The sequence below is a fragment of the Triticum dicoccoides genome, chromosome 6A, assembly GCF_002162155.2.
Source record: "Triticum dicoccoides isolate Atlit2015 ecotype Zavitan chromosome 6A, WEW_v2.0, whole genome shotgun sequence".
Lineage (NCBI taxonomy): Eukaryota > Viridiplantae > Streptophyta > Magnoliopsida > Poales > Poaceae > Triticum > Triticum dicoccoides.
Genome location: NC_041390.1, coordinates 381,878,327 through 381,950,415, shown reverse-complemented (window position 1 = coordinate 381,950,415; position 72,089 = coordinate 381,878,327). Strand labels below are relative to the sequence as shown.

General features: G+C 45.3%; 1 protein-coding gene and 1 pseudogene across 1 annotated transcript; one reads left to right on the top strand and one right to left on the bottom strand.

Annotated features, from left to right (window-relative positions):
- The first annotated feature begins 46,693 nt into the window (after window positions 1-46,693).
- Window positions 46,694-49,629, top strand: LOC119316960 (pentatricopeptide repeat-containing protein At4g14850-like). The gene has a single exon (XM_037591350.1). It carries the CDS (start codon window positions 46,755-46,757, stop codon window positions 49,386-49,388), a length of 2,634 nt encoding a protein of 877 aa, XP_037447247.1. The 5' UTR covers window positions 46,694-46,754; the 3' UTR covers window positions 49,389-49,629.
- A 1,378-nt stretch (window positions 49,630-51,007) lies between these two features.
- Window positions 51,008-53,587, bottom strand: LOC119316958 (annotated as a pseudogene).
- Window positions 53,588-72,089: the final 18,502 nt, after the last annotated feature.

Here is a 72,089-nt window from a genome sequence, read left to right as displayed (position 1 = left end):
GGTTTAGCATCTTTCTTTTCCATAAGATATTTAATAGCAGCATGATCAGTGTGAATATTTACTTTCGAATCAACAATATAAGGTCTAAACTTATCACAAGCAAATACAGCTGCTAAGAATTCTTTTTCGGTAGTAGCATAATTTCTTTGAGCATTATCTAGAGTTTTACTAGCATATTGAATAACATTTAGTTTCTTATCAACTCTTTGTCCTAGAACATCACCTACAGCATAATCACTAGCATCACACATTATTTCAAAGGGTAAATTCCAATCAGGTGGCTGAACAATAGGTGCAGAGATCAATGCTTTCTTAAGTATTTCAAATGCTTCTACACAATCATCATCAAAGACAAATGGTATATATTTTTGTAATAAATTAGTCAGAGGCCGAGAAATTTTCGAGAAGTCCTTAATGAACCTCCTATAAAAACCAGCATAACCAAGGAAACTTCTTATACCTTTGATGTCCTTGAGACATGGCATCTTTTCAATAGCATCAACCTTGGCTTTATCAACTTCGATACCTCTTTCCGAAACTTTATGACCCAAGACAATACCTTCATTCACCATAAAGTGGCACTTTTCCCAATTCAAGACAATATTAGTTTCTTCACATCTCTGCAAAACTCGATCAAGGTTGCTCAAGCAATCATCAAAAGAAGATCCATAGACGGAAAAGTCATCCATGAAAACCTCACAAATCTTTTCACAAAAGTCAGAGAATATAGCCATCATGCATCTTTGAAAGGTAGCAGGTGCATTACATAAACCAAAAGGCATATGTCTATAAGCAAAAGTACCAAAAGGGCATGTAAATGTAGTCTTTGATTGATCTTTGGCTGACACGAGTATTTGAGAGAAACCAGAATAACCATCTAGAAAGCAAAAATGTGTATGTTTGGACAATCTTTCTAGCATTTGATCAATAACAGGTAACGGGCATTTGATCAAAAATGTGTACGTTTGGACAATCTTTCTAGCCTTATTTAATTTGCGGAAATCAATTACCATCCTATAACCTATAATATTTCTTTGAGGAATCAATTCATCTTTATCATTAGGAACAACAGTAATACCTCCCTTCTTAGGGACACAATGGACAGGGCTTACCCATTGACTATCAGCAATGGGATAAATTATACCTGCCTCAAGGAGCTTGGGTATCTCCTTTCTTACCACTTCTTTCATTTTAGGATTCAGCCGGCGTTGATGATCACGAACTGGTTTAGCATCTTCTTCCAAATTAATTTTATGTTGACATAGAGTGGGACTAATGCCCTTAAGATCATGAAGAGTATACCCAATAGCAGCGCGGTGCTTCTTCAGAGTTTTCAATAATCTCTCTTCCTCATGCTTTGAAAGGTTAGCACTAATAATAACAGGATATATCTTTTTCTCATCAAGATAAGCATATTTAAGAGTATCAGGTAACGGTTTAAGCTCAAACATGGGATCACCCTTGGGTGGAGGAGGATCCCCTAGGATTTCAACAGGTAAATTGTTTTTCAGAATAGGTTCTTGTTTAAAGAATACTTCATCTAATTCCCTTCTTTCATTCATAAACATATCGTTTTCATGGTCTAGCAAGTATTGTTCTAAAGGATCACTAGGAGGTAAGGCAATAGAAGCAATACCAATAATTTCATCCTTACTAGGTAATTCTTCTTCTCGGTGTTGTCTACTGAATTTAGAAAAAAATAAATTCATGAGTCATATCATCTAAACCGACAGTAACAACATCTCTTTTGCAATCTATGGTAGCATTAATAGTGTTCAAGAAGGGTCTACCAAATATAATGGGACAAAAGCTATCTTGTGGGGAACCAAGAACAAGAAAATCAGCAGGATATTTAGTTTTCCCACACAAGACTTCAACATCTCTAACAATTCCCATCGGTGAAATAGTATCTCTATTGGCAAGTTTAATTGTAACATCAATTTCTTCTGACTCAACATGTGCAATATCATGCATAAATTCTCTATAAAGGCTAATAGGTATTGCACTAGCACTAGCACCCATATCACATAAGCCATGATAACAATGATCTCCTCTTTTAACAGAAATAACAGGCATGCCTACCACAGGTCTAGGTTTATCTTTATCACAAGGTTTAGCAATTCTAGCAGTTTCATCACAGAAATAAATAACATGCCCATCTATATTATCAGACAAGAGATCTTTAACAATAGCAATATTAGGTTCAACTTTAACTTTCTCAGGAGGTGTATATGTTTTAATATTGCTTTTACGAACTACAGTTGAATCTTTAGCATGATCCTTTATCCTAACAGGGAAAGGTGGTTTCTCAACATAAGAAGTAGGAACAATAGGATCATTATAAGTGATAGTCTTTTCTTCAACTTTAATAGGTGCAGCTACTTTTACTTCTATGGGAGGATGATATTTAAACCACATCTCCTTGGGGAGATCAACATAGGCAGCAAAAGATTCACAGAAAGAAGATACTATCTCAGAGTCAAGTCCATATTTAGTGCTAAATTTACGGAAAATATCGGTATCCATAAAAGATTTAACATAATCAAAACTAGGTGTCATACCTGACTCCTTACCATTGTCGAGGTCCCAATCTTCAGAGTTGTGTTTAATTATTTCCAATAAATCCCATTTGAATTCAATAGTCTTCATCATAAAAGAGCCAGCGCAAGAAGAATCAAGCATGGTGCGATTGTTACCAGAAAGCCGAGCATAAAAATTTTGAATAATCATTTCTCTTGAGAGCTCTTGATTGGGGCATGAATATAACATTGATTTAAGCCTCCCCCAAGCTTGAGCGATGCTTTCTCCTTCGCGAGGCCAAAAATTATATATATAATTGCGATCATGATGAACAAGATGCATAGGATAAAACTTCTGATGAAATTCCAATTTCAATCATTTGTAATTCCAAGACCTCATATCATCACATAGCCTATACCATGTCAATGCATCTCCCCTCAAAGATAAAGGGAATACCTTCTTCTTAACAATATCTCCGGGTACACCTGCAAGCTTAAATAATCCACAAACTTCATCCACATATATCAGATGTTCATCAGGATGTTTTGTTCCATCTCCTAAAAAGGGATTAGCTAGCAGTTTTTCTATCATACCCGAAGGAACTTCAAAGCAAGCATTTTCATTTTCATTTTCATTTTCAGTAGGTTCAGTAGGTTGAGGAGCAACTCTTTGCTCTACTGGTCGGGGTGAAGATACCCCGAACAAGCCCCTCAGAGGATTACTTTCCATGGTAACAAGTGACAGTAAATTTCAGCACACTAGATAAATTTTTCCTTACCAAATTTCACCTACCAAAGGCGCTTCACTCCCCGACAACGGCGCTAGAAAAGAGTCTTGATAACCCACAAGTATAGGGGGTCTATCGTATTCCTTTCGATAAGTAAGAGTGTTGAATCCAACGAGGAGCAGAAGGAAATGATAAGCGGTTTCCAGCAAGGTATTCTCTGCAAGTACTGAAATAAGTGGTAACAGATAGTTTTGTGATAAGATAATTTGTAACGAGCAACAAGTAACAAAAGTAAATAAGGTGCAGCAAGGTGTCCCAATCCTTTTTGTAGCAAAGGACAAGCCTGGACAAACTCTTATAAGATGTAAAGCGCCCCCGAGGACACATGGGAATATCGTCAAGCTAGTTTTCATCACGTTCATATGATTCGCGTTCGGTACTTTGATAATTTGGTATGTGGGTGGACCGGTGCTTGGGTACTGCCCTTACTTGGACAAGCATCCCACTTATGATTAACCTCTATTGCAAGCATCCGCAACTACAACAAAAGTATTAAGGTAAACCTAACCATAGCATGAAACATATGGATCCAAATCAGCCCCTTACGAAGCAACGCATAAACTAGGGTTTAACCTTCTGTCACTCTAGCAACCCATCATCTACTTATTACTTCCCAATGCCTTCCTCTAGGCCCAAATAATGGTGAAGTGTCATGTAGTCGACGTTCACATAACACCACTAGAGGAGAGACAACATACATCTCGTCAAAATATCGAGCGAATACCAAATTCACATGAGTACTAATAGCAAGACTTCTCCCATGTCCTCAGGAACAAAAGTAACTAGTCACAAAGCATAAACATGTTCATAATCAGAGGGGTATTAATATGCATATAGGATCTGAACATATGATCTTCCACCAATTAAACCAACTAGCATCAACTACAAGGAGTAATTAACACTACTAGCAACCTACTAGCACCAATCCCAGACTTGGAGACAAGAATTGGATACAAGAGATGAACTAGGGTCTTGAGATGAGATGGTGCTAATGAAGATGTTGATGGAGATTGCCCTCTCCCTATGAGAGGAGCATTGGTGATGACGATGGCGATGATTTCCCCCTCCGGGAGGGAAGTTTCCCCGGCAGAACAGCTCCGCCAGAGCCCTAGATTGGTTCCACCAAGGTTCCGCCTCGTGGCGGCGGAGTTTCGTCCGAGAAGATGGCTTATGATTTTTTTCCCATCGAAAGACTCCATATAGCAGAAGATGGCCACCGGAGGGCCACCAGGGGGCCCACGAGGTAGGGAGGCGCGCCCAGGGGGGTAGGGCGCGCCCCACCCTCGTGGGCAGGGTGTGGCCCCCCTGGCGAAGTTCTTGCTCTCAGTATTTTTTATATATTTGGAAAACATCTTCCGTGAAGTTTCAGGACTATTGGAGTTGTGCATAATAGGTCTCTAATATTTTCTCCTTTTCCAGCCCAGAATCCCAACTGTCGGCATTCTCCCTCTTTATGTAAACCTTGTAAAATAAGAGAGAATAGGCATAAGTATTGTGACATAATGTGTAATAACAGCCCACAATGCAATAAATATCGATATAAAAGCATGATGCAAAATGGACGTATCACCGATCGCTCATCTCGGTGAGACCGAAATGTTACGAAGGGAAACCGAGAGATTACAACCCCATCTCGGTGAGACCGAGATCCCTATTGGTGAGACCGATTTGCCTAGGGTTTGTGGCACTGGCTATGACACTTGAAACTAGGTGGCGCCGGATAGGAAGAATCGGTGAGGCCGAGTTTGACTTTTGGTTTAGGTCATATGTGGATGTGAGAAAGTAGTTGAGGGTTTTGGAGCATATCACTAAGCATTTTGAGCAAGAACCTCATTAAGCAACACCTCATCCCTCCTTGATAGTATTGGCTTTTCCTATAGACTCAATGTGATCTTGGATCACTAAAATGGAAAATGTAGAGTCTTGAGCTTTGAGCTTGAGCCAATCCTTTGTCCTTAGCATTTTGAGGGGTCCACTTTTCTCATCCATGCCATGCTAATCATTGAGCTTTCATGAGATATTAATCTTGAAATAGCATTAGCTCAATGAGCTATATGTTGTTAGGAATTACCAAAACCACCTAAGGATAGTTGCACTTTCAATCTCCCCCTTTTTGGTAATTGATGACAACATATAGATGAAAGCTTCGACAAATGATAATAAGGGTGAAAAACATTGTCACTTTGAGAAGTATGTGAAAAGCAAGAGCTCCCCCTAAATTTTTGCATAGTTTAAGATTTGCTTTGGACTGCAAATGCACAAAGAGTTAGGATCGTGGGTTACTCTTCCATGTCACATACATCTTGGTGGAGCGCTCAAAATGATAATGATTAAAATACAAGCACTCATCACCAAGCAAAGTGCATGATCATATAAAAGGATAATGTCATCCAACAAGCATTAAGGTAGCATATGATCAAACACATGATCATCCAAGCAAGCACAAAGTATGAAGTATCTCAACCAAGCAAATAATAAAGTTCAACCACCAAGGAGAAACACAAGAGAGAACAAAAGCAACACTCTCTCTCGAAGCCTATGATCTATACATTTTCTCCCCCTTTGGCAACAAGTTACCAAAAAGTTCATAAAAAATGCATAGTGTTAAATCATCACTCAGGCTTGGTCTTTAGGTGGTGGTGTAGACAGAACTCCAAGGATGAAGGCGTCAGCTGATGTAGATGGAGCTGGTGGCACTGTAGCTGTAGCTGGTGCAGATGAAGTTGCTCTGGTGTCTGTGACAGGCATAGCAGCAGACCTCTGACCTCTGGGCACTCTAGCAAAAGAATCAGTGGTTGTCTTGCCCTTCTTCTCATGCACTTCCTCCTGAAGTTGCTCAACAACAGACTGTATCTCGGTAACCTTCACATCTAAGTCATAGAACTTCTGCTCCACGATCCTCTCCAAGCTCTCCTGGTTTTGAGTCAGGGTAGCCAATCCCTTCTCAATCCTCAGAGTGGAGGCAATCAAGTAGCCAAGCTGATCTTGCTTGCTCTTCAGAAGATACTGAGATGCATCTTCTGTGGTTGGCATCTTTGCAGCCTTTTCAACCCTTGCCTTCTCCTTCTTGGCTTGTGCGTGCACAGAAGATGGTTCATTTTCATCCATCACCACAGTGTTGTCCTCAAAGTCTGGGTAGATGGGCAGGTGCTCCTTGTCCAGCAGATATGTGTCAGTGCCCATCTTGGAGTTGATCAGCTCCTGGATCTGTGGGGCATACCCACAACTCCTCTTCTGATCTGCAACTGTCCTCTTTATGGTTTCCACAATTAGGCTCATGACCTTGAACTTCTGTGGAACATCAAAAATGTGCAGCAAGTTGATGGAGTGACCTCTGATCATCTTGTGATCACCTGACTTCAGCAAGAGTGTGCCTGAGGATCCAGTTGATTGTTGGCAAGCCTGACAGAAGGTAATGTACTTATCCAAACTTGTGTGTCACAAGAGCAGCATCTGGGATCTCTTTGTACATGTGTGCCATGGTGTTGTGATCCTTCTTCTTCTTGGCATAGACATCCAAGTCATCTTCACTCTCCTTAGGAGCAATGATCAATTTCGCCCATTCAGCAACCATTGACTGGTACCTAGTACCTTCAGACATCCAGACAATCCTTACATCTGGATAGAAATGAGTTGTGGAGTAGAACTGCATGATGAGCTCATCATTCCACTTTGTGAGCTTCTGAGCCACAAACTCATCGACTCCACACGCCTTGAAGCTGTCATATACACCAGGGAAGTGATCCTCATTTTACTCAATGAATTTCCAATCGACCCATCTCATGTCACACACTATGGGCTTCTTGTCAAGAAGATAGTCTCATAGAAGTCCTGTTGTTCCTTTGTATGGAACCTGTAGTCCACAGCAGTCCTTCTTCTGGTGGCATATGGATCTGACTCTCTCCATAGCCTTAGACCAAAATCCTTCCTGGTTTTCATGTTCTCAGCTACTGGAAGAGCATTATTGTGATCTGGAATTTTTGGCTTCAACTTCCTCAAGACATTTGACTCATCATCTTCTTCTTCCATTGCAGCTTCAGGCACTGGGGCCTTGTTCTTCTCTTCTGCTGGGATGTTCCTGGTGCTCCTCTTGGTTTTTGGCTTTGGAGCTGGAGCAGCAGTCTTAGGAGCAGTCTTAGGCTTAGATGGAACAGCCCATGCCCTTATAGCATCTCCCATAAGCTTTTGAGCTTTGGGTGCTGGTGCTGCATCCTCTTCCTCTTCCTCTTCTTCAGAGTCTTTCATTATTGAAGATCTCCCAAGCACTCTGGCAGTGGTCTTCTTGACCCTCTCTTTCCTTTTATTTTCTGCCACAACCTGCTCTTTGGGTGCAGATCCCAAAGTCTCTTGAGTGGATGTTCTGGCTTTTGACATGGGAGCTCTCTTGGCAGGAACCTTTTGCTTCATCCCTGGCTTAGTGGCAGCAGTTGTGCCATATTCCTTTTTCAGGACTTTCCTCTTTGAGGTGGCCTCTTCCTCAGCAGCCACATAGTCCTCATCCTCAGAATCTGAGGTTTTCTTCTTTCTAGTCCTGGTGGCTGCCTTAGGCAAGTTGCTGGGGGTACTTCTGCTTCCTTCATCAAAGCTGCTAGAGGGACTAGTGCCCTCACTCAAGTTCACTTGCTCCTCAGACTTGTTCTGACTGTCACTCTGATCTGACATGATGCAAACACTGATAGCAAACCCTGTGAATATATTATAGATGAGGTAGAGTGGATGAGCATCACAAAGTGCAGAGGTTTTTGCAAAAGAATGAATCAAAAACTTAGTTTTAGTTTTCCATAGAAAGCATTTCGGATCTACCGATTTGAAATCTCGGTGATACCGAAGCAGCTGTTGGAACCTAAACTAGTGAACTCAGTCAGACCGAGTCACAGTTCGGTGGCACCGAGACTGCTAGGGTTTCACAAAGACTCAAACTCGGTCACACCGATTTGCAATTCTCGATCAGACCGAGAATCACATGTGCAATGGCCTGAGCCAAATCGGTGGAACCGATTTCAACAACTCGGTCGGTCCGAGATGGTTTCGGCGGAAACCTAACCCTAAATTTTCAATCCACAACTAAACTACGGAGTGTTTTCATTGGATAGAGTGATCTCAATCGTGGAAAGATACATGGCAAAACAGTGTGCTGGGGAATCGGAGTGAGAACAGCACAAAGATCAAGTCCATACCCTAGTTCGGCGATGGACTTGCTACGACAGCAACGGCGGAGACGATCCCGTTGACGGCGGCGGAGACCAACGACTGGAGGCGGCTGGCGACGAGGAGGACGATCCGGAGACCCAGGGAGGCAGAGCAGGCTGAGCGCGGGCGAAGAGGTTCGGAAAGTTTTCCAAATTTTGGCCCGTGGGTATATATAGCCTGACCCTGTCGGTGTGACCGAGTGGAACAACTCAGTGGCACCGAGATGCATAACTGCAAGCAGTTACTGCAACTCGGTGTGACCGAAAAGTTCAAATTGGTTGCACCGAGATTAAAAACCTAGATCGACTTAGTGATCTCGGTATGACAGAAATGGATGAATCGGTCAGACCGAAACGCACAAAGAAGTTTTCGAAGTTTAAGTCTATGACGAATCGGGGACTCCGAGTGCTCCTCACACAGAGTGGTTCGAATCTGACTTGATCAAACTTTGTGATGTAGCATGAATAGAGTTTGAGACGAGAAGAGCATAGATATCTAGAGAAGGTTCTTAGGCATTCTTGTCCATCCACTTGGCAAGAAAAAGAAACCAACCAATCAAAACAACAAGTGGATGTCCTCGAATGAGTAAATTATGCAACCAACATGCTCACACAATAAAATGACAGATGAAATATGTGGCAAAGCATGCACAAACAATTCTAGCATCTATCAAGCAATTGGCGATGAGTAGGTCATCTATATATGAGTATATTGACTTAGGAGTCAAATGAGAACATTTGATCATAGGTCATACTCATCGTTTAAGCACAAGTGGGGTTACCACTTTTACATAAAGCGTTGTTGTGTTCACACCATTAGAGTTGCTTTAGCTCAATTCTTAGAGTAAAGCTCCCCCTAGATGTGAGATCCCCCCTAAGAGGGATGAACTAACCTTGGGTTTTGTCGATGATGACTTCATGTAGCTGTTGAAGATGTGGATGCTCTAAGTTGATGTAGATCATTCAGAGCTATCCTTTGGAGTGAGTTGCACTTTCAATACCGACATGGGTTAGTCCCACAAGGAACAAACAAGGATATCCATAGACATAGAGTGATGCACACACAAGATGATGTCTATGAGAGCATTAGGTTACCTTGTCCCTTGTCTTACCAACAAGATGGTTCGTGACTCCTTGAACTAGTGCAAGATGTGGAAGTTGATTGCACTTGTTCTTGCCAAAATTATAAGAGTGAAGTATGTTGGCGGAGTCACCCTCAAGAACTCTCTAGTTCTTCTTCTTCGGGATCCACACCATCTTGATGGGAATCCTCGGAGTTGTAGTTGTACTTGATGAAGTGGAACTTGATGTAGTCTTTGGAACCCACTTGACCAAGGCCTTAGGAGCTTCTTCAAATGCATCAATTTCCTCTTGAAGCTTGTCCTTGCCTTTTTCCTTGTGATCTTGTGGTGGAAGATCATCTTGAGCTTGTGACCCTTTGAAAGAAGTAGGATCATACTTCTCTTGTTGAGGAACAAACTTCGTCTTGGGGTATTGATCTTCTTCCCACTCAACTCCATTGGCATTGAACTTTCGTTCAAAACCAATACCTTGGTTCTTCCGGTGCCTTCCTTGCTTGCGTACAATTTCCTCGAATTGCTTACTCCCGGCAAGGCTCTTGTAAACACCTTTCTCTATGATTCCCTTCAATAAGATATTTTCTTACTCAAGTGTAACTTGGCTAAGAGAATCATTAGTGGAATCAAGAGAACTACTAGAAGCAACAATATTGGATTTAGCATAATTATTGTTACTACTAGAGGAAGAATCCTTCTTGTTCTTGTTACTAGACTTGGCTTGAGGCATGTAAGTGGATAAGAGTAAACGCTTGGCAATGCAAGAAGAACTTTTCTTACGAAGATCATCATTGATTGCCTTTAAGAACTCATGCTCTTGCTCAAGATTGAGCTTCTCAAAATGTAATTTCTCATGAGTCCTTAAAAGTTCTCGATGATCTCCTAAGATAGTTTCATGAGCTAACTTAAGAGTGTTTAGTTCTTTAATTAGAGACTCAATCTTCTCCTTATCATTGTCATTCGCTTCATCTTCATTAGCATGATTAATAAGTAAATCATCATCACCTAACAAGTCATCTTCATCACTATTGAAATCAACATACTCGGGGTGTGATACCTTTGGACCTTTGGCCATGAAGCATGTTCCAATTCCTTCATTTGGTGAATCAAATATGTCGTAGGAGTTGGTTGACACAAGTGCTAGACTGGCAACACCTTCATCTTGAGTATATTCGGAGTCGGAGTGATAGCTTCTCTCGGAGTGATTGTCGGAGTCGGAGCCGGATACCCATTCACCAACATGAGCTTGATGCCTTCGTTTTGTGTAGCTCCTTGATGACTTGTCCTTCCTTTCTGAATCCTTGCTTCTTCGGGATGTTCTTCGTTCATAACGATCATCTCTACTCCTTCTCTCTCTTGATGGTGATTCTTCTCTTCTACTTATTCTTTTTGTAGAATCTTCTCTTCTCTTGTAGGGTGTCGTACACTCATTGGAATAGTGTCTGGGTCTTCCACAATTGTAGTAGTTTCGCTCTCGACTAGAAGATCTTTTGTCATTATAGGACCTTGACTTGGAACTTCTCTCTTTGCTTCTACTCTTGTAGAACTTGTTGAAGTTCTTCACCATTAGGCTCAATTCTTCATTGAAGGTTTGTTTCTCACTTGATGATGTGGGAGCTTCACATGAGGCTTTGTAAGCACCACTTGACTTGTTATGGAGCTCCTCCTTATCCTTGAGTGACATCTCATGAGCAACAATTCTTCCAATGACTTCCGTTGGCTTGAGATCTTTGTAATTTGGCATCATTTGGATCAATGTGCATACGGTATCATATTTTCCATCCAAGGCTCTTAGGATCTTCTTGATGATGAATTTGTCGGTCATCTCTTCACTTCCTAAGCCGGCAATCTCATTTGTGATAAGAGCAATCCTAGAGTACATTTCAGCGACACCTTCACCGTCCTTCATTTTGAACTTGTCAAGTTGACTTTGAAGCACATCGAACTTGGATTCCTTAATGGAGTCGGTACCTTCGTGCATATCAATCAAAGTATCCCAAATTTCCTTTGCATTCTCAAGACGGCTGATTTTGTTGAATTCTTCGGGGCACAATCCGTTGAAGAGGATATCACAAGCTTGCGCATTGTATTGTAGCATCTTCAACTCTTCCGCGGTAGCTTCATGGTTCGGTTCTCCCCCGTCAAAGAATTCACCTTGCAAGCCAATACACACAATAGCCCAAACGGCGGGGTTATGTCCAAGAATATGCATTTTCATCTTATGCTTCCAACTAGCAAAATTAGTGCCATCAAAGTAAGGACCTCTACGGTGGTAATTTCCCTCGCTAGACGCCATACTATCCTAGGTTGTGAAACCAAGGCTATGACCACCAAAAGCTATGTCAATCAAAGCAAATGGAGACTAAAGCTCTGATACCACTTGTAGGATCGAAAGTATGTCTAGAGGGGGTGATTAGACTACTTGACCAAATAAAAATCTAGCCTTTTCCCAATTTTAGTTCTTGGCAGATTTTAGCAACTTTGGACAAGTCAAGCAATCTTAACACAATTCAAGCAAGCATGCAAAGAGTATATGAGCAGCGGAAAGCAAAGCATGAAAGTTGCCAGTAAGTAAAGGGAAGGGTTTGGAGGAATCAAACACAATTGGAGACACAGATGTTTTTGTCGTGGTTCCGATAGGTGGTGCTATCGTACATCCACGTTGATGGAGACTTCAACCCACGAAGGGTAACGGTTGCGCGAGTCCACGGAGGGCTCCACCCACGAAGGGTCCACGAAGAAGCAACCTTGTCTATCCCACCATGGCCGTCGCCCACGAAGGACTTGCCTCACTAGCGGTAGATCTTCATGAAGTAGGCGATCTCCTTGCCCTTACAAACTCCTTGGTTCAACTCCACAATCTTGTCGGAGGCTGCCAAGTGACACCTAGCCAATCTAGGAGACACCACTCTCCAAGAAGTAACAAATGGTGTGTTGATGATGAACTCCTTGCTCTTGTGCTTCAAATGATAGTCTCCCCAACACTCAACTCTCTCTCACAGGATTTGGATTTGGTGGAAGGAATATTTGAGTGGAAAGAAACTTGGGGAAGGCTAGAGATCAAGATTCATATGGTAGGAATGGAATATCTTGGTCTCAACACAAGTGTAGGTGGTTCTCTCTCAAAAAAAGTAAGTTGGAAGTGTAGGTTCGTTCTGATGGCTCTCTCTACGAATGAAGAGGAGGTGGAGGGGTATTTATAGCCTCCACACAAAATCTAACCGTTACACATAACTTCCCTTGGTGGGACCAAATGGTTAAACTTGGTCGGACCGATTCAGCAAAGCTAGTGACCGTTAGGGTTTTCGGTGGGACCGACATGCAACTCGGTAGGACCGATATGATTAGGGTTAGGGCATAACGTAATCTCGTTGAGACCGATTACACAAACTCGGTGGGACCGATTTTGGTAATAAGCTAACCAGAGAGTTGGTCAGGTAAACTCGATGGGACCGATCGCTCATTTTGGTGAGACCGAAACGTTACGAAGGGAAAACAGATAGTTTACATTGCAATCTCGGTGGGACCGATCGCTCATCTCGGTGAGACCGAAATGTTACGAAGGGAAATAGAGAGATTACAACCCCATCTCGGTGAGACCGAGATCCCTATCGGTGAGACCGATTTGCCTAGGGTTTGTGGCACTGGCTATGACATTTGAAACTCGGTGGCGCCAGATAGGAAGAATCTGTGGGGCCGAGTTTGACTTTTGATTTACGTCATATGTGGATGTGAGAAAGTAGTTGAGGGTTTTGGAGCACACCACTAAGCATTTTGAGCAAGAACCTCATTAAGCAACACCTCATCCCTCCTTGATAGTATTGGCTTTTCCTATAGACTCAATGTGATCTTGGATCACTAAAATGGAAAATGTAGAGTCTTGAGCTTTGAGCTTGAGCCAATCCTTTGTCCTTAGCATTTTGAGGGGTCCACTTTTCTCATCCATGCCATGCCAATCATTGAGCTTTTCTGAGATATTAATCTTGAAATAGCATTAGCTCAATAGCTATATGTTGTTAGGAATTACCAAAACCACCTACGGATAGTTGCACTTTCAGCAGCCCGCTTGGCTCGAACCGCCGTCGCTCCTAAGCGCTCTGCTCGTTCTGGATCGGGAGAGCCTCCCGAGCTCCTCCCGCTCGATCTGGGGCATCCCCACGTGGGCCAAACCTCCTCCTCCTTACGTCGTCGCTGGTGAGCGTCATCGTCGGACCAAGCCAGCCAGGCCAGTACCCCGTCGCCCCTTTCCCTTCTTGCCGCACCTCCTCTCTCTCTCCCCCTCCTGACCTTGTTTTCCCTCTCATGGTTCAATAGCAGCAGGAGTCCTGCCATGGCCATCCGAACCCCGCTGCTGCATCGCACTGCCATCGAGGCCTCGTCTCCACCACCAGATCCGGCTGACCTCCGCCGCCCTTGCCCGTTCCGGGCGGATCCCGTCGGCTGGGCCCTGTCCCCGGCCACCAGTTCCCTCGCCGGAGAACCCCTGCTTCAGCCCGTTGTTGCCTGCTTCATCCACAGGCGCACGCAGCCACATCAACCCAGCGCCGTTGACCGTGCCCTGGGCCACTTCTTGCGCCAAGGCCCAACGCAGCCGCCACCCTCAGCCGGCCTATTGGCCTCCAGTGCCCCTGCTCCTGTTGGGCCAGACAGATTCGGCCCGTTGATGTTTTTTTCCTTTGTCTGCGAATTTAGCTTTACCCATAGAATTTCAGAATTGCAGAAAACCCCCTAAGTTTCATGCATTTAATAACTCAGAAACTGTCCATCGAATTAAAAAGATCTATATATGTAAAATGCTTAGTTTTTCATCTAGTTTCATAATATGTCATTTTCATCCATGATAAAATGTTTAAAATGCTGTTTGTGTTTAATTTTCTTAAATTCCATGCTAAAATGCTTTATTTCATAACTAAATAACCGTAGCTCCAAATTTAATAAACTTTATATGTAAATGGGGTAGAAAAATGCATAGATTAACATGGTGGCAGTACTTTGCATGTTTAACAACTTTAAAATTGTGTTTAGGCAAGAACAGTACCAACTTTAAGATATGCACATGAGGATTTTTCTGGACTTGTTGCTTTTTGTTCCGGCCTCATTTAAGCTTGCCTAGATAGGTAGTTTTATTATGCTTCACCTCTTGCCATGTTTAACAACATTTAATATTGTAGGGTACATAAACGAGAGAGAACTAAATAATTGATGTGGTGTTTCGTCAATATGCAACTCGTTGCATGTTGAGCTCCACTTAACTTGTAGTTTTGTTTGTGCACTTTGCCATGCCATGCATATTTAAACCGGACATGCATCATACTTGGTTGTGCATCATGCCATGATTATGTGATGGTTGTTTACTATGTTGTTTGCTTCTTTCCGGGTTGATTCTCTCGTTAGCTTCCATTTCATTCTGAAGTTGTGAGGATCCGTTCGACTACATCCGTTTGTCTTCTTCATGGACTCGCTCTTCTTCCTTGCGGGATCTCAGGCAAGATGACCATACCCTCGATATCACTTCTATCTTTGCTTGCTAGTTGTACGCTGTATCGCTATGTCGCGCTAACTACCACTTGTTATATCATGCGTCCCATATTGCCATGACAAGCCTCTAACCCACCTTCCTAGCAAACCGTTGTTTGGCTATGTTACCGCTTTTGCTCAGCCCCTCTTATAGCGTTGCTAGTTGCAGGTGAAGTTGGAGTTTGTTCCATGTTGGAACATGGATATGTTGGGATATCACAATATTTCTTATTTTGATTAATGCATCTATATACTTGGTAAAGGGTGGAAGGCTCGGCCTTATGCCTGGTGTTTTGTTCCACTCTTGTCGCCCAAGTTTCCGTCATACCCGTGTTATGTTCCTTGATTTTGCGTTCCTTACGCGGTTGGGTGTTATGGGAACCCCTTGACAGTTCGCTTTGAATAAAACTCCTCCAGCAAGGCCCAACCTTAGTTTTACATTTGCCTAACAACCTATTACCCTTCCCTTGGGTCGGCCAACCCGAGGGTCATCTTTATTTTAACCCCCCTCCCCCCCAGGCCAGTGCTTCTCAAAGTGTTGGTCCGAACTAGAGTCCTTTGCAGCGCCACCTCGGGGAAACTTGAGGGTTGGTTTTAGTTGTACGGAGTGCTCATCCGTTGTTGCCCTGAGAACGAGATACGTGCGACTCCTATCGGGATTGTCGGCACATCGGGCGGTCTTGCTGGTCTTGTTTAGCATTGTCGAAATGTCTTGTAACCGGGATTCTGAGACTGATCGGGTCTTCCTGGGAAAAGGAATATCCTTCGTTGACCGTGAGAGCTTGTGATGGGCTAAGTTGGGACACCCCTACAGGGTTTAAACTTTCGAAAGCCGTGCCCGCGATTATGTGGCAGATGGGAATTTGTTAATGTCCAGTTGTAGAGAACTTGACACATGACTTAATTAAAATGCAACAACCGTGTGTGTAGCCGTGATGGTCTCTTTTCGGAGGAGTCCGGGAAGTGAACACAGTCTTGTGTTATGCTTGTACGTAAGTAGTTTCAGGATCACTTCTTGATCACTTCTAGCTTCTCGATTGTTGCGTTGCTTCTCTTCTCGCTCTTATTTGCGTATGTTAGCCACCATATTTGCTTAGTGCTTGCTGCAGCTCCACCTCATTACCCTATCCTACCCATAAGCTTAAATAGTCTTGATCTCGCGGGTGTGAGATTGTTGAGTCCTTGTGACTCATAGATACTTCCAAATAGTTGCAGGTGCCGATGATACCAGTGCAGGTGACGCAACCGAGCTCAAGTGGGAGCTCGATGAAGATCTTGATCGTTGTTATGTGTCTTTTCCAGTTGATCAGTAGTGGAGCCCAGTTGGGACGATCGGGGATCTAGCATTTGGGGTTGTCTTTCTTTATTTTGGTTCTGTAGTCGGACCTTTGATTGTACTCTGGATGATGTATGTTTAACTTGTTATTTGTGTGAAGTGGCAATTGTAAGCCAACTCTTTATCCCTTTCTTATTCAGTACATGAGATTGTGTGAAGATTACCCCACTTGCGACAAAACCACCATGCGGTTATGCCTCTAAGTCGTGCCTCGACACGTGGGAGATATAGCCGTATCGTGGGTGTTACACCGTGAGTCACGAGGACTCAGCAATCTCACACCCGCGAGATCAAGACTATTTAAGCTTATGGGTAGGGTAAGGTAAGGAGGTGGAGCTGCAGGAAGCACTAAGCATATATGGCGGCTAACATACGCAAATAAGAGCGAGAAGAGAAGCAACACAACGGTCGAGAAGCTAGAAGTGATCAAGAAGTGATCCTGAAGCTACTTACGTTCAAGCATAACACAAGATCATGTTCACTTCCCGGACTCCGCTGAAAAGAGACCATCATGGCTACACACGCGGTTGATTCATTTTAATTAAGTTAAGTGTCAAGTTCTCCACAATCGGATATTAACAAATTCCCATCTGCCACATAACTATGGGCACGGCTCTCGAAAGTTTATACCCTGCAGGGGTGTCCCAACTTAGCCCATCACAAGCTCTCACGGTCAACAAAGGATATTCCTTCTCCCGGAAAGTCCTGATCAGTCTCGGAATCCCGGTTACAAGACATTTCAACAATGGTAAAAGAAGACCAGTAAGACCACCCGACTGTGCCGACAAATCCCAATAGGAGCTGCACATATCTCGTTCTTAGGGCACACCGGATAAGCTAAGCGTACAAGTACCAACACAACCCAAGTTGCCAAGGGACGGTCTCGCACGGTGCTCTAGTTTGGACCAACACTCAGAGGAGCACTGGCCCGGGGGTTAAAATAAAGATGACCCTTGAGTCTGCAGAACCCAAGGGAAAAAGGCTTAGGTGCCAAATGTTAAAACCAAGGTTGGGCCTTGCTGGAGGAGTTTTATTCAAAGCGAACTGTCAAGGGGTTCCCATAACACCCAACCGCGTAAGGAACGCAAAATCAAGGAACATAACACCGGTTTGACGGAAGCTAGGGCATCAAGAGTGGAACAAAACACCGGGCATAAGGCCGAGCCTTCCACCCTTTACCAAGTATATAGATGCATTAATTTAAAATAAGAGATATTGTGATATCCCAACATATCCATGTTCCAACATGGAACAAACTTCAACTTCACCTGCAACTAACAACGCTATAAGAGGGGCTGAGCAAAAGTGGTAACTTAGCCAAACAGCGGTTTGCTAGGAAGGTGAGTTAGAGGCTTGACATGGCAATATGGGAGGCATGATATAACAAGTGGTAGGTAGCGCGACATAGCGGTAGAGCGAACAACTAGCAAGCAAAGATAGAAGTGATTTCGAGGGTATGGTCATCTTGCATGAGATCCCGCAAGGAAGAAGAACGAGTCCATGAAGAAGACAAACGGACGTAGTCAATCGGATCCTCACAACTCCAGAATGAAACCAAAGCTAACGAGAGAAGCAACCCGGAAAGAAGCAAGCAACATAGTAAACACACAAGCATAAACATGGCATGATGCACAACCAAGGATGATGCATGCCCGGTTTAATGAGGCATGGCATGGCAAAGTGCAGCAAACAATACTAAAAATTAAGTGGAGCCCAATATGCAACGAGTTGCATATTGACGAAACACCACATCACTTATTTAATTCTCTCTCGTTTATGTACCCAACAATACTAAATGTTATTAAACATGGCAAGGGGTGAAGCATAAGAAAGCTACCTATCCAGGCAAGTATAAATGAGGCCGGAACATCAAACAACAAATCCGGAAAATCCTCATATGTAAATTTTAGAGTTTTTAAACATGCAAAGTAATGCCACCATGTTAAACTATGCATTTTTCTACCCCATTTTACATATAAAGTTTATTTAAAATGGAGCTACGGTTGATTAGTTATGAAATAAATCATTTTAACATGGCAATTAAGCAAAATATATGCAAACATCATTTTAAACATTTTAAACATGGATGAAAGTTGCAAATTATGAAACTAGATGAAATTCTAAGCAAGTTGCATGGTTACAGTTTTTACATAACATGCACGGTTGTTGAGTTTTAATATGCATGAAGTGCAAGGGGTTTTCTGCAAATCTGGCGTTCTCTAGAAAAATAGCTAAATCGCAGAAGCTAAAAAAACTACACAAGCCGGATCTGGAACAGGGGCCGAACAGGGCAGGCACTAGGGAAGCTCACCCATGGGCTTCGGCCTGTTCGGAGAAGAGGAGGCAGGCCTGCTGGATGCGGTTGCTGGGCCGGCTCGCTGGACACAGCCCAGGCGCTGGTCAACGGGCGCAGGGACTCTCCCTCCTATTGTGCTCACGCCCAAGCAGGGGAACGGGCGTCGGCGGTGGCGACTTGCAGGCAGCGGGGCCGCGCGGACCAGGTGGAAGGTTGTCGGCGAGCGCATGACGGGGCGGATCCGGCGTGGATGGACCGGAGATGGCCGGATCCGGCGGCGGCTCGTCGGGGGGCAAAGGCGAGGAAGCCCTGGCGCGGCGCTGACCAAGGAGGGAGCAGAGAGGTTAGGGAGAGAAAGAGAGACGGGGAGGAGAGGAGCGGGACAAGGCCGGTCCTGGACTCATCTCCGACGATGGCGGCAGTAGATGGCTCCGGCGAGCGAGGTCGAAGCACGGGGTCGGGTTATTGCGAGATCCGGGAGGCGAGCTCAGGGAGGAGCGGGACGAGTCCCTCGGCACAGGGCGACGCGCCTACGGGCGCGCGGTGGCGGCGCAGCTCCGGGCCCGGGCGGGCTCCAGATGGGCCTCGCGGGCCGGCGGCTGGGAGGTGGGAGGTGGCGGTTGTGGAGTGGAGGAGGCTGGCGGCGGCATGGTTTTCGAGGAAAACACTAGGGTTTCCAGGTGAGGATGCTAGGGCGTCCATATATAGCAGTTTTTGGCTAGGGTTAGGGGGTTTACTCCGTTTCTGGACCCTCCGGTCGCAATCGAACTATTTCGGTTAGAGGGGGGGTAGGTGGGCTGCAGGTGGGCTGTGCTAGAGAGAGATGGGCTGAGAAGAGAGGAGAGAGAGAGAGAGGCCCGGCAGCAGTTTCGGAGACCGAAAACGTCTAACGTTTGACCGACTATATTGTCGCTATAGTTATATGTTGGGGCATCAAACGAACTCTGAATGCGATGAAATTTGACAGGCGTTCTATCTACACTATAATAAGACCGCACGCCAACTTACATTCCATTCCGAGAACATTTTCTAGCCACTTATAAAATAATATTTCGGACATGTCACGGGCGCATGCAAGTGTGTCTGGGCTCAGAATGGACAACTGAAAGAACTGGGAGACCCGGACGGATGCAAGTTTTGAAAGCATGATGATGCAATGCACATGATGACATGGAAAGATGCAACACACAAGCGAATGACAAGGCAACAACAGCGAATAACTGGAAAACACCTGGTGCAACGGTCTCGGGGTGTTACATCGGTGGAACCGGTCTCATGAACGTGGTCATGTAAGGTTGGTCTGGGCCGCTTCATCCAACAATACCACTGAATCAAAATAAGACGTTGGTGGTAAGAAGTATGACTATTATCGCCCACAACTCGTTGTGTTCTACTCGTGCATATCATCTACGCATAGACCTGACTTAGATGCCACTGTTGGGGAACGTAGCATGCAATTTCAAAAAAATTCCTACGATCACGCAAGATCTATCTAGGAGATGCATAGCAACAAGAGGGGGAGAGTGTGTCCACGTACCCTCGTATGCTAAAAGAGTAAGCTTTAGGTTAACGCGGTTGATGTAGTCGAACGTCTTCACGATCCAACCAATCTATTACCGAACGTACGGCACCTCCGAGTTCAGCACACGTTCAGCTCAATGACGTCCCTCGAACTCTTGATCCAGCAGAGGGTCGAGGGAGAGTTTTGTCAGCACGACGGCGTGGTGACGGTGATGGTTGTGTGATCCGCACAGGGCTTCGCCTAAGCACTACGACGCTATAACCAGAGGAGTAAACTATGGGGGGCTCACCGCACACGGCTAACAAAACAACTTTTGTGCTATGTGGTGCCCCCTGCCCCCGTATATAAAGGAGGAGGGTAGGAGGCCGACGGCCTAGAGGGGCGCGCCATTGGGGGAAACTGAATAGGACTCCAAGTCCTATTCGGCCCCCCTTCCTTTCTTACGGAGGGGGAAAGGGGAAGGGAGAGGGAAGAGGAGAAGGAAAGGGGGCGCGCCCCTCCCCTAGTCCAATTCGGACTCCCTATGGGAGAGGGGCGTGGCCACCCCTTGTGGGCAGCCTCCCCTCTCCCCTATGGCCCATGTAGGCCCATTACTTTCCCCGAGGGGTTTCGGTAACGTCCCGTGTAACACCCTCGATGCGACTATATCTCCCATGTGTCGAGGCACGACTTAGAAGCATAATCGCATTGAAGGCATATGTCGCAAGTTAGGCAATCTTCACAACATCCCATGTAATATAGATAATAAAAGGGGAGATAACATAGTTGGCTTACACTCGCCACGTCAATCAAGTACATAAATAACATTACATCATCCAAACACTCATGGCCTGACTACGGCGCCAAAAATAAAAGATAACCCAACATGCGACACGGTCCCGATCACCCCCAACTGGGCACCACTACTGATCATCAGGAAAGGAAACATAGTATCATTGAGAGTCCTCATCGAACTCCCACTTGAGCTCAAGCGCGTCACCTGGAGCGGAATCATCAGGCCCTGCATCTGGTGTAATAGTAATCTGTGAGCCACAGGGACTCAACAATCTCGCACCCTCCCGATCAAGACTATTTAAGCTTATAGGTAAGGCAAGGTAAATATGTGGAGCTGCAGCAAGCGACTAGCAAATATGGTGGCTATCCTGTTCGCAAAAGAGAGCAAGAAGAGGAGGCAAAGCGCGAGCGAGAAACTAGAGGGCAACCTGCGCAAACATTACTCCAACACCGTGTTCACTTCCCAGACTCCGCCGAGAAGAGACCATCACGATAACTCACACTGTTGATTCATTTAATTAAGTTAAGGTTCAAGTTATCTACAACCGGACATTAACAAATTCCCATCTGCCCATAATCGTGGGCACGGCTTTCGGAAGTTCAAATCCCTGCAGGGGAGTCCCAACTTAGCCCATGACAAGCTCTCACGGTCAACGAAGGAATAGACCTCATCCCGAGACGTTCCGATCAGACTCGGTATCTCGGTTCTTCAAGACACTTCGACAGGTTAAAACAAGACCAGCAACACCAGCCAGATGTGCCGACAAATCCCGATAGGAGCTACACATATCTCGTTCTGAGGGCACACCGGATGAGCAAGACGTTGGGTAGGCCAGCCCAGAGTTGCCCCTGGCAGCCCCGGACATCGCTCGGTTGGACCAACACTCAGAGGAGCACTGGCCCGGGGGGGCTAAAATAAGATGACCCTTGGGCTCCGGAAACCCAAGGGAAAAGAGGCTAGGTGGCAAATGGTAAAACCAAGGTTGGGCATTGCTGGAAAAGCTTTAATCAAGGCGAACTATCAAGGGGTTCCCATTATAACCCAACCGCGTAAGGAACGCAAAATCCGGGAACATAACACCAATATGACGGAAACTAGGGCGGCAAGAGTGGAACAAAACACTAGGCGAGAGGCCGAGCCTTCCACCCTTTACCAAGTATATAGATGCATTAAGATAACATGGCAATATAATGATATCCCAACAAGTAAATAATGTTCCAACAGGGAACGGTCTCCAATCTTCACCTGCAACTAGCAATGCTATAAGAGGGGCTGAGCAAAGCGGTAACATAGCCAATCAACGGTTTGCTAGGACATGGTGGGTTAGAGGTTTGACATGGAAATTTGGGAGGCTTGAAAGCAAGTGGTAGGCATTGTAGCATTGGCATAGCAAAAGAGCGAGCAATCTAGCATAGCAAAGATAGTAGTGATTTCGAGGGTATGATCATCTTTCCTGCAAAGTTGTCAGAGTTGACTGGATCCTCAAAAGCAAACTCAACGGGCTCCCCGTTAGCGAACTCGTCTCCCGGCTCTACCCAAACAAGACAAACAAGCAAACGGAACACAATCAACCACGTGCGAGGCTCAAACAATATGATGCAATGATGGTATGCTATGCGGGATGCATATGCAAGATTTGACAAGGGATGCAAGAACCTGGCCTCAACTTGGAAATCCAAGTGTGCCACTAGAAAGATGAGATGAAATCGCTTGAAAACGATATAAAGCACACCGGAATCGGAGTTACGGTTTGGAAATGGCAAGCGATTCAAATATGACCACTTTCTGCGATTTACAGCAAGTAGTCATCGAAATGCAATGAGATGAACATGCTACAGCATTCAAACATGACAACAAAATACATGGCAGGGATGCATTCATTATTCTTAACAAAAGTCTAGCACTGAGCTACGGCCAATTCATCCATTAACAGGTTCAAACAAGTATGGCAAAAATGCATATGGTAAACAGATTTCAGACTAAGTGAAATTAACACTTGTCTGGAATTTCAGATCAGGTAGCACACTTCGGAGCAACAAAACTATATGCTACAGGACCCGAACATGGCAAAGTAAAGCATGGCATGGAGCTACTCAAAGAGCTTAACAAAAGTCCCTTAGTGACCTTGAGCCAAAAGGGATCAGAAAATACAATTGCAAGCATGTGAACATGGCAAAAACATAATCAGTTCTCAGACTTGGTGAAAACTAGAGCATGCTGAAACAGATATCAAGTAGGCATGGTTACGAGCTCGATGCACTGACTACGGGGCAAGTCATGATAATCTAAGCATACACCCATCAAGAATACACAAAATGCAAGATATACATGGCAAGAACAACACCATAGCATGCACGGATCAACTACAACATCCTCGGCAAAATCGCTAACAAGTAGACAATCTGCCCAGATTTACGAAGTAGCAAAAGTAGAGCTCGATTGACTCAAGCTAGGGTGCTCCATAATTGCAAACAAAGACATGGATGGATAGAGCACTACAAGATTAACAAAACATCCTTACTGATCATCCTCAAAAGAGGTACGGATCACTAGGAAACAACATGAACAGATGGCCATATGAAATAAACAGATCAAGCACTTAGTGGAAATGCTAAGTCCCTGAAATCAGCATTACCAAGTGCCTCAGTTTGCAAGCTTGTGCTAGTCACCACACACATCACAAAAATACATGGGTTGCACCTATGGAAAGATGGCAAAACCCTTAACAAAACATATGTAGAGCTCATGGGCATGACATGCACGCAATAATCATGGCAAAAATGACAAATATCTAAATGGAGTCGCAGATCTGACAATTATCTCAAGTAGCACTCTTCTAACAGCATTTCGGGCATCAAGATGAACTCAAATGAAAATGATGCAATGGAATGAAATGATGTGCTCTCTGAGGCGAACATTTTGATATGCTATATGCGCGAAACGGAGCAAAGTTACGGCACGATGAACAAGGGCAGTTGGACTGCAGACTTAGGGGGGAAATGGAGTCAACCTCTCCCAGATCTAGGGTTGCACACGGATCGAGGCGGCGGCGGATCCGAGCTCGCCGGAGCTGTAGACGGCTGGAGTTGGAGGGGTGTTTGCCGGCAAGGTGGGGGTCGCCGGATCCGGCCCTCCCGCGGCTGGATCCGGTCGGAGTCGAGGCGCGGGACACCGAGGGGAGGCGGTTGGCTAGGACGTGCGGCGGCGCGGCGGCCGGGGTCTCCGACGGCGAGGTGGCGGCGCCGGCGTTGGGTTCCCGGAGGCGGCGGGGCGGAGAACCAAGCGGCGGGGCGGAGGTAGCCGAAGCCACGGGCGGCGGCGGCGGATCCCGGTCCGCGGGGGCCGGCTACGGGCCTCCCGGGCCGGAGCGGCGGCGGCGGGGACGTGCCACATGGCAGACGCGGATTGGCGCGGAGGGAGCGGACACTGTCCGGCACGGGCCGGACACGTCCGGTTCGTGGCGGATCTGGGATTTTAGGGTTTCGAAGAGGAGAGATCCGGATTTGGAATGGGGGAGGTATATATAGGCATAGAGGGAGCTAGGAGAGTCCAAATGAGGTGCGGTTTTCGGCCACGCGATCGTGATCGAACGCTCTAGATGATGGAGAGGGTATTGGTGGGTTTTGGGCCAACTTGGAGGGGTGTTGGGCTGCAACACACACGAGGCCTTTTCGGTCCCTCGGTTAACCGTTGGAGCATCAAACGAAGTCCAAATGGTACGAAACTTGACAGGCGGTCTACAGGTAGTAAACCAAGGCCGCTTGGCAAGTCTCGGTTCAACCCGGAAATGTTTAATCCCCACACATGAAAGAAAGGTAGAAATGACCACCGGAGGAGAACGAAGCGCCGGAATGCAAAACGGACAACGGGGAAAATGCTAGAATGCATGAGACGAACACGTATGCAAATGCAATGCACATGATGACATGATATGAGATGCATGACAACGACAACAACACACGGAGACAAAAACCCGAACCCGAGAAAATAAAATAACTTAAGGCCGGAAACGACAAGAGTTGGAATACATATTGGGAAAGTCATAACCGGGGTGTTACAACACTCCACCACTACGAAAGGATCTCGTCCCGAGATCTAGGATTGAAAGAATGCCGGGTACTCATAACGGAGGTGATCCTCGCGTTCCCAGGTAGCTTCATGGTCGGAATGGTGTGACCACTTGACTTTGAGGAATTTGATTGACTTGTTGCGAGTCTTGCATTCAGTCTCTTCGAGAATAGCAACGGCGTGCTCACGATAGGAGAGATCTTCTTGGAGCTCAATGTCCTCGAAGTTGACAGTGCGGTCAGGAGTCTTGAAGCACTTTCGGAACTGAGAGACATGGAACACATCATGAACATTTGCAAAGTTTGAAGGAAGCTCGAGTTGATAGGCGAGATCGCCTCTCTTGCTGACAATCTTGAAAGGTCCCACATATCTAGGGGCAAGCTTCCCTTTGATACCGAAGCGACGAGTACCTTTCATAGGAGAGACGTGGAGGTAAACATGATCTCCGATCTCGAAAGCCAAATCACGGTGCTTACTGTCATAGTAGCTCTTCTGGCGGGATTGGGCTGCTTTGAGGTTATCTCGAATGACTTTGCACATTTCCTCTGCCTCTGTGATTAAGTCATTACCCAAAAGCTGACGTTCACCGGTTTCAGACCAGTTGAGAGGGGTACGGCACTTCCTGCCATACATGATTTCAAATGGGGCCTTGCCCGAACTTGCTTGAAAACTGTTGTTGTAGGATAACTTAGCATATGGAAGGCAATCCTCCCACTTCATGCCGAAGGAGATCACACAAGCCCTGAGCATATCTTCAAGAATCTGGTTGACACGCTCGACTTGACCGCTAGTTTGAGGATGGAAAGCTGTGCTGAAGCGGATATTGGTGCCCATGGCCTTCTGAAAAGAATCCCAAAACTTGGAGGTAAAGATGCTGCCACGGACTGAAGAGATCACTTGTGGAATACCATGCAAAGAGACAATTCGAAAGGTATAGAGTTCCGCCAATTGAGCTATAGTGATTGACTCTTTGATAGGCAGAAAATGAGCCACTTTGGTGAGTTTGTCGATGACAAGAATATAGCATCATTGCCACGCTTGGACTTTGGAAACCCAGTCACGAAGTCCATTTCGATGTGGTCAAACTTCCATTCTGGAATGGCAAGAGGTTGGAGGAGACCAGCTGGCCTTTGGTGTTCTGCCTTCACTCTTCTGCAGACATCACATTCATTCACGAATTGAGCAATCTCACGCTTCATTCGAGTCCACCAATAAGCCTGCTTGAGGTCCTGATACATCTTCGTGCTCCCAGGGTGGATGGAGAGGAGAGAATTGTGAGCCTCGTTCATCATCACTTTACGGAGGTCACCTTTGGGCACAACAATATGATCCTCGAAGAAGAGAGTATCCTTGTCGTCAAGGCGGTAGCACTTGCACTTGGGTTGACTCTTGGCAATCTCAATCTTCACCTTTTTCACCATAGCATCAAGAAGCTGGGCTTGGCGAATCTGGTCTTCCAAGGTAGGAGAGACTTGAAGGTTGGCGAGGAAACCTTGAGGAACAACTTGCAGATTAAGTTTGCAGAAAGCTTCACAAAGCTCGGGTTGATAAGGCTTGAGAATCAGACTGTTGCAATAAGCCTTCCTGCTCAATGCGTCAGCAATCACATTGGCCTTGCCTGGAGTATACTCGATACTCGGATTATACTCTTGAATCATTTCGACCCATCGAGTCTGCCTGAGGTTGAGATTAGGCTGAGTGAAGATGTACTTGAGACTCTTGTGATCAGTGAAAATGTCCATTTTTCTTCCCAATAAGAGATGTCTCCAAGTCAAAAGAGCATGCACAACTGCCGCCAACTCAAGATCATGATTAGGGTAGTTCTTTTCATTGGGCTTCAACTAGCGAGAGGTATAAGCAACAACTTGCTTCTCTTGCATCAACACTGCGCCAAGACCTTGGAGAGAGGCATCACAAAAGACCTCGTACGGCTTGGATTCATCAGGCGGAGTCAGAACTGGAGCAGTGATCAATTTCTCTTTCAAAGTGTTGAAAGCAATGTCACACTCCGGAGACCAAACGTACTTGATGTGCTTCCGGAGAAGATTTGAGAGAGGCTTCGCGATCTTAGAAAAGTTTTCAATGAATCTTCGACAATAGCTTGCGAGACCGAGGAAGCTACGGAGTTGCTTCACGTTCTGAGGAGGTTCCCAATTCACAATTGCAGACACCTTCTCAGGATTCACCGCAATGCCCTTGGCAGAGATGATATGACCAAGATAAAGAACCTCATCGAGCCAAAATTCGCACTTGGAGAACTTGGCGTAGAACTTGTGTTCCCTCAGCTTATCGAGTACCAAACGCATGTGCTTGGCATGATCTTCCTTGTTCTTCGAGAAAACCAGAATGTCGTCGAGATAGACCAGAATGAATTCATTGGTGTAGGCGTTGAAGATGAAGTTCATCATGCGAGAGAAAGTCGGAGGAGCGTTGACGAGGCCAAAAGACATGACCGTGTATTCATATGAACCATAGCTTGTCCTGAAAGCCGTCTTGGGAATATCTTGCTCACGGATTCGAATCTGATGATAACCCATACGGAGATCAAGCTTGGAGAATACTTGGGCACCTTTGAGTTGTTCGAACAGCTTGTTGATGTTGGGAAGTGGGTATTTGTTCTTTATGGTCTTCTTGTTCAATGGACGGTAATCAACACAGAGTCGGTCCGTTCCATCCTTCTTCTTCACAAAAAGAACACCACAACCCCACGGAGAAGAACTAGGCCAGATGAGACCCATTCTTTCTTGAATATCGAGTTGCTTCTTCAGCTCCTTCAACTCTTCAGGTCCGAGCTTGTAAGGACGCTTGCACATAGGTTCCGTGCCAGGCTCAAGATCGATGACGAATTCAATTGGCCAGTGCGGAGGCATTTCTGGAAGCTCTTCTGGAAAGACGTCTTGATATTCGCAAACGACTGGAATTTGCGAGATAGCATCCAGTTCACCCTTCTCATTGAGAGAAAACAGACGGATAGTATCATCACGAGCGGCAAAGACAATTACATCCTTAGACGAATGAGTCAATTGAATCTGCCTTGCTGCACAATCAAGATGCGCCTTGTGCTTAGAAAGCCAATCCATCCCGAGAATAAGATCAATATTCGAGTTACCAAGAACCATAGGAGAAGAAAGGAACTTGTAGTCGCCAAGGTGATAGTAACATTCGGCGCCATCATTTTAGTGTTCATGAACAAACCCGGAGAAGAAACCGCTATCGGCTTAGGCAAATCAATAGTATGAACATCATGCATGGATGCAAAAGGCTTCGATAAAAATGATAAAGATGCACCAGTGTCAAAAGAACTCTTGCGGGAATGTCATTAACAGGAAGGTTACCCATAATCACATCTGGCGAGTCCTCTGCCTGAGCTGCATTCAGCAAGTTGACCTTGGCGGACTTGGTGTTATGCTTGACCATAGCTGTACTTGCCGATCTGACAGGAGGAGGAGGAGGAAGACGCCTCTGGTTGAGACACTTGTTGGCATAGTGACCCTTCTGTTGGGACTTGTTGCATGTGACCTCTAAAAGCGGACGGTGATACGGAGCACTCGATCTTGGAGGTTGGGACGAAGTCTTGTTCTGAAAGCCAGGGTTGGGTGGGTGGGAAGAACCACTGCCACCTTTGCTCTTCTGCTGAAACGGCTGACGGAACGGAGGAGGAGGAAGCCAATACTTCTGCTGCTTGGCCACTTGAGTAGAGGAAGAATGAGTAGCATCTCTGACTCGCTTCTTGGAAGCATCACACCTCAGTTGAGCAGCCTCTTGCTTCAATGCCATGTTGTAGAACGCATCGTATCTCAAGGGCTCAAAGAGAACAAGAGCTAGCTGAATTTCTTCTCTGAGACCGCCCCTGAACTGGTATATCATGCTCTTCTCATCAGGGACATCCTGCTTGGCAAAGCGGGCGAGCTTCTGAAACAACTTGTTGTAGTCATAGACAGACAAAGAGCCTTGCTTCAGGTTGCGGAATTCCTCACGCTTGCTTTCAACCACGCTCTGAGGAATATGATGAGCTCTGCAATCTTGATGGAATTCATCCCAAGTGATCACACGTCCACCTCTGGAATCCTTGTACTGCTAGAACCATTCTGCAGCTTGATCTTTGAGTTGGAAGGAGGCGAACTTGACGAAGTCCTCAGGCCTGACGTTACTGCACTCGAAATGCTTGCACAGATCCACGAGCCAATCATCAGCATCAGTTGCCTCAACACAATTGCTGAAAGTCTTTGGCCCGTTAGCAAGGAACTGGTTGAGTGTAGCAAAGTGATTATGATTGTTGCCTTGGTTCCCTTGGTTGCCTTGATTGCGCTCTTGAAGAATTTGCATGATCAACTGTGTGTTTGCATTGGTTGCGGCCATCACAGCTTGCCATGCCTCCGGAGGAGGTGGAGGTGGTGGCGGATCTTGATTCTGATTCTGACTGGTGCTCTTAGCGGGAGTGATCCTGAAGAGGTTGACCACCGTTAGCACATAGACAGATAAAATGAAGCTGAAACCAACGGAATGAAAATTGCAACATATAGTCTTCACATCCGAACAAAATGAACGAATGCATTCCTCTTGAAATGGTCACATATCCATAAATTGAGAAGCCACGTCGAATTCAGGTAGAGAAATAAATCAACAAGGTACGGATCAAGAACGAATACTCGGTAAGAAATCCCAATCTCAAACCAAATATCCGTGGAAGAAGAACTAGAGCTACAAGAATTCCCACCTATGAAACTCCCGAACCTTTCCGGTTATGCAATCAGGTGTTGGGGATACAGGGGAAGCATAATATCTCACCCAAATCTAGCAATTCCTACATCCAGCTGTATCCATCCTTCAACACATAACCGAGAAAACTTCGGAAACCATCTACCTCAACCTTCGAAAAGCATCCGTTATACGAGTTATGGCGATACTCCCGAACTCCCGCCCCAGTACTGGGTGGCGTCGAGGTTATCTCACCAACGAACTACATAAAAGAGATTTTCGATGTCGGTGTACTAAACTCAGGTATTCCAGAACTGCAACGATAAAATTATGACGACAACACCTCAGAGCTCAACTCCCCGGGACACTTTCACGAAACCCCTGACAGGAGGCACCAAGACAATGTTCTCATCATAAAACCATCGGAACGATTCCAAGATACCCGTGTGATCCTAAATTTTTTTTAGTGAAATTTGAGAAGAGAAGAGTCAAAACTCTACGTCAGGATGCCTTACCAGAGCGATGAGGAGACTGGGAAGTAAAAAGAATTCCTAAACTCTCCGATATATAATTCCTAAATGACTCAAAACATTTTTCTAGACACAACTCGGCCGCTAAAAACGATCAAGCAATGGGGCTCCTAAGGTCGGGGAAGGCTCTGATTACCAACTTGTAACACCCTCGATGCGACTATATCTCCCACGTGTCGAGGCACGACTTAGAGGCATAATCGCATTGAAGGCATATGTCGCAAGTTTGGCAATCTTCACAACATCCCATGTAATATAGATAATAAAAGAGGAGATAACATAGTTGGCTTACACTCGCCACATCAATCAAGTACATAAATAACATTACAGCATCCAAACACTCATGGCCCGACTACGGCGCCAAAAATAAAAGATAACCCAACATGCGACACGGTCCCGATCACCCCCAACTGGGCACCACTACGGATCATCAGGAAAGGAAACATAGTATCGTTGAGAGTCCTCGTCGAACTCCCACTTGAGCTCAAGCGCGTCACCTGGAGCGGAATCATCAGGCCCTGCATCTGGTGTAATAGTAATCTGTGAGCCACAGGGACTCAGCAATCTCGCACCCTCGCGATCAAGACTATTTAAGCTTATAGGTAAGGCAAGGTAAATATGTGGAGCTGCAGCAAGCGACTAGCAAATATGGTGGCTATCCTATTCGCAAAAGAGAGTGAGAAGAGGAGGCAAAGCGCGAGCGAGAAACTAGAGGGCAACCTGCACAAACATTATTCCAACACCGTGTTCACTTCCCAGACTCCGCCGAGAAGAGACCATCACGATAACTCACACTGTTGATTCATTTTAATTAAGTTAAGGTTCAAGTTATCTACAACCGGACATTAACAAATTCCCATCTGCCCATAACTGCGGGCACGGCTTTCGAAAGTTCAAATCCCTGCAGGGGAGTCCCAACTTAGCCCATGACAAGCTCTCACGGTCAACGAAGGAATAGACCTCCTCCCGAGATGTTCCGATCAAACTCGGTATCTCGGTTCTTCAAGACACTTCGACAGGTTAAAACAAGACCAGCAACACCACCCAGATGTGCTGACAAATCCCGATAGGAGCTGCACATATCTTGTTCTCAGGGCACACCGGATGAGCAAGACGTCGGGTAGGCCAGCCCAGAGTTGCCCCTGGTAGCCCCGGACATCGCTCGGTTGGACCAACACTCAGAGGAGCACTGGCCCGGGGGGGGGGGGCTAAAATAAGATGACCCTGGGGCTCCGGAAACCCAAGGGAAAATAGGCTAGGTGGAAAATGGTAAAACCAAGGTTGGGCATTGCTGGAAAAGCTTTAATCAAGGCGAACTATCAAGGGGTTCCCATTATAACCCAACCGCGTAAGGAACGCAAAATCCGGAAACATAACACCGATATGACAGAAACTAGGGCGGCAAGAGTGGAACAAAACACTAGGCGAGAGGCCGAGCCTTCCACCCTTTACCAAGTATATAGATGCATTAAGATAACATGGCAATATAATGATATCCCAACAAGTAAATAATGTTCCAACAGGGAACGGTCTCCAATCTTCACCTGCAACTAGCAACGCTATAAGAGGGGCTGAGCAAAGCGGTAACATAGCCAATCAACGGTTTGCTAGGACATGGTGGGTTAGAGGTTTGACATGGCAATTTGGGAGGCTTGAAAGCAAGGGTAGGCATCGTAGCATTGGCATAGCAAAAGAGCGAGCAATCTAGCATAGCAAAGATAGTAGTGATTTCGAGGGTATGATCATCTTGCCTGCAAAGTTGTCAGAGTTGACTGGATCCTCGAAAGCAAACTCAACGGGCTCCTTGTTAGCGAACTCGTCTCCCGGCTCTACCCAAACAAGACAAACAAGCAAACGGAACAAATCAACCACGTGCGAGGCTCAAACAATATGATGCAATGATGGTATGCTATGCGGGATGCGATGCGGGATGCATATGCAAGATTTGACAAGGGATGCAATAACTTGGCCTCAACTTTGAAATTCAAGTGTGCCACTGGAAAGATGAGATGAAATCGCTTGAAAATGATATAAAGCACACCGGAATCGGAGTAACGGTTTGGAAATGGCAAGCGATTCAAATATGACCACGTTCTGCGATTTACAGCAAGTAGTCATCTAAATGCAATGAGATGAACATGCTACAGCATTCAAACATGACAACAAAATACATGGCAGGGATGCATTCATGATGCTTAAAAAAAGTCTTGTACTGAGCTACGACCAATTCATCCATTAACAGGTTCAAACAAGCATGGCAAAAATGCATATGGTAAACAGATTTCAGACTTAGTGAAATTAACACTTGTCTGGAATTTCAGACCAGGTAGCACACTTCGGAGCAACAAAACTATATGCCTGATAGGACGCAGGATAATCATGAAGAAATGAACTTTCATTTCTCACGTCCTCATATTGCTTTATCTGTTCTTTTGCTTGATGAAATTGATCTGATGAATTGATGTCATATTCTTCACTGATGAAGTATATGAGTTTGTAAGCTGCACTAATTCATCTGCAGGATGATAAACCCAACGCCACTGAGTGGGTCCTCGATAGTGGATGTACAAATCACATGACTGGTGACAAGAATCTATTGATGGATGCTCCATTATCTCCGTCACATATGAAGCATATCATCTTTGCTGACAAAGGCAAAAGTCAGGTATTGATTCTAGGTAAGGTTGCGATCACAAAGGATCGACACATGGACAAAGTCATGCTTGTTGAGTCCCTAGGATACAATCTTATGTCTGTCTCAATGCTTTGTGATCTTGATATGGTTGTTGTCTTTGGCAAGTACCGTTGTGGTGTGGTTATGGAAGCTGACAATTCCAAAGTCTTCGAAGGCTTTAGGAGAGGAGACCTGTATATTGTTGATTTCTCTACAGGACCACAACCAGCCATGTGCTTACTTACAAAAGCTTCAAAAGGCTGGCTCTGGCATCGATGACTTGGTCATGCAGGCATGAGGAATTTGCACGCGCTTGCGAAGAAGAAGCATGTCATTGGCATCGAGAATGTCAAATTCCTCAAGGATCACCTATACGGAGCCTGTGAAGCTGGGAAGATGACGAAGGCCAAGCATCCAGCGAAGACTATCATGACCACCACTCGCCCATTTGAATTGCTTCACATGGATCTCCTTGGTCCTAATCATTATTCTGCTATTTCAAATCAAGCATCTCAGTATGGCTTTGTTATTGTTGATGATTACTCTCGTTATACATGGGTACACCTTGTTACTTACAAACATGAAGTGCAGGAAGTCTTCAAACGATTTTCCTCGAGGGCTTCAACCAACTTCGGTGTGAAGATCAAGCACATCAGAAGCGACAATGGCACTGAATTCAAGAATTCTGGTCTCGATGACTATCTTGATGAACTTGGTATTACTCATGAGTTATCTGCTCCTTACACTCCTCAGCAGAACGGCATCGTGGAGTGCAAGAACAGGACTCTTGCTGAGATGGCTCGCACTATGCTTGATGAATACAAAACGCATCGTCGTTTCTGGACTGAGGCAATTGATACTGCGTGCCACATCATAAACAGAGTATATCTTCACAAATTCTTCAAGAAGACTGCCTATGAACTCCTTACTGATAAGAAACCCAATGTAAGTTATTTCAAAGTCTTCGGTGCTAAATGTTGGATTAGAGATCCTCATCACAACTCAAAATTTGCACTGAAAGCACATGAAGGTTTTATGCTTGGTTACGGAAAGGACTCGCAAACCTACAGAGTCTTCAACAACGTTCTTCACAAGGTTGTTGAAACTGTAGATGTGCGGTTCGGTGAAATAAATGGCTCGCAAAGAGAGCACCTACCTACGGTGATAGATGAAGCAGCACCTGAGGAAACAATCAAGTTCAAGGCTACTGAGGATGTCATTCCTGCTGAAGAATCTGCTGAAGAATTCATTCCAGAACATGAAGAACGTCGAGCTAATGCACCTGAAGAAAATACTGAAGAAAATGGTGCTGAAGAGAATGCTAATCAAATTCTTCAATGACAACCAGCTCATCCTCACATTGCAAAAGAAGTGCAAGTTGAAAAGATCATCAATGACATCAAAGCGCCAGGTCCTCTCACACGCTCAAAAGCTTCACATTTATCTAACTTTTGTGGGCACTATGCTTTTGTCTCTATTACAGAGCCAACTAAGGTAGATGAAGCATTTCTAGAGCCTGAGTCGATTCAGGCCATGCAAGAAGAACTACATCAATTCGAGCTCAACAATGTCTGGGAACTGGTCAAACGTCCAAATCCTCGCAAGCACAATATCATCGGCACAAAGTGGATCTACCGCAACAAGCAAGATGAAAATGGCCTTGTGGTGAGGAATAAGGCACGGCTTGTAGCACAAGGCTACACACAGGTTGAAGGAATTGATTTCGGTGAAACTTTTGCACCTGTTGCTAGACTTGAGGCTATTCGCATATTACTTGCTTATGCTAACCATAATGACATCACTTTATATCAAATGGATGTGAAAAGTGCATTCCTCAATGGTAAGCTTGAGGAAGAAGTATATGTTGCTCAACCCCCAGGTTTTGAAGATCCAAAGAATCATGACAAAGTCTTCAGACTCAACAAGGCCCTCTATGGCCTCAAGCAGGCCCCACGGGCGTGGTATGATACCTTGAAGGAATTCCTCATGAAGAAAGGCTTCAAACCCGGTTCACTCGACCCTACTCTTTTCACTAAATCTTATGATGGTGAATTGTTTGTGTGCCAAATATATGTTGATGATATTATCTTTGGCTGTACTAACCACCGTTATAGTGATGAATTTGCCTATATGATGAGTGAAGAATATCAAATGTCTATGATGGGAGAGTTGAAATTCTTCTTAGGTCTTCAAATTCGTCAACAACGCAATGGCATATTCATATCTCAGGAGAAATACCTCAAGGATGTACTGAGGAAATTCGGCATGCAAGATTGTAAAGGCGTCAAAATTCCTATGCCCACAAATGGCCATCTGTGCACTGATGAAAATGGTATTGACTTTGATTATAAGGTATACCGCTCCATGATTGGTTCTTTATTGTACTTATGTGCATCTAGGCCAGATATAATGCTTAGTGTTTGCATGTGTGCCCGATTTCAAGCTGCACCAAAGGAATCACACCATAAGGCTGTGAAACATATTCTTCGATATCTAGCTCACACACCAACACTTGGATTATGGTACCCCAAGGGCTCGGCTTTTGATCTCATTGGATATTCTGACTCTGACTATGCTGGTGATCGTGTGGACCGCAAGTCAACATCTGGTACATGTCATTTCCTCGGACGATCTTTGGTCTGTTGGTCCTCGAAGAAACAGAACTGCGTATCACTATCTACTGCTGAAGCTGAGTACATTGCCGCTGGTTCTTGATGTGCTCAATTGCTATGGATGAAGCAAACTCTTGAGGACTACGGCGTAAACATGAAGAATGTGCCTCTCTTCTGTGACAATGAGAGTGCCATCAAGATTGCTCACAACCCAGTTCAGCACTCGAAGACAAAGCACATTCAGATTCGTCATCATTTTCTTCATGATCATGTGTTGAAGGGCAACATTTCTATTGAGCATGTGAAGACTGAAGAATAGCTAGCCGATATCTTCACAAAGCCCTTGGATGAGAAGAGATTTAACAAGTTGCGGTGTGAGCTAAATATCCTAGAATCTTCGAATGTTCTTTGAAAAGGACACTCATCCTAACACTTATGCAAAATTGATGACTTAGATGTGCAACACATGAAGAAACGTTTTTCTTCAATCAATGAAGAATAACACTCTTAGTGTGAAGAAATTAACGAAGAATTTGATTCTCAGAACCCTATGATAATTGTATGCGGCGTCTGAAATCATCATTCTTATACGGTGGGTCATGCCACCACCAAAAGTTGAAATTCCTCAATTATTCATATTCTTCAACTTTGCATTGTCTTCACTACTTCCGTCGTTTTTCTTCATTGGATATATATATGTTTATGTCCTCTATAACATTCACTTATTGCTAATTCTTCAAGTTGGTTCTTCTGCTAAGTGAATGTGATCGGACCCTTCCCCCTCTATGCTATACTCAACCCAATATATTCACAAATTCTTCATGTGCGTTCTATTTGAAACTCATTCAAAATCTTCACTGTGTCCTTGTCAGCTGAAGAAATTGCGAACAAAACTTTAAAACCTATCCTATCTAAATTTTCAGCTTTGCCGCTCAAACCATTCCGCATCCCACGATATACTTATCCACTCACCCACGATCTAACACGATCTCCACTTCTCACTATGTGGGTGACACATGTCATGCGAATGAGAAGGGTCAGGGGCATGTTCGTTCAATTTCTTCGGGCGAGCAGTTTTTCACCGTGGCTATAAATACCCCTCCTTCCCTTCCTCACTTCTTTTACTCCGCTCGACCTCTCTCTCCAGCTCGAGCTTCTCAAACCCTAGCGCCGCCGCTACTTCATCGCCGCCGGTGAGGAAGAGCTTCACTGCCTCGACCTCGTTGCCGACATACTCGCGCCGACTGCGAAAATCTTCACTCCGCCGCCTCCGTAGCCGTCTTCCTCCACCGAGTTAGGGCGTGGAAGATCTACACAGACGAACTTCATCTCCACACCTCACTGTTCGTCGTGTTCTTCATCCAGGGTAATTAAAAGTTACTTTTACTGCCCTGTTGATTCGAATGATTATCTACAAAATCTTCAAAAGTGTTTTTCTTCATAGCTTCACACACTAAACACCTCACAAGTCATCTATTGATTCGTTTCTCTAAGCATCATTTTTCTTCAAGATTCCTCAATTGTGTGGATCTTCGATCTATACAACTCTGGAACCTAAGACAAAGAACGCTTAGTGAAATTCTTCAAGACTCATCTGGTTAAATTCCTCAAACTTGTTCTTTTGAAAAACCCGCTGAGAACGCATATGACCTCTCCAAATTCCTCGCAACTATATCTGTTCACAGGTACACATGTCAGCTGCTGAATCACTAGGTTCTCATCAACTTAACTCATTTGCAGCGTTCCTCGGAGAAAAGTTGCATACTTCTTCAGAGAATTCGATTGTTCAAATTCCTCAACTGAAGAAAATGGCTGATGGTAAAAGGCCACAGAAAGGAGGAAAGAAGCCTGAGGTCATGACTGCCTTTGAAATCCCTGAGGACATATACAAAGATTACTGCACTCCTGATGAGGCCAAGTTTGGAAAAGAGGACAAAAATCAGTGCAAGGTGCGCATACAGAGGATAGAAAGGAGATGGGAAAGAGAATGGAGGGAGTATAGGTATGTAACTCCAAAATACATGAAGAAATTCGCACTCGATCCTCCATGCCCAAGAGCTCCATTGGCACCTGGCCAAATAGCTGATCCCACTAGCCTCAAGCGCGGTGAGGACTATCCTGACGAATGGGCCAAGCGCCAAGCCAAGTTGGCTAAGCAAGCTAGAGAAGCAGTGAGGAAATTCAATGAATACTCTACTGCTGCTGCTGCCTCTGCTGAGGCCTCTGCTGTCAAGCCAAAGAAGGCTATGTCAAATAAGCCTGCGCGCAAGCCAAGTGCTTCACCAACAATGCCCTCAAGGCCAAGTTCCTCAGCAATGCCCTCACGGCCAGAATCCTCAAAGCCCTCACGGCCAATTCCTCATGCTGCTCCTGTTCTTCAAAATTCCTCAGCTCCTCCGCCAAAGTCTTCAACTGTTCCGACAAAGTCCTCAGCACCTATGCATCTTGCCTCGTGCCAAAGGACTGCAGGCATATCTATTGCCTCAGGTGTCTCAGCAAGTTCCTCAGCTGCACCAAGTTCCTCAGCTAGCCCCTCACTGCTGAAGACAAAGTCAACTGCTGGACGCGGTCCTCGACCAAGTCCTTAGAAGAAGCAAGTCGCTTTCCAAGTGTCGTCTGAAGAAGACGAAGCTGATGATGATGAACTTGCAGAAATCATCAGAGATAGGCAAGTCAGGGTCGCTAGAGCCAAGGGAACAAATGTGCCACAGTTTTGGATCCCAAGTTGATCCTCGAATACATTGATGTTTGGCACAAGGACCCCAACACTCCCATGCCTGACTTCAAGCTGACTCCTGGCCAAAGTCATATGCTGACCCACTTCATTCAAGAAGAAAAATGGAAATTTGAGAAGGCCAGGCAGATCAAGAAAGCGCAGTACAAGAAAGAGCGCTATCTGAAGAAAAACGGTGTCTCTATGACAACTGAAGAACTTGTCACTGTCAAACTGAGATCCAGAAACTCAGTGATGAATTTGACGCATATCGCGCTGATTGGCTTGGAACCAAGGTTCATTTTGTGAAACTTGCGGATAACTTCACTTCCAATGTTGCTGCCCCAATGCAATAGGAAGTTCCTCAGGCTGAAGCATCCGCTCAGTCGACTGAAGAACATGCCAGCACCACTGATGAAAATCAGGCTGCTGAAGAAAATATGAGTTCCAGGGCTGATGACTGCATTCCAGCCGCTGAAGAAACTGCCAGGGCATCCACTAGTGGTGCGCCTGAAGAAACTGAAGAAATCAGGGCAACTGCATCAGTTGTGCCTGAAGAAAATCAACCAAATTCCTGAACTGCTCCTGCGCCAACTTCGACTCCAATCCTTCCATCTGCATCAGATGTGAAGAAGACCAAGGCTGCAGAGCGTGCTGCAGTGAAGAAAAGGAAAGCATCAGCTGCTTCAGATTCTTCAGCTCCGAAGAAGATGAAACCTATGACAAGTTCATTTGCTAATCTAATTGATGTTGTTCCCATCTCAACCAGGCCATCAAAGGACCTTATTCCTTTTGATGAAGAATATGTGATCCCCAGTGGATCTGATGAAGAAACTCCTTCTGCTGCTTCGTCTGAGCAGTTGGATGAAGAAATTGAAGTGGATGCGATCCCTTCAACACCTATCATCTCCTCGCCCATGCCTCATTTCATAGCTGAAGAGGCTGGCATTGAAGAAATGGAAGATGAAGATATGGACGTTGGCTGCTCCACACCCGTACTCAGTGATGAATTCTGGGAAAGTCAGCATCCAAACTCTCCAATGTTCACACCGTTGCAGCAAATATCTCAGTTGCCTGCACCAACTGTTCAAATGGGCTCTGAAGAAACTCACCCCACTTCATCTGTGCATGAGGAAATTTCAGCCACTAGTGCTGAAGAAAATGTTGTTGCTGAACATCTGAAGATGCAGACTACCACTGAAGAGGAACCAGAAATTCCTCAGCCTGAAGAACCTGCGATTGAGATTCCTGAGGTCGTGATGCAACTCACTGACACTCCTTTGCCGAAGCCAAAGGATCCATTCTCACGCAAGCAAAAGTTCAAGGCTGATGATTTCTTCGGCGAGCACGTATTCTTCGAAGATTACAACCCATATAACTCTTCTCGCATTAGGAAGAGGCGTTTCTGGACTGCTAGTCAAGCCAATTTCTATTCCTCAGTGTTGTTCAACAAGGAGAAAATCTTCTATCATGAGCATATTCCTCATGTGGACATGGAATCTCTGCCGTGCTTCGCACCAGTCCTTAGTGTTCTTCACGATGCTGGACTGTTAAACTTTTGCTCTGACATCTGCGATTAGAATGAAGAACTGATTCTTCAATTCTATGCAACGCTGCACATCACAGGAGATTCTGAAGTTGTGAATTCATGGGTGCTGACTGGATGTCTGAAAATACTCACTACACTGCACTAGCCTCTGAATTGCTTCGTGCCTTACCACTCAGTCCTCCTCTTGAAGAAGCTCGTTGCATCTACAGTGAACCTGAGCTTACAAATCATTACATGCAGGTGTTGATGAAACCTTTGAAGCCAGGTCAAGCACCAAGAACCAAATTCCTCATGAAGGAATTGCTTTACGTGCCCAGAACTGTCTATCGTATTCTTACGAGGACAGTCAGTCCTATCAAAGGCCACGACTCATCTGATGAGGAAATTGTTGGCATCATGAAGAATCTGGTATTCAACATCGTTCATGGCATTTCTGTCAATTATCATGATTTCTTCACGAGGACTCTGGCAAATGTTGCACTGTCTCCGTTTGAGCTGAAGCCTTATGCACCTTGGATTATGAGATTCCTCAGGACAAGGTCTTCACTCAACTACAAAGCTGATTTTCAGAATCAACTCAGCTACTTGCCCCCAATTGAAGTCCTCAAGCAGACTTATTCCTCAGTTAATGGAAAGGGCAAGGCACCAGCTGTTATAGATGAAGGCATTCGTCCATTGGATGGTCAATTTTGCAAAGCTGCTTCTTATTCCACCAATGATGACTCTGCCACACATGACTCTGCCAATGCACCCAAGTCTACTCCTCAAGCCACTGTGAACTTCTGCTTAGTCTTCATCAGAAGGTGGATCGAAATCACAAATGGGTTAAGCGTCAGTTTGGTTCACTTCTTCACAACATGACTGCTACACACAATGCAGTGAAGAAAAATCATTACTACCTCCATCAAGTCTTCGGTCGCACCTGGGCAATCCTGTCACATCTGTATGGTGAAGGAGATCTGAAGAAAATGGGTCTCAAGGAAGATTTTGACTGGTCTATAGCTCCACCGAAGAAATTCAATAAGGTCAAGGTTCCTTCTCTGGTGGCCAGCTCATATTCTTTATCGCGCGACACTGATGAAAATGAAGACTTGGACGACACTGCGGCAGGCCCTACTACAACAAACGACCCCAACAACGCTGGCACTCCTTCATCAACTTGATATTCTTCAGGGGCTTTAGTCCTCATATTCGAACCTTTTGGTCATTTGATGACAAAGGGGGAGAATTTTGAGTTAGTCTTCAAGTGGGTCTTTCTATATGGGCGTTTTTTTAAAGTTACAACTCTCGTTCTTCTGAGACTCTTATTGGATCGAGTTGTAAACTTAAACCCGATGGTGCTCTGATACTCTTGATGCGTTTTTCTACATGCTTATTCCTCGTTAAATATTATTGCAGGCATGCTGAATTACATCAGTCACCATATTTCATCATGCATTTCAAATTCTTCACTGTTATATGTCAAATGAGTGTATGAATTACAAGATATAGGGGGAGATCTCCATGATTCAACTTTTCAAGTGTGCATTGCTTCAAAATCAAATTCCTCACTATGCACATCTTCAGGGGGAGTTCTTCTATATCTTGCAATCAAATTCCTCAATATCAGTAGTTACACTTCATATGATTATCCCCGTTGAAAACTTAACCTATATTGTCATCAATCACCAAAAAGGGGGAGATTGTAAGTGCATCTAGTGCCCCTTAGTGATTTTGGTGTATTGAAGACTTATAGGTTAAGGGACTAATGCGTTTGTGAGTGTACACAGGTCTATAAGTCTATGAGGAGTTTGATATTTACAGAGAAAGTCGACTCCTAAAAATGAAGTTCTTCGACTGAAGACTTTGGATTTCTGAAGACTTTCTGAAGACTTTGAAAGTGAACAAATTGGTGTGACCTTGAAGACTTGGTATTCATTCGAGGAACATGAAGCGTGAAGACTTTTGTTTTCGTAGTTTCATTCTCTCTTTCTTGAGTCATAGGAAACACCGTACTGTTAAAGGGGGTCGAGGAAATACTAAGGAAAAATTTCCATGTGATGCTCAACTCAAAATCCTACACCTACCAATCCCTTCGAGTGAAGCCATTGGAAATCTCATACAGTTCAGTCAATTTCTTCAGTGACAGAGACGAAGTTCTTCTAGTCTCTGAGGAATTTGTTCTGACTGAGGAGTTAGGAATTCTCCAGTGCGGATTGCCTACACAGTGAGGAACATGATAGCCCTGAGGATTTTGCTACTCAAAATTTTGACTGTTGCTGAGCTATGCGTCAGCTGTCCCAAAATATCTATCCACCTAACGGTCATATCATTGAAGGGCATTTATGTCTTATCATGTCGGGCTACTCCCTAGGCTATAAATAGCCGCCCCCTACAACCACTAGCTGGTTGGCTGCTCCGAGAGAAACTGACACCTGTCATTTGAGAGCAACCCATCCTTTGAGGACTTTGAGCGAAAATCATCAAGTGAGGAAAAACCCAAACCAAAACCCAAACACCTACAAACCCCAAGTGATTGAGCATCACTGAAGAGATCGATCCTGCGTGGATCCGACGCTTGTTACCTTTGAAGATTGTGCTTCTTCCAGACAGTTAGGCGTCATGATGTAGAGCATCCAAGAGGAATTGTGGATCGCCGAGTGACCAAGTTTGTGAAGGTTTGGAAGTCGCCTGAAGACTTACCACGAGTGATTGGACGAGGTCTGTGTGACCTTAGTTCAAGGAGAATACAGTGGTGTCCTGAGCTGCGGTTCAGGACTGTGTGTCCTCGAGTTTAAATACTCAGCCGCTCCAACCAAACATACAACTGATACAACAGTTGGAACTGGTCTACCAAATCATTGTCTTCACCAAGCTTACTGGTTCCATTTCCTCAACTCTTTCATTTCCTCATAATTGAGTTGTGTGCTTGTTCATATCTATGTTTGAAGACTTTGACTGAAGACCTTCTCAATTTCCTCAGTTCAATTTCTTCAGTCTGTTTGTCTTCATCCTGTGTTATCTTGTGCTTACGCTTCCTGTACTCTATGCCTGTCTTCATTTCATCATGATGACTATGCTTGTATTCTGCTATGTCTACTTTTGAGTACTTATTCCGCTGCTAGTAGTTCTTCGCTAAGGAATTTCCTCAACGGCAAATTCCTCAGTGAAGAATTTCATAAAAATCGCCTATTCACCCCCCTCTAGTCGATATAACGCACTTTCAGGTGTTAATCACATGGTGATGTGAACTAGATTATTGACTCTAGTAAACTCTGCGGGTGTTGGTCACTTGGCGATGTGAACTATGGGTGTTAAATCACATGGTGATGCGAACTAGATTATTGACTCTAGTGCAAGTGGGATACTGAAGGAAATATGCCCTAGAGGCAATAATAAAGTTGTTATTTTATATTTCCTTATTCATGATAAAGATTTATTATTCATGCTAGAATTGTATTGATCGGAAACCTTAATACATGTGTGAATACATAAACAAACGCCATGTCCCTAGTGAGCCTCTACTAGACTAGCTCGTTGACCAAAGATGGTTAAGGTTTCCTAACCATTGACATGAGTTGTCATTTGATAATGGGATCACATCATTATGAGAATGATGTGATGTACAAGACCCATCCGTTAGCTTAGCATAATGATCGTTCAGTTTTATTGCTATTGCTTTCTTCATGTCAAATACATATTCCTTCGACTATGAGACTATGCAACTCCTGAATACCGGAGGAATGCCTTGTGTGCTATCAAACATCACACCATAACTGGCTGATTATAAAGATGCTCTACAGGTATATCCGAAGGTGTTTGTTGGGTTGGCATAGATCGAGATTAGGATTTCTCACTCTGAGTATCGGAGGGGTATATCTGGGCCCTCTCTGTAATACACATCATAAGCTTGCAAGCAAACGACTAAGGAGTTAGTCATGAGGTGATGTATTACAGAACGAGTAAAGAGACTTGCCATAATGAGATTGAACTAGGTATGAAGATACCGACGATCGAATCTCGGGCAAGTAACATACCGATAGACAAAGGGAATTATGTATGTTGTCATAACGGTTCGACCGATAAAGATCTTCGTAGAATATGTAGGAGCCAATATGGGCATCCAGGTTCCGCTATTGGTTATTGACTAGAGAGGTGTCTCGGGCATGTCTACATAGTTCTCGAACCCGTAGGGTCTGCATGCTTAACGTTCGATGACGATATAATATTATATGAGTTATGTGATTTGGTGACCGAATGTTGTTTGGAGTCCCGGATGAGATCACGGACATGACGAGGAGTCTCAAAATGGTCGAGAGGTAAATATTGATATATAGGACGATGGTATTCGGACACCGGAAGGGTTTCGGGGGGTACCAGATACTTATCAGGTCACCAGAAGGGGTTCCGGGCACCCCTGGCAAAAGATATGGGCCTTATGGGCCAAGAGGGGAAACACACCAACCACAAGGGGCTGGTGCACCCCCATATGGGTTGGCCTAAGGAGGAGAAGGAAAGGAAGAAGGGAAAGGTAAGTGTGGATTAGGATTCCCACTTCCTTCCCTCTCCCCCCTCTTTCCTCCCCCTTTGACAAACATGGCAGGGGGCGGCCAAGGGCAGGAGCCCAAGTAGGATTTGGACCTACTTGGGGCGCCCCTTGGCCTCTCCCCTCTCCCTCCCACCTATATATATGAGGAGGGGGCGCCTAGCACACAACAGACAATTGCCTAGCCGTGTGCGACGCCTCCCTTCATAGTTTATACACTCGGTCATATTTTTCGTAGTGCTTAGGCGAAGCCCTGTTAAGATCACTTCACCATCACCTTCACTGTCACCACGCCATCGTGCTAACGAAACTCATCTACTACCTCGACGTCTTGCTGGATCAAGAAGGCGAGGGACATCACCGAGCTGAACGTGTGTAGAACGCGGATGTGCCGTGCGTTCGGTACTTGATCGGTTGAAGCGCGAAGAAGTTCGACTACATCAATTGCGTTGTGAAACGCTTCCACTTACGGTCTACGAGGGTACGTAGACACACACTCCCCCTCGTTGCTATGCATCTCCATGGATAGATCATTGCGTGTGCATAGAATTTTTTTTGTTTTCCATGCAACGATTCCCAACAAATAAAATGACAAATTTTTATAAAGTGGGGGAGATGAAAAATGAGAGGCAAATGGTAAATAATGTAAATTGTAAGGAGATGAAATTTGTGATTAGGAACCTGATAGATGTTGACGATGTCTCCCCGGCAACGGCGCCAGAAATTCCTTTTGATGTCGCTTGAACTACGTCGGTATTTCCCTAAAGAGAAAGGGGTGATCCAGTACAGCTACAGCAGGTATTTCTCTCAGTTATGAAACCAAGGTTATAAATTCAGTAGGAGAACCAAGCAACACTATATAAACGGTACCTGCACACAAAAAACAAATACTTGCAACCCGACGCTTATGAGGGGTTGTCAGTCCCTTTTACGGGTAACGGTGTTGGAAATTGTCAAGATGACGGAATAAATTTATGATAGATTGGATAAATAGATCTCGAATAAAGGTGAAATAAACTCGGTAACAAAAAAGTGCAGTAAGGTATTTTTGGGTTTTTGGAATAATAGATCTGAAAACAAAAGCAAATAAAAATATATCTCAAGGCAAATATGATAAATAATAGACCCGGGAGCCGTAGATTTCATTAGTGGCTTCTCTCAAAAATAGCACACGATGGGTAAACAAATTACTGTTGGGCAATTGATAGAAAATCGAATAGTCATGACGATATCCAAGGCAATGATCAATATATAGGCATCACGTCCAAGATTCGTAGACCGACTCCTGCCTGCATCTACTACTATACTACACACATCGACCGCTATCCAGTATGCATCTAGTGTAATAAGTTCATACAGAAACGGAGTAATGTAATAAGAACGATGAAATGATATAGACGAGATCTATTTATGTAGAAATAGCCCCCATCTTGTTATCCTTAATAGCAACGATACATGTGTGTCTTGCTGCCCCTTCTGTCACTGGGAAAGAACACCGCACGGTCAAACCCATCACACAACATCTCTTCCAATGGCAAGAAAAATCAATCTAACCGGCCTAACTAAACCAAAGATTCAAAGAAGAAATATGAGGCTATAAATAATCATGCATATAAGAGATCAAAGAAGACCCAAATAATATTCATGGATATAGATCTGATCATAAACTCAAAGTTCATCGGATCCTAACAAACACGCCGCAAAAAAGAGTTATATCAAATAGGTCCCACAGCGCTCCGCAGCAGAAAGGAGGTGCGCCGCCACCAAGCTCCTCCCGGCTGCCCTGCACCAGTGAAGTGGCAACAGAAAGGAGGTGCGCCGCCGCCGAGCTCCTTCGGGCTGCCCTGCTCTGGTGAAGTAGCAACAGAAAGGAGATGCGCCGCTGCCGAGCTCCTTCGGGCCGCCCGCACCAGCAGAAAGGAGGTGCGCCGCTGCCGAGCTCCTCTAGGCTGCCGCCGGAGATCTCGCCGCTGCTCCCCGCCAAGATCAAAACGAGAGGCGACGGCCCTTGCCGGTGAGTGCGGCGGCGGCCTGCACCGGCGGCCTCGTCACGTCGGTTGTGGAGGCAGAGGCCGAACTGCTAGTGCAGGTTGCTGATACGTGGGACCAGGCCAGACACGTGAGGGCACGAGCAGGCGACATGAGCGTCCATTTTTGTTCGTCGTAGACCCATTTGTGGCTTAGATTTAGACTCAGTTGAGGTCGGCACTGACAGCAAGCTGACAACGAGCAAATGCTTTGTCCATTGGGATCATCTTATTGGGTCAACTTTTCAGTCCGGATGACCCAACAGACCAACAGTTCCCCCTCCGTGCCTCGACCTTCCCGTTGCGGCGGCGCCCTTTGTTAGAACAGAATGCCCTTCCGATGAGAAGCCCGGAGAGCATCAGCCCGCTCCTCGCCCGCTACGCCGCCTCGCAGTCTCTGCTCCTGGGAGCCCACATCCACGCCCACCTCCTCAAGTCCGGCCTCCTCGGCGCCTTCCGCAACCACCTCCTCTCCTTCTACTCCAAGTGCCGCCTCCCCGGCAGCGCCCGCAGGGTGTTCGACGAAACCCCGGACCCGTGCCACGTCTCCTGGTCCTCGCTCGTCACCGCCTACTCCAACAATGGGCTGCCCCGGGACGCGCTCGCGGCGTTCCGGGCCATGCGCGCGCGAGGCGTCCGCTGCAACGAGTTCGCGCTCCCCATCGTGCTCAAGTGCGCGCCGGACGCCGGGCTCGGCGTGCAGGTGCATGCGGTCGCGGTCTCCACGGGGCTCAGCGGGGACATCTTCGTCGCCAACGCGCTCGTCGCCATGTACGGTGGGTTTGGCTTTGTGGACGAGGCGAGGAGGGTGTTCGACGAGGCCGCCCGCGACCGGAACGCCGTGTCTTGGAACGGCCTGATGTCGGCTTTCGTCAAGAATGACCGATGCAGCGATGCCGTCGAGCTGTTTGGCGAGATGGTGTGGGGCGGGGTACGGCCGAACGAGTTTGGGTTCTCCTGTGTCGTGAATGCCTGCACTGGCTCTAGGGATCTGGAAGCCGGCAGGAAGGTGCACGCCATGGTGGTAAGGACGGGGTATGACAAGGACGTCTTCACTGCCAATGCGTTGGTTGACATGTATTCGAAGCTGGGGGACATTCATATGGCAGCAGCTGTTTTCGGAAAGGTACCCAAGACGGATGTCGTCTCGTGGAATGCTTTCATTTCTGGGTGCGTGCTTCATGGACATGATCAGCATGCACTGGAGCTGTTGCTGCAGATGAAGTCTTCAGGTCTGGTGCCTAACGTGTTCACGTTGTCCAGCATCCTGAAGGCCTGCCCTGGTGCTGGTGCATTCACTCTGGGCCGGCAAATTCACGGGTTCATGATCAAATCCTGTGCAGATTCAGATGACTATATCGGTGTTGGTCTTGTGGATATGTATGCAAAGTATGATCTTTTGGATGATGCGAGGAAGGTGTTCGACTGGATCCCTCGAAAGGATTTGGTTTTGTGGAATGCACTGATCTCAGGTTGCTCTCATGGAGGATGCCATGGCGAGGCACTGTCTCTCTTTTGCAGGATGAGGAAGGAAGGTTTTGACATCAATAGGACGACCCTGGCTGCTGTTCTCAAGTCAACAGCAAGCTTGGAGGCAATCAGTGACATAACGCAGGTTCATGCTGTTGCAGAGAAGATAGGGTTCCTTTCTGATTCTCATGTCGTCAATGGTCTTATTGATTCATATTGGAAGTGCAATTGCCTCCATTATGCAAATAGAGTGTTTGAAGAACACAGTTCTGATAACATCATAGCTTTTACATCAATGATCACCGCACTCTCACAGTGTGACCATGGTGAGGATGCAATAAAGTTGTTCATGGAGATGCTAAGGAAGGGTCTCGAGCCAGATCCCTTTGTGCTAAGTAGCCTCCTGAATGCTTGTGCTAGCTTGTCAGCATATGAGCAAGGGAAGCAAGTGCATGCTCACCTGATCAAGAGGAAATTCATGACAGATGTGTTTGCAGGGAATGCCCTTGTGTACACATACGCAAAGTGCGGGAGCATAGAGGATGCAGATCTGGCCTTCTCTGGACTACCAGAGAAGGGAGTTGTCTCATGGTCTGCAATGATCGGAGGGCTAGCACAACATGGGCATGGGAAGAGAGCATTAGATGTGTTCCGCAGGATGGTTGATGAGCGCATTGCTCCAAACCACATCACTCTGACTAGTGTTCTCTGTGCTTGTAACCATGCAGGGCTTGTTGATGAGGCCAAGCGGTACTTCAGTTCAATGAAGGAGATGTTTGGAATTGACAGGACGGAGGAGCACTACTCGTGCATGATTGATCTTCTTGGGCGTGCCGGTAAACTAGATGATGCAATGGAGCTTGTCAACAGCATGCCGTTTCAAGCCAGTGCCGCAGTTTGGGGGGCACTACTTGCAGCCTCAAGAGTACACCGAGATCCAGAACTGGGAAAGCTGGCAGCTGAAAAGCTCTTCATCCTGGAGCCAGAGAAGTCGGGCACACATGTGTTGCTCGCAAACACGTATGCATCTGCAGGCATGTGGGACGAGGTGGCTAAGGTGAGAAAATTGATGAAAGAGAGTAAGGTCAAGAAGGAGCCTGCCATGAGCTGGGTTGAATTAAAGGACAGGGTGCATACTTTCATTGTGGGTGACAAGAGCCACCCAAGGGCAAGGGACATATACGCAAAGCTAGAAGAACTGGGAGATCTGATGAGCAAAGCTGGTTATGTTCCGAATCTAGAGGTTGATCTCCATGATGTAGACAAGAGCGAAAAGGAGTTGCTTCTTTCTCATCACAGTGAGAGGCTGGCCGTCGCATTTGCGTTGATCAGCACCCCACCTGGAGCGCCCATTAGGGTCAAGAAAAACCTGCGCATATGCAGAGATTGCCACGTCGCATTCAAGATCGTTTCAAAGATCGTTCCAAGGGAGATTATCATCAGAGACATCAACAGGTTCCATCATTTCAGTGATGGGGCATGTTCTTGCGGTGATTACTGGTAAAAACGGTTGCGCATATGAGTTTTTTTAATAGCTTGTCAAGGGCTGATGGATAGAGCAGATACATGGCTTCACGAAGGTTTTTCTATTTCAGAAAGAGGGAATGACCCTTGGCCTCTGCATACGCACACAGCCATATATACTCTATAACACTATGCTCCTTAGTTTTAAATAGTCCACATTCAATAGAGGTCTCTAATTGGGATTGGGTCACCCGATTTTAACCAGGTCAACAATTTCACAAGGATTTCTCTCATTCATTTTTAATACACTATGCTCCGTAATTTTGGAGCTCTCCTGTTCGATTGGGGTATACAGTTCTAATGCCTTGATTTTGACTTGGTCAATCCTTGGTTGTGGCAATGAATTCTCTAACTTTATTAACTTTATTAAGCTCCCAAATTTTAAAGTCTCCTCATTCAACTGAGTCTTCAATTTAGATTAATTGGGTCGTTGACCTGGGCTTCGTGGTGGGATCTCTCGATAAATGGGTCCCTTGATAAGTGTCTGGGTGGTGTGTGCCTTTGTTGACAAAAAGAAAGTACCGCCTATGACATGTTTAGCATCAATATAACACACGCGGCCAACAACGAAGGTAAACTCTCATGTATTTATGTATTTGTATTAGTTAAAAGACACCTTCCAATCACATGGTCAAAAAAAACCACCCAAACATCACAATAAAAAAAAGAAAATGATACACTCATGTACGATTCACTACAGATTGGTCATACCAAACACTCTCCCATCAATCACCTCCCTGTTCTCACCGTTGGGCCACTCTATATACGTCTGGTTCAAAAAAGGTTAGAACATCTTATATTTGTGAACGGAGGGAGTAGTATATCTTGCGTGGGAACACACCACAAAGCTATATTCTTTACTCTTTGTATAAAGATGTGAGTTGCGACAGTCTGTTCATTTCATTAGTTGCTAGGAAATAGGAATTTCCACAGTTGTTTTTCATTTGTCAAATGGCTGCAACATTTTTTTGTTTGGCATCGTAAAATAACCAATAACTAGAAGGGCAGTGCGTGCTTTGCCGCGCCGCTTATGTTCTTGGGGTTGTACATGTTTTATTTCTACATGATAATTTTTATTAAATTGTGAAAATTATTTACGTGCTAGTTGGTTTGGCGTATGGAGGAAAATAATGAAGTGTGTTCTTTTTATTAGAGTTGCTACACCAACGAACAAACTTTACGGAATCATGATTACAGATGGATGTGTCAATTTATGGTTGGAGATAGGGAAAGATATGTTTTTGTGTCTTTGTTCGCTCATTTTAGTTTGCATGTAGTTCATCTTGAAATATCCAAAACATCTTATATTTGTGGCCGGAGGGAGTACCATTTTGTGTTTGTTGAAGGATTAGTTCTTTAATGAGAAAAAACCTTGCGCATTGTCATTGTGTCATTGTCTCATTGATGAACACATACACACTGTATGAGCAACTCTTCATGGTGTACAACTCTGGTACTAGGTATCATGTTTCTTAAAAATTATTTAGGGTCCATTTGGAACAAATAACTGACTATATAATGTACGGTCAACATTATGCTTATAATAGATGGACAGACTTTGCACAAAATAGTTAAGCGTCAGTAAAGACGCTTGAGGAATAACCTCTGCGGAATTCATTTCCGAATACTCTGACAGTATATACAGATACTCGAGCCAAAGTAAAAAACTGCATTAAGAAAGAATCTCGACAACAATTCAAAGACCTCTTCAGCTTTTCTTTCACACAACATTGAGAAAAGGTGGTTGTACCAAAGCACCAGGATAGGGAGGACACAGTCTAACAACCAATCTTTCATAGTTGATCAGAATATAACCACAGAGCGGCAAAAATACAAATCCAAGAAATCATCTATTAGTAATGCTACAGGTGCCTATGTCTTCCTAGCATCGCTTCAGTTGCTGCAGGTTAGCTCCCGATTCCATTTTTTTCTTACAGTTTGAGCGACAGAAGCTTGCTTACGACGACGGCTGTAGCCCTCTCTTTTGCTGCACATCACAGATGAAGAAAAGTTTAGGTTCATAGAGAAGGTGGTATGTCAACCAGGAACCGGTTTAACCCCAGCACCAATCTAGCAATCCATGACAGGAAAATGCAAGACTGCACAAATAAATCTAATTTTCACTCCACATATCACTTATAGAGGTATGCTATATTAAAAAAACGCTTCAAAATATATTTCTGGCCAAAGAATCTAGAATATTTAGAGAGAGAAGGAAATATCAAAATACCTGATAAAAATAAGGCCTGCTGTAAGAACCATTCCTCCGACTGCCCACGAAATTCTTTCACCGACAGGCATTTCTTTTGCCCATATCTGAAAATCTTCAAGATGCCAAGAGGCCATACCATGTAATACTGGACGATCTTTTGAAGACGTCCATGTATGGGATATGGAATCCAAACTTGCTTTCCCGCCATAGCAGAAGGTTTCGTCAACTTCACTAAGACCGGCATCAGAAACTTGCACAGAGAAACCAGCAAGGCGACATAGCTCTGTGCCGTTAGAAACCCACTTATGTGCTTTGCCACAAAGGATGTCACCTAAACCACAAGGAGATAAGGCCTGGGATAACCGTAAGAGAGCATATCAGTAATCAAACTGTGAAATCATACCGACAAAAAGATTTGTTAGCTACAACAGATTTCAACAAACACAAGAAAAACTAATTTCTGCGGTATTAATAGCTACTCCCTCCGTTCCATAGAACGGAGGGAGAATGTACTGAATGGACATAGATTAGACATGATTGCCTAAGCTATGATCTGACTACGAAAAATATCAAGCTCAATCTGGTAACTGCACGTGTACTTGCACAACAGTAATGCTTTGACATCCAGATAGTTTCAGTCGAGACATAACTCACGCTCACAAAACACCAGCAATGGGTGTTTACCTGTGTTTTCATATCAATGGAGAAGTATGCCTCCGAGCAAGCTTCGAAAACCATGTCACAGAATGATGCACATATAACAGGAGGTCCAGGCCTGACACCAACTCGTGGATCACAAACTGAGCACTCGAGCAACTCCCACAAATGAAGGCATTCTCCACTACCTTCACCAGTTGACGAGAGCTTTCGCACTGAAAGCAGGGCAGGAAATGTCTGAGTCACGTCACAACATGTGTTCTGGCGGAATATCCTACATAGTGCTAGGTCTCTGCGCCCCTTTGCTGCTTTTCCAGGAGGCTTGCCTTCAAATGAGAAAGCAGGGAACCGTCCACCAGGTGAAACACATACCCCTTTTGGTTGTGCTGTGGAGCAAGAAATTAAACAACATTAGTTGCACATCAGATAATTTTGCAATGTTTGCCCATGGTGCAAATCACAACGGTTCATGCCCATTTCCTCATTCAACCAAGATAACACGAACCTCCTACTCTATCTTACCAAGAAGCACCCATTCAATGTAAAACCACAAGGCTCATATACAAGGAAGAAACTCAAAGCTATTGATTTCACAGAAAGTACTTTGTTCATCTGTCTTGTGATCGGCAGAAATGCCAAGAACCGACGTTAGTAAAGCATAGGATAGGACAACGATGCTTCTAACCATAAAATATAAACTTATATAACATCTTCCTATCCTTTGCTGTACGAACTGATAATTCATACAATCGCTTGTCATGGATGGGAATTGGGCCCTAAAATGCACATAGATCACGGTCATTTATGAATCACCTTCCAGCAATATAAAGATTTAACCTGCAAACTTAATTAAACCTATAAATCCGGAGAGACTAACAACCTACACGACAATTCCAGCGACTAAGCGCAGAACACATCAAGGATCCACTAAAACCCATCAAGATTCAAGAATCACTCAGCGACATAACTAAAAAGCTCACGTATATCATCGATAACAGCAACATATAATACACCAAAGCAAAGAAGAATAAGCGTATGGGATCACGAGAACGCGCGCGCGCGCGATTGCTCGTACCAGCCGACGCGGTTAGCGAGAAGAAGAGCAGGAGGAGGAGGAGGATGTAAGTGGGAGTCCGACGCGACGGCGGAGGAGGGCTCATCGGAGTCAACCTGCCCACCGGCAGGGTCTCGCGGCGGCGCGCGGCCGGGCGGCCAGCCGGCGTGATCCGTCGAGCGGATAGGCGACCAGGGAGGGGAATCAATTCGTGGTCGGATCGATCCGCTAGCGGAGTGCGGACCAGGCACCCAAGTCAACAAGCACTGCGCAATCTTTCGACGTAGATGGGCCGGTGACGACGTTAGGGTCCAGTACACGGCATCAGAAAAATGTCGTGTTTGTGACTTTGAAAAAATGTTTATGCATTTCAATAAAAAATGTAGTACATGACATTTCTGAAAAATGTTATACAATGTAAAAAATGTTGGTGTAATTTATTTTAAATCATACAATTCAAAAATTATATGTTATGCTTTAAAACATGTTCACACATTTCAAATATACGTTTGTGACATTTTAAAAAAGCGTAAAAATTGTTCGCATAGTTTAGAAAATGTTTTGTGTCATTGAAAAAATGTTTTCAACATGTATTTGAAAACTGTTTAACACATATTCAAAAACATGATTTTGTTTTTTAAAAAGAAATATATATTTGGAAAAGTTAAACGTGTATGTTTGGAAGGATAGACTATGATTTGTTATGTTTTATTTTGTACTCCAAAAGGGTTATGTACTCCTATATATATGCCCACGAGGCTTAAGCAATACAATCAATACTCTTGATGGATCAATGATCAATCAATATGGTATTATGGGAGTACTAGAATTGGTGCCGGATCTTGTCAATTTCACACCTACACAAGTAATGCTTATCGAGGAGCTTGGTTAAGATGAGTGGCACAAAATTAAAGATATTGATAATGTTGAAAATATTCACAAATTACATGCAAAGCAAATAGATTAAAACATATGATATCACTTGGAACTTACACGAGGAAGATAAAATGAGATTCGTTCAACCAAGGAATGAGCACAAAATATGTTACCACAGAAAAAGCTCATGTTGCACGAATACTAGACGAGATGCTAGCATGATTTCTCAAATGGCTAGGTACATACTTATGCACGATCTATGAGAGACGAAATATGCTGTCTTTTTATCCCAAGTATGCTATGTATATATGATTCGAGATGATCTATGGCATGCAATGTGGCTCAATGCTATTGCTTAGAAGCTCTTGGTTTTCTTTTCCTTTTTCTTAAAAGTTTGCTCTTTTTCTGAAACATGATGTCTTTGCCACTTATGCGAAATGCTCGATCCAAGATAACAATGATGTATGCACAAGAGTAACTTATGACATAAGCTATGACAACAAAATGTGTACACGCAATTGAAGATATGCAGTGTATGTATCACTAAATTGCACAAGTAACGTTGCCCAACAATTCTCAATGGCCAGTCTCGGTAGAAAAGTTATGCAAACGGTTCGGGGTTATCAAGGAAATATACAATGATGTCTGGAACTTACCGTCCTTGCTTAGGATCGCCGTGTTAGGGGGTGGAGCAGTCGTTGTCGATGTTGAGTTTGTGTTGATGATGAGTGGCGGTGTTGTTGATGTCGAACCATCCCCAATTAGCCGAAACACCTTAGAAAATGGAAATTCACACTCAAAATCTCAAAGAAAATGGGTCAAAATGGGTTGGTAGTGGAAGATGGGCTGGTTATGGTTGAAGTGGGGGTTTTGAGGAAGGCTAATGGTGGTTGAGTAGGCTAGGGTCACGGAATAATGTGGTGGAAACCGTGGTTTTTCTTTTGGGGGGAATGCAATTTCAGCAGTCGGATCCAGATGATCTGGGTGTGGTTTCGAACTATTCGGGTGATGTCCAGATCGTTCGAGTGTCTGTCTGGATCGTCCGGGTAGGTCAACCGTTGTAGATCTAGGCTCGGGATGAAAGAATTTTTTGGGAGAATTTTTTAGGGCGGATTCTGGGATGGATTTCGTGGTGGTGATGGTGGGAGGAGGCTTGATCCACTTGCCAAACAACAAATTCGTGGATTGAACAAACAAAATCTCACAAGAACCAGCAAAATGCAAAAAAATGGTACATCTATTTTTGGTGGGTATTTTTGAATTGGGACAAAAGGCAACAAAATTAGATACAAAGTGGGGTAAGGGGCTCCAAGATGTGAATCAACCTGTGCACTGATCCAAGATGATGTAGGGTGAAACTCTAGTTGATGATCTTCTTCACACTTGGAGGTGGGAAAGGGGAAAATTAAGAGGAATCGCAAAAGAGGAACACTCAAGAGACAAGATCCAAGGTCACTATACATCCAATAAATCTACATACACATACAAGGTTCAAGATCCAAATCCAAAAATAGGAAAGTAAAAAGGTAGACAGTTCTTCCCAAGTCTCTAAGAAAAGAGGGGACTTGTATCTATGGTGGATCTTCCCTTAGAGGGGCCTTGTATCCACTAGGGATCTTCTCACATGGAGGTCTTGATCTCCACGAGAGAGGTAGATAAGGAGTAAAGATCTCTAGTTTACCTCATATGCTTTGCTAACCCTAATAGAGAGGAGGGGGTCATCTATTTATAGTCCAGGACATGATAGAGAGGTAGATGGGGATATACATGGCAACATGAATGTTTTGCGCGCATGCAAGACCAAAAGTCCGGGTGGGGTGGGTACCCAGATGGTCCGCCCATTCTCCGGATGATTCGAGTAGTCACCCGGATGGCCCGACAGAGTCATTACATTGGTCGTCAGGACGGATGTTCGGGACGTCGTTGGGATGTACCACTTCTTTCGGATGATCTGAGAGGGGTCCCGAATGATCCGTCTTTAGGCTCGGCCTTCAGGCATTTTCGGGACACGTGGCCCAATCGTTCGGGCATTGGTTGGATCATCTGAAGTAGGGTCTAGATTGTTCGGGCAAGGACAGACTTGTCCCGTTTCCTTCTTCTCCTTCGCGATCTTCCTCCGCCATTGCTTCGTCTGGTTCCTTAGATTCTCCATGGTTGGTCCCTTGCTACCTGAGCACACGAAGTGTCTCCATTTGAGGTAGTAGTCATGTCTCATGTGATTCAAAGGGAAGTTCGACAAGGGGAGAGTTAACCTCGGTTTCGATAGCTCTTGCACGAGCTCTTGTCATTGATCCACTTGGTGTCTTGGGTGATGATGGCATGTCCATGAGATGACCGTAGGATGCTCCGCATCAGGTTGCCTCCCATTTAGCACTAGTTTTTGTTGGGGAACATAGTAATTTCAAAAAAAAAATCCTACGCACACGCAGGATCATGGTGATGCATATCAACGAGAGGGGAGAGTGTCGTCCACGTACCCTCGTAGACCGTTAAGCGGAAGCATTATGACAACGTGGTTGATGTAGTCGTATGTCTTCACGATCGACCGATCCTCAGTACTGAACGTACGACACCTCCACGTTCAGCACACGCTCAGCTCGGTGACGTCCCGCGAACTCACGATCTAGTAGAGCTCAGGGAAGAGTTTCGTCAGCACGACGGCTTGATGACGATGTTGATGAAGCTACCATGACAGGGCTTCACCTAAGCACCGCTACAGTATGACCGAGGTGGATTATGGTGGAGGGGGGCACCGCACACGGCTGGGAGAGATATTTGTGATCAACATGTGTGTCTAGAGGTGCCCCCTGCCCCTGTATATAAAGGAGCAAGGGGGAGGCTGGCCGGCCCTTGTGGGTGCGCCAAGAGGAGTAATCCTCCTCCTAGTAGGAGTAGGATTCCCCTCTTTCCTACTCCTACTAGGAGGGGGAAAGGAAGGGAGAGAAAGAGAAGGAAAGGGGGGGCGCCCCCCTCTCCTAGTCCAATTCGGACAGAGGGGAGGGGGCGCGCTGCCTGCCCTAGGCCGGCCCCTCTCTCTTTCCCTTATGGCCCAACAAGGCTCATTATCCCCCGGGGGGTTCCGGTAACCCCTCCGGTACTCCAGTAAAATCCCGATTTTACCCGGAACTCTTCCGATGTCCAAATGTAGGCTTCCAATATATCAATCTTCATGTCTCGACCATTTCAAGACTCCTCATCATGTCTGTGATCATATCCGGGACTCCGAACTACCTTCGGTACATCAAAACATATAAACTCATAAAACCGATCGTCACATAACTTTAAGCGTGCGGACCCTACGGGTTCGAGAACTATGTAGACATGACCGAGACACGTCCTCGGTCAATAACCAATAGCGGAACCTGGATGCTCATATTGGTTCCTACATATTCTACGAAGATCTTTATCAGTCAAACCGCATAACACTATACGTTGTTCTCTTTTTCATCGGTATGTTACTTGCCCGAGATTCGATCATCGGTATCCCAATACCTAGTTCAATCTCATTACCGGCAAGTCTCTTTACTCGTTTCATAATGCACTATCCCGCAACTAACTCATTAGTTGCATTACTTGCAAGGCTTATAGTGATGTGCATTACCGAGAGGGCCCAGATATACCTCTCTGACAATCGGAGTGACAAATCCTAATCTTGATCTATGCCAACTCAACAAGTACCATCAAAGACACCTTTAGAGCACCTTTATAATCACCCAGTTACGTTGTGACGTTTGGTAGCACACAAAGTGTTCCTCCGGTATTCAGGAGTTGCATAATCTCATAGTCATAAGAACATGTATAAGTCATGAAGAAAGCAATAGCAGTAAACAAAAATGATCAAGTGCTAATGCTACCTCTTGAGCACTGCGTTGGTTTTCCCTTGAAGAGGAAAGGGTGATGCAGTAGAGCAGCGTAAGTATTTCCCTTAGTTTTTTGAGAACTAAGGTATCAATCCAATAGGAGGCCACGCACGAGTCCCTCGCACCTACACAAACAAATAAACTCCTCGCAACCAACGCGATAAAGGGGTTGTCAATCCCTTCACGGTCACCTACGAGGGTGAGATCTGATAGATATGATAAGCTACCATTTTTGGTATTTTTATGATAAAGAGAAATAAAGATGCAAGTAAAATAAATGGCAAAGGAAATAACCAAGTATTGGAAGATTAATATGATGGAAAATAGACCCGGGGGCCATAGGTTTCACTAGAGGCTTCTCTCGAGAGCATAAGTATTACGGTGGGCGAACAAATTACCGTTGAGCAATTGACAGAATTGAGCATAGTTATGAGAATATCTAGGTATGATCATGTATATAGGCATCACGTCCGAGACAAGTAGAACGACTCCTGCATGCATTTACTACTATTACTCCACACATCGACCGCTATCCAGCATGCATCTAGAGTATTAAGTTCAAGAGAACAGAGTAACGCTTTAAGCAAGATGACATGATGTAGAGGGATAAACTCATGCAATATGATATAAACCCCATCTTGTTATCCTCGATGGCAACAATACAATACGTGCCTTGTTGCCCCTACTATCACTGGGAAAGGACACTGCAAGATTGAACCCAAAGCTAAGCACTTCTCCCATTGCAAGAAAGATCAATATAGTAGGCCAAACTAAACTGATAATTCGAAGAGACTTGCAAAGATAACCAATCATACATAAAAGAATTTAGAGAAGATTCAAATATTGTTCATAGATAAACTTGATCCTAAACCCACAATTCATCGATCTCAACAAACACACCGCAAAAGAAGATTACATCGAATAGATCTCCACAAGAGAGGGGGAGAACTTTATATTGAGATCCAAAAAGAGAGAAGAAGCCATCTAGCTAATAACTATGGACCCGTAGGTCTGAAGTAAACTACTCACACTTCATCGGAGAGGCTATGGTGTTGACGTAGAAGCCCTGCGTGATCGATACCCCCTCCGGTGGAGCTCCGGAAAAGGCCCCAAGATGGGATCTCGTGGATACAGAAAGTTACGACGGTGGAATTAGGGTTTTGGCTCCGCATCTGGTAGTTTGGGGGTACGTAGGTATATATATGAGGAAGGAGTACGTCGGTGGAGTAACGTGGGCCCCATAAGGGTGGAGGGGGGGGTAGGTGTGCCCCTACCTCGTGCCTTCCTCGTTGATTTCTTGACGCAGGGTCCAAGTCCTCTGGATCATGTTCGTTCCAAAAATCACGTTCCCGAAGGTTTCATTCCGTTTGGACTCTGTTTGATATTCTTTTTCTGCGAAACCCTAAAATAGGGGGAAAACAACAATTCTGGGTTGGGCCTCCAGTTAATAGGTTAGTCCCAAAAATAATACAAAAGTGTATAATAAAGCCCAATAATGTCCAAAACAGGATATAATATAGCATGGAACAATAAAAAATTATAGATACATTGGAGACGTATCAAGCATCCCCAAGCTTAATTCCTGCTCGTCCTCGAGTAGGTAAATGATAAAAACAGAATTTTTTATGTGGAATGCTACTTGGCATAATTTCAATGTAATTCTCTTAATTGTGGTATGAATATTCAGATCCGTAAGATTCAAGACAAAAGTTTAATATTGACATAGAAACAATAATACTTCAAGCATACTAACTAAGAAAGTATGTATCTTCAAAATAACATGGCCAAAGAAAGTTATCCCTACAAAATCATATAGTTTGGCTATGCTCCATCTTCACCACATAAAGTATTCAAATCATGCACAACCCCGATGACAAGCCAAGCAATTGTTTCATACCTTTGGTGTTCTCAAACTTTTTCAATCTTCACGCAATATATGAGCGTGAGCCATGGACATAGCATTATAGGTGGAATAGAATGGTGGTTGTGGAGAAGGCAAAAAGGGAGAAGATAGTCTCACATCAACTAGGCATATCAACGGGCTATGGAGATGCCCATCAATAGATATCAATGTGAGTGAGTAGGGATTGCCATGCAACGGATGCACTAGAGCTATAAGTATATGAAAGCTCAACCAAAAGAAACTAAGTGGGTGTGCATCCAACTTTCTTGCTCATGAAGACCTAGGGCATTTTGAGGAAGCCCACCGTTGGAATATACAAGCCAAGTTCTATAATGAAAAATTCCCACCAGTATATGAAAGTGATAACATAGGAGACTCTCTATCATGAAGATCATGGTGCTACTTTGAAGCACAAGTGTGGAAAAAGGATAGTAGTATTGCCCCTTTTTATTTATTCTTTTTTGGGCCTTCTTTTTTTGACCTTTTTTTGGGACAATACTCTATGAATGATGACCATCACACTTCTATTTATTTACAATTCAATGATTACAACTCGATACTAGAACAAAGTATGACTCTATATGAATGCCTCCGGCGGTGTACTGGGATAGCAATGATGCATGAGTGACTTATATGAAAGAATTATGAATGGTGGCCTTGCCACAACTAAAATGTCGACTACATGATCATGCGAAGCAATATGACAATGACGGAGCGTGTCATAGTAAACGGAACGGTGGAAAGTTGCATGGCAATATATCTCGGAATGCCTATGGAAATGCCATGATAGGTAGGTATGGTGGCTGTTTTGAGGAAGGTATATGGTGGGTGTATGATACCGGCGAAAGGTGTGCGGTATTAGAGAGGCTAGCTGTGACGCCCGGATAATCAAGCTACAGTAATCCCCTCTTAATGATGCCATGTCATTGCAGTAATTTGCTAAACCTCACTTTGATCCAAACCTGATTCAAATTAAATTTTAAATAAAGTCAAACTATTATTTCTTCAAACGGTAAAACAAAAATGTTTGGTGGGTTGCAAATATTCACTAACAATTTGTCATGAAATAATTAAAAAATTTCAAAATATAAAATTGCCCCTGGATATTAAAACAGTGGACCAACAACACCTTTTTATCCCATTTAAAAAATAAACTCAAACTTAATAAATTATTTTGAATCCCAAACTTGTTGTGGCAGTGCACAATAATGCATAGTAATTATATGGCAAGGTTTAACAGTTTACAAAAATATTTTGATGCTAAAATAAAATACAAAACAATAGCTAAATAAATAAACAAAAAGTAAAAGGAAAAATACAAGTAAACATAAAAGAAACCTAATCTACCGGGCCCCTTGGCCCATTTAGCAAAAAAGGCCCAACTGGCCAAAAGGCCCAACCGACACCCCCACTTCCCTTATCTCCCCATCCCCGAAACCCTACCCCCACTCGGCCATCCCACTCCCCACACACTCCCCCCACTCCCCGATCCCCTTCTGGATCGGGGGCATGACCGCGTCGACCACGCCCCACGGCGCCCCAACGCCGGCGCCACCGCAACGGCGCCGCCCGGTCACCACCGCCTACCGCCATCACCCCCCGGATCTGGATCGGGGCTCAACACAGCCCGCGCCACTGCCGACATCGTCGTTGCCGCCGTGGATCCCGCCCCCGCCGCTCGACGACATCGCCGAAGCCACCTCACCGGAGCTGCCTCCCCGTCTCCGCCTTCCTCGCCGGTCGTCCCCGTCCACCTCCTCGTCCCCCCGTTGCCCGAACCCCTGCAACACCCGTGTGAGCACGCGCCCTCCTCCCCTCCCCTCTTCCCCTGTCACCGCGCGCCCGAGCCGTTCCCCCGCCGTCGCCTCGCCGTACACGGCTGCCCGACCGCGCCCTGTGTGACGCAACTTCCTGCTCGGCCGCGGCGCCCCACCCGCGCGGCCCAGCTTCGCCCGTCGCTGCGCTGCTCGCCGCTAGCCCTCGCACGCATCGCTGCCTCTGGCCGGGCCTCTGGCGCCCCGCGCACCTGCCATCGCGCCCCCTCAGCTCTGGCCGGCCTCGTCGGGCCGCCCTACACCCGCCACGGTCGTCGGTGCTGGACCACACGCCGTCCCCTTCCCCCTGTCCGTGCGCTAAGGCACCCAGCGCACGCGCCTGCATGACCAGGGCGAAGACCCGGTTAGCCCAGCGCCCGCGCCCGTTAAGGCCCTGACTCTATGACACGAGGGGCCCACACCCTAGAACGTTTCCATAAAAAAAGAATAAAAATATTTAACTTCATTAATTTTGATTAATTAAACCGAACAACTAATTAAACTAATTAACCTGTTTAATTAGACTTAGTCAATGATAGTAGGACCCACGCGTCAGTTTGACCCAGTCAACTGCTGACGTCATGCTGACCTCAGAAATGTATTTTAGTACTAAATTAATTCTGTTAATTCTAGAAAATGATTTAAAACTTTAAAAATCAATATAAAATAAACCGTAGCTCGGATGGAAAAACTTTGTACATGAATGTTGCTCAGAACGACGAGACGAATCCGGTTACGCAACTTGTTAGTCCGCCACACATCCCTAGCATGGCAAACACGCAACTTTCCCCTTCCGGTTCATTTGTCCGAAAACGCGAAACACCGGGAATACTTTCCCGGATGTTTTCCCCCGTCACCGGTACCACCTCATACTGCGTTAGGGCACCCCTAGCACCGATACTTGTCATGTCATGCATCGCTATGCATCTGTTTGCTTAATATTTATTGTTTCTTCCCCCTCTTCTCTCGCTAGACACCGAGATCGACGCCGTTGCTACCCAGTACGACTACGGTGTTGACGACCCCTCTCTCTTGCTAGAGCAACCAGGCAAGCCCCCCCCCTTTGATCACCAGATATCTCCTACTCTTCTCTCTACTGCTTGCATTAGAGTAGTGTAGCATGTTACTGCTTTCCGTTAATCCTATTCTGTTGCATAGCCTGTCATTGTTCTACAACTGTTGATACCTTACCTGCAATCCTAAATGCTTAGTATAGGATGCTAGTTTACCATCAGTGGCCCTACATTCTTGTCCGTCCGCCATGCTATACTACTAGGCCGTGATCACTTCGGGAGGTGATCTCGGGCATATGTTATATACTTATACGGTTACATTACTTATGATACTGTTCGGAGATGGGGGCTGAAGGGGCAGGTGGCTCCATCCCGGTAGAGGTGGGACTGGGTTCCCGACGGCCCCCAACTATTACTTTGTGGCGCAACGACAGGGCAGGTTGGGACCACCTAGGAGAGAGGTGGGCCTGGCCCTAGTCAGTGTTCGCGGATACATAACACGCTTAACGAGATCTTGGTATTTGATCTGAGTGTGGCCACTGGCCTATACGCACTAAATATCTACGCGGGCACAGTTATGGTCACTCGACGTCGTGGTATCAGCCGAAGCCTTCGTGACGTCAGCGACTGAGCGGCGCGCGCCAGGTTGGATTGGAATGCCTACTCTTGTATAAGGGAGGCTAGGTCTACTCACCGGCCGCGTTCGCAACATGCAGGTGTGCAAAGGGCGATGGGCCCAAACCCCTGCGCCATAGGATTTAGACCAGCATGCTGACCTCTCTGTTGTGCCTAGGTAGGGCTGCGACGTGTTGATCTTCCGAGGCCGGGCATGACCCAGAAAAGTGTGTCCAGACAAAGGGGATCGAGCGTGTTGCGAAATGTGGTGCACCCCTGCAGGGAAGTTGATCTATTCGAATAGCCATGTCCCTCGGTAAAAGGATGACCCGGAGTTGTACCTTGACCTTATGACAACTAGAACCGGATAATTAATAAAACACACCCTTCCAAGTGCCAGATACAACCGGTGAACGCTCTCTCACAGTGCAACGAGGGGAGGATCATCAGTTAGGATTATGCTACGCGATGATACTTGGTGAACTTACCATCTACTCTCTTCTCCTGCTGTAAGATGGAGGTTACCAGAAGCGTAGTCTTCGATAGGACTAGCTATCCCCCTATTATTCCGGCACTCTGCAGTTTAGTCCACATATGATAGCCTTTTCCATTGGATACCAATGCATACATATGTAGTGTAGCTCCTTGCTTGAGAGTACTTTGGATGAGTACTCACGGTTGCTTTGCTCCCCCCTTTTCCCCTTTCTATACTCGATTGCTGCGACCAGACGTTGGAGCCCAGGAGCCAGACGCCACTGTCGACGACGACTACTACTACTCGAGAGGTGCCTACTACTACGTGCAGCTCGCTGACGACGACCAGGAGTAGTTTAGGAGGATCCCGGGCAGGAGGCTCGCGCCTCTTTCGATCTGTATCCCAGTTTGTGCTAGCCTTCTTAAGGCAAACTTGTTTAACTTATGTCTGTACTCAGATATTGTTGCTTCCGCTGACTCGTCTATGATCGAGCTCTTGTATTCGAGCCCTCGAGGCCCCTGGCTTGTAATATGATGCTTGTATGACTTATTTTATTTGTAGAGTTGTATTGTGATATCTTCCCGCGAGTCCTTGATCTTGATTGTACACGTTTGCGTGTATGATTAGTGTACGTTGAATCGGGGGCGTCACAAGTTGGTATCAGAGCCGACTGCCTGTAGGAATCCCCCTTTACAACTCCTTGGCCGAAGTCGAGTCTAGTCATTGGAAAACTTTTACTAACATGGCTGTGCGGCTTACGGGCCCACATTACCATTGGGTGTTATTAGGATCTTTTACTCCTCATCTATACTCTGGGACTCTGATCTCTCTTCTATTCGGGTTAAATGAATTTTGCTAACTCTAACATTAGGATCGCGTGATCACTTCCACCCGGAGAGCCCCGTGTTACCAATGACCGCCTGCTGCACCGAAGGATTCCGAAGATGCCTTCCGATATTCTCTCGAGACCTTGTGCCCGTTGCTTTTGAAATTCCCTACCACTGAAATATCCCTATGGGCAAATACTTACACCCGTCATTCTTACTTTTATTCCAGTTGATCTTGTTATTACAAGATACCCCGATATTCTCTCTATTACTCCAAGAAAACTTTGTGCCTACTGCCTTGCAGTTCTTTGCCCCCTGAATACCCCTATGGATAATTTCTCACACTTATCGGGTATTCGCTCATCCCCATTTGATTCAAATATTTCACAAAAGTCTTCGAAGTACCATTCGATCTTCCGAAAATCATCGCCTGCCTATTATTCTTGAAATTCTTGCTTGCTTTCATTATGGTTAATCCCATAGGTATAGTAATATTATTGGCAGCCCTTGTCACTATCATTTTGAGTCCATTGATTCAATATGTTGCGAATGCTCGCAATCCTCAATCAGATCCTAGAATTCATCCTTTCGGCCCAAACATCATATTAAGCATGAGCTGGATCTCGACCAATCAAATTGTTGTCGATTTTACCCCTAAGCTTACTCAACTTATCCATTCTTAATCAGAGCGTTTGCTTCTGATCCTTTGATTTGGAAATCATAATTCATTTGCATTTGAGCTTTGAATTAGTCGGTTGTTTCAATAATCCAATGCCTTTGCATTGTTACTTCCTCTGGTTGTGTGCCGATGCTCACATCAGCTCCGCTATGGACCGGCAGATCCTTTAATGGATTTTATCCGACAGCGTCCTTCATATTCAATAACCTTGTGAGCCTTCTCTCGGATACATAATGCCTTTGGTAAATTGTATCCTCTACTTTCTCAACCGTGCTATACTTTCGAGCTGGTGATATTTACTATTGAAGCTTGTGGTATATGTTTCTAAGATGCCCCGATGGGTTGAACCAATGCCTTACCTAATCTATGTGAGCTCGAAAGATTTCACGGGCCATACTCACCTGGTATTTCACCAGGTAAAACTTTCAACACTAATGCCATAATTGAAACGAGAAGTGAATGTAAGGTTGTGCTTTGGAGAAGTGGGAGTCGACCTTGAACTTTGTGTTCATGCCCATGGACCCGATGTGGAACTTATCATGGAAGCTTCTTGTATTAATAATGGTCCCCTTGTTATAAGTTCATCTTGTATCTATGTTGGTCCTTTGCAACCATGGTTCCGACCATGATTGATCATCTTTGATCCTTTTCTCGTGCAAGTTTGCATTTGTCTTCTGTGGATCAATACACCAGTCCAACATTTACTTTGATCTGTCATCGAGTATTACACCCTGGTATCTCGAGATTATCACAGAACTGCATAACTTCTTATGAGTTCTTCTTCAAGTACTACATTCTCACTGATTCTAATTTTTCACGGGCTCTGAGTTATTAAACACTCAAAGACATCGATAACTAAATCGAGTCCGCACCGCGATTAAACAACTCTTGGTAACCTTCATTACTTATGAGTTTGAACTCGATCACGTCATTCCTAGCCTTCTCGGCTAAATCATTCTCGTGCCGATTTTAACTATGCCACCTGGTCCTTAATCCCGGAGCACAACTTTCGACGATGAGCTAAGCTTACGTCGATCTTTCTCGTCATATCATTTCGTCTTGAACAACAAGCTTGATTTAGAGTTTGTGTCGTACCCTTGGCTCCCATAACTTTTCGCTTCATCATCATTTGACTTGATGGCATCGCCGACCGATTACATCTTCATGAAATCTCTCGACAACTGTGTCGTGATCATCATCAACATCCTAAGCTCTTCCAAGATATATATCGAATTCTTGATGGGCAATACCATCCTTGCCCCTTGATGATTCGTGTTATCATCAACCACTTTATTATCTTCTGTTCAACACAAACTTGTTCGTTTTTGTGTTATACCTTGAGATCATGCTACCTAAGCCCATATTTCGGGTGCACCTTTCAATAAATGATTAACCGTGTATGTTTTCCTCGAGCATACCTAATTATACCATTTGATTTGACAAATGTTATCTCCTTGTTCACATAATTGTGGAGATCCATCCTTTTTGGATACCACGTTGAATTATCGCTGAGTCCATCAGCCACCTCCTCATCCTCTCCTTGGCTTAATGATGAACCCTTGTTCGGAACTCGCTTCCATAGTTCATTTCCCGAGAATCATATAATGTCATCTCATCAATTTGTGTGCACCTTTTTCTTCTCAGGCATCATGAGTCTGACATATCCCGACACCAATCATATCTGAATATCAAGCAGATATGATGGTTGGAACTCTGTCCAAGGGTCATAACTTTGGTCTTTAAATGACCCGATAAGGTGATGTCATGTCTAGCACACCTGACCGGAGGACCTAGTGTTATAGTTTCCTTTTTAACAAGGTTAACCATTTTTCCATGAGGAAATTGAATGCCTTGTTTAATAAGTTATCCTGATGGATCCTTCGTGTATCCGAAGTCTGATCTTCACTTGATGACCATGTCAATGCTATCTCGAAGCATGTCTATGTTACTCTGATTTTCAAAAAGAACATTTGAAGCCTAATGCTAAATGTTTCCTGCTCAACTATCCAAACACCGCGGTATGGGTAAAGTCATGAAATTTCTCTCCCCTTTCCTAAAGGGTTTTCTACATTATATCCTGTCGTGGATATCATGCTCTGTTTGTCCTTGGGAAGGATATACCCCTGAAGAATGTGTTTAAACACATTTTCCTTTCCATTGTTCTATTTAATCTGATGATCACCTTTTCCTTTCCATTGTTTTGTTTAACCTTTCTGGTGATCTATATGATCTAAGCAGTAATATTCTTCTTCTTAAGTTAACACCTAGGTGTACAATCGTGACGGTAAGACCCTGTTACTATTGCTGATGACATTCCGGTAACCACCGATGGACGAGAACTTTGCCTATTGGTCCACCTCGTTCAACGAGCAGGAGAATGGTTCTCTTTGTCCCTCGCCCTTGGTATCGACGTTGTTTTCGACATAACTGACGGGCTACCCTCTGACATGCCTTGTTATCATGACCGTGCAAGATGTCACCACTCCTTCTACCTTTATCCCGTATGGTGGGCCCATAACACACAGTTCCACAGGATCGAAACCTGACTCTCCTGTACAAGCATGTTTCTAATGGTTATTCCCCACGCTTGGCTTCGTATTTAATTCATGGGCCACCTTCCTAGTGCTCTATTCTGGTAGCAGACGTAATACTTACTCTTGCTACTCTGAACCCCTTTCTCACTCAGGTTCAGACTTCGAGCAACTATCTATCTGCTTGAAAATTCTTATTGTACCTTCAAACTTTACTCTTGATGTGTTTTAATTGTTCAACTCAAGAGGCACTCGTATGATCATTCATGGGTTAATCCCAGATTATTACCCTTATAGCATTTTGCTGTTGCCAATCTGCCCCGTTACCTATTCGTAAGAACGATGGAACCCCCGAAGAAAGGATGAAGACTTCATAATGATGACCTGAAGCAGTGGAATGAAGACATCATTGTAATGGATTGAGCGCTTCGAGAAAAGCAACCAAGACCGAGGAGATTCGTTAGAATTACCTAACCAGACCCTTTCCCCCTTACTCCGGTCCTAAATCTCGGGACGAGATTTCTTGTAGTGGAGGAGAATTGTGACGCCCGGATAATCAAGCTACAATATTCCCCTCTTAATGATGCCATGTCATTGCAGTAATTTGCTAAACCTCACTTTGATCCAAACCTGATTCAAATTAAATTTAAAATAAAGTCAAACTATTATTTCTTCAAACGGTAAAACAAAAATGTTTGGTGGGTTGCAAATATTCACTAACAATTTGTCATGAAATAATTAACATTTTTCAAAATATAAAATTGCCCCTGGATATTGAAACAGTGGACCAACAACACCTTTTTATCCCATTTAAAAAATAAACTCAAACTTAATAAATTATTTTGAACCCCAAACTTGTTGTGGCAGTGCACAATAATGCATAGTAATTATATGGCAAAGTTTAACAGTTTACAAAAATATTTTGATGCTAAAAGAAAATACAAAACAATAGCTAAATAAATAAACAAAAAGTAAAAGGAAAAATACTAGTAAACAGAAAAGAAACCTAATCTACTGGGCCCCTTGGTCCATTTAGCAAAAAAGGCCCAACCGGCCAAAAGGCCCAACCGGCACCACTTCCCTTATCTCCCCATCCCCATCCCTGAAACCCTACCCCCACTCGCCCATCCCACTCCCCCACTCCCCGATCCCCTTCTGGATCGGGGCACGACCGCGTCGACCACGCCCCACGGCGCCCCAACGCCGGCGCCACCACAACGGCGCCGCCCGGTCACCACCGCCTACCGCCATCACCCCCCGGATCTGGATCGGGGCTCAACACAGCCCGCGCCACTACCGATGTCATCGTTGCCGCCATGGATCCCGCCCCCGCCGCTCGACGACGTCGCCGAAGCCACCTCACCGGAGCTGCCTCCCCGTCTCCGCCTTCCTCGCCGGTCGTCCCCGTCCACCTCCTCGTCCCCCCGCTGCCCGAACCCCTACAACACCCCTGTGAGCACGCGCCCTCCTCCCCTCCCCTCTTCCCCTGTCACCGCGCGCCCGAGCCGTTCCCCCGCCGTCGCCTCGCCGTACACGGCTGCCCGACCGCGCCCTGCGCGATGCAACTTCCCGCTCGGCCGCGGCGCCCCGCCAGCGCGGCCCAGCTTCGCCCGCCGCTGCGCTGCTCGTCGCTAGCCCCCGCACGCATCGCCGCCCCTGACCGGGCCTCTGGCGCCCCGCGCACCTGCCATCACGCCCCCCTCAGCTCCGGCCGGCCTCGCCGCACCGCCCTACACCGGCCACGGTCGCCGGTGCTGGACCACACGCCGTCCCCCTCCCCCTGTCCGCGCGCTAAGGCGCCCGGCGCACGCGCCTGCACGACCAGGGCGAAGCCCCGGTTAGCCCAGCGCCCGCGCCCGTTAAGGCCTTGACTCTATGACACGAGGGGCCCACACCCTAGAACGTTTCCATAAAAAAGAATAAAAAATATTTAACTTCATTAATTTTGATTAATTAATCTGAACAACTAATTAAACTAATTAACCTGTTTAATTAGTCTTAGGCAATGACAGTAGGACCCACACGTCAGTTTGACCCAGTCAACTGACTGGTTGACTAATGACGTCGTGCTGACGTCATGCTGACGTCAGAAATGTATTTTAGTACTAAATTAGTTCTGTTAATTCTAGAAAATGATTTAAAACTTTAAAAATTAATATAAAATAAACCATAGCTCGGATGGAAAAAATTTGTACATGAATGTTGCTCAGAACGACGAGACGAATCCGGTTACGCAGCCCGTTAGTCCGCCACACATCCCTAGCATGGCAAACACGCAACTTTCCCCTTCCGGTTCATCTGTCCGAAAACACGAAACACCGGGAATACTTTCCCGGATGTTTTCCCCCTTCACCGGTACCACCTCATACCGCGTTAGGGCACCCCTAGCACCGATACTTGTCATGTCATGCATCACTATGTATCTGTTTGCTTAATATTTATTGTTTCTTCCCCCTCTTCTCTCGCTAGACACCGAGATCGACGCCGCTGCTACCCAGTACGACTACGGTGTTGACGACCCCTCTCTCTTGCCAGAGCAACAGGCAAGCCCCCCCTTTGATCACCAGATATCGCCTACTCTTCTCTCTACTGCTTGCATTAGAGTAGTGTAACATGTTACTGCTTTTCGTTAATCCTATTCTGTTGCATAGCCTGTCATTGTTCTACAACTGTTGATACCTTACCTGCAATCCTAAATGCTTAGTATAGGATGCTAGTTTACCATCAGTGGCCCTACATTCTTGTCCGTCCGCCATGCTATACTACTGGGCCGTGATCACTTCGGGAGGTGATCTCGGGCATATGTTATATATTGATACTGTTACATTACTTATGATACTATTCGGAGATGGGGGCTGAAGGGGCAGATGGCTCCATCCCGGTAGAGGTGGGCCTGGGTTCCCGATGGCCCCCGACTGTTACTTTGTGGCGCAACGACAGGGCAGGTTGAGACCACCTAGGAGAGAGGTGGGCCTGGCCCTGGTCGGCGTTCGCGGATACATAACCCGCTTAACAAGATCTTGGTATTTGATCTGAGTCAGGCCACTAGCCTATACGCACTAACCACCTACGCGGGGACAGTTATGGGCACTCGACGTTGTGGTATCGGCCGAAGCCTTCGTGACGTCAGCGACTGAGCGGCGCGCGCCGGGTTGGACTGGAACGCCTTCTCTTGTATAAGGGACGCTAGGTTTGCTCACCGGTCGCGTTCGGAACGTGCAGGTGTGCAAAGGGCGATGGGCCCAGACCCCTGCGCCATAGGATTTAGACCGGCGTGCTGACCTCTCTGTTGTTCCTAGGTAGGGTTGCGACGTGTTGATCTTCCGAGGCCGGGCATGATCCAGAAAAGTGTGTCCGGACAAAGGGGATCGAGCGTGTTGGGAAATGTGGTGCACCCATGCAGGGAAGTTGATCTATTCGAATAGTCGTGTCCCTCGGTAAAAGGACGACCCGGAGTTGTACCTTGACCTTATGACAACTAGAACCGGATACTTAATAATACACAACCTTCCAAGTGCCAGATACAACCGGTGATCGCTCTCTCACAGGGCAACGAGGGGAGGATCATCGGTTAGGATTATGCTATGCAATGATACTTGGTGAACTTACCATCTACTCTCTTCTCCTGCTACAAGATGGAGGTTACCAGAAGCGTAGTCTTCGATAGGACTAGCTATCCCCCTCTTATTCCGGCATTCTGCAGTTCAGTCCACATATGATAGCCTTTTCCATTGGATACCAATGCATACACATGTAGTGTAGCTCCTTGCTTGCGAGTACTTTGGATGAGTACTCACGGTTGCTTTGCTCCCCCTTTTTCCCCTTTCTATACTCGATTGCTGCGACCAGATGTTGGAGCACAGGAGCCAGACGCCACCGTCGACGATGGCTACTACTACTCGGGAGGTTCCTACTACTACGTGCAGCCCGCTGACGACGACCAGGAGTAGTTTAGGAGGATCCCAGGCAGGAGGCTCGCGCCTCTTTCGATCTGTATCCCAGTTTGTGCTAGCCTTCTTAAGGCAAACTTGTTTAACTTATGTCTGTACTAAGATATTGTTACTTCCGCTGACTCGTCTATGATCAAGCTCTTGTATTCGAGCCCTCGAGGCCCTGGCTTGTAATATGATGCTTGTATGACTTATTTTATTTGTAGAGTTGTGTT

Excerpts from the sequence above, each read along its gene's own strand:
- LOC119316960 (XM_037591350.1), top strand. The coding sequence starts at position 46,755 with ATGAGAAGCCCGGAGAGCATCAGCCCGCTCCTCGCCCGCTACGCCGCC.